The following is a 72,089-nucleotide window of genomic DNA, read 5'->3' as shown; positions in this document are numbered from 1 at the left end:
ATAGCGAGTCAGTCTTCCTGACTCCAGCTGTCCTGGAAACATATACTTTTCAGGGCCCTGACTATGTCCAGTAACTTGGAATCCTCCAAGTCCCAAGTAGCCGCAGGCACCACAATAGGTTGGTTCACATGAAAAACTGATACCACCTTAGGAAGGAATTGGGAACGAGTCCTCAATTTCGCATTTCCCATATAAAATACAGATAAGGGCTTTTGTCAATTCTGATACACGCCTGGCCGACGCCAAGGCCCACAGAATGACCACTTTCCACGTGAGGTATTATAGCTCCACGGATTTAAGTGGCTCAACCCAATGCGACTTCAGGAAATCCAACACCACGTTGAGATCCCACGGTGCCACTGGAGGCACAAACGGGGGCTAACTATGCAGCCCTCCCTTAACAAAAGTCTGAACTTCAGGCAGTGAAGCCAGTTCCATTTTGGAAGAAAATCGATAGAGCCGAAATCTGGACCTTAATGGAACCCAATTGTAGGCCCATAGTCACCTCTGACTGTAGGAAGTGCAGAAATCGACCTAGCTGAAATTTCTCCTTTGGGGCCTTCCTGGCCTCACAGTACGCAACATATTTCCGCCATATGCGGTGATAATGGTTAGCGTTCACTTCTTTCCTAGCTTTAAATAGCGTAGGGATAACTTCCTCCGGAATTCCCTTTTCCTTCAGGATCCGGCGTTCAACCGCCATGCCGTCCAACGCAGCCACGGTACGTCTTGGAACAGACAGGCCCCCTGCTGCAGCAGGTCCTGTCTGAGCGGCAGAGGCCATGGGTCCTCTGAGATCATTTCTTGGAGTTCTGGTTACCAAGCTCTTCTTGGCCCACCCGGAACAATGAGTATAGTTCTTACTCCTCTCCTTCTTATTATTCTCATTACCCTGGGTAAGAGAGGCAGAGAAGGGAACACATACACCGACTTTTACACCCACGGTGTTACCAGAGCGTCCACAGCTATCGTCTGAGGGTCCTTGACCTGGCGCAATATCTTTGTAACTTTTAGTTGAGGCGGGACGCCATCATGTCCACCTGTGGCCTTTCCCAACGGTGTACAATCATTCGGAAGACTTCTGAATGATGTCCCCACTCTCCCGGGAGGAGGTCGTGTCTTCTGAGAAAGTCTGCTTCTCAGTTGTCCACTCCGGGAATGAACACTGCTGACAGTGCTAACACATGATCTTCCGCCCATCGGAGAATCCTTGTGGCTTCTGCCATCGCCATCCTGCTTCTTGTGCCGCCCTGTCGTTTACATGAGCGACCGCCGTGATGTTGTCTGACTGGATCAGCACCGGCTGGTGTTGAAGCAGGGGTCTAGCCTGACTTAGGGCATTGTAAATGGCCCTTAGTTCCAGAATATTTATGTGTAGGGAAGTCTCCTGACTTTTCCATAGCCTTGGAAGTTTCTTCCCTGTGTGACTGCCCCCCAGCCTCGAAGGCTGGCATCCGTGGTCACCAGGACCCAGTCCTGTATGCCGACTCTGCGGCCCCCTAGAAGATGAGCACTCTGCAGCCACCACAACAGCGACACCCTGGCCCTTGGAGACAGGGTTATCCGCCGATGCATCTGAAGATGCGACCCGGACCACATGTCCAACAGATCCCACTGGAAAATCCTTGTATGGGACCTGGCGAATGGAATTTCTTCGTAAGAAGCTACCATCCTTCCCAGGGCTCGCGTGCATTGATGCACCGACACCTGTATACGTATTAGGAGGTCTCTGTCTAGAGACGACAACTCCTTGGACTTCTCCTCCGGGAGAAACCCTTTTTATCCTGTTCTGTGTCCAGAACCATACTCAGGAACAGTAGACGCGTCGTAGGAACCAGCTGCGACTTTGGATATTCAGAATCCAGCCGTGCTGTTGTAGCACTTCCCGAGATAGTGCTACTCCGCCGAACAACTGCTCCCTGGACCTCGCCTTTATAAGGAGATCGTCCAAGTACGGGATAATTATTTCGGCCATTACCTTGGTAAATACCTCGGTGCCGGGGACAGACCAACGGCAACGTCTGGAATTGGTAATGACAATCCTGTACCACAATTTTGAGGTACTCCTGGTGAAGAGGGTAAATAGGGACATGCAGGTAAGCATCCTTGATGTCCAGTAATACCATGAAATTCTCCAGGCTTGCAATAATCGCCCTGAGCGATTCCATTTCGAACTTGAACCTTCGTATATAAGTGTTCAAGGCTTTCAATTTTAGAATGGGTCTCACCGAACCGTCTGGTTTCGGTACCACAACATTTTGGAATAGTAACCCCGGCCTTGTTGAAGGAGGGGTACCTTGATTTCACCTGCTGGAGGTGCAGCTTGTGAATTGCCGCCAGTACTACCTTTCTCCGAGGGCAGCAGGCAAGGCTAAGGTGAGGGGGAGTCGCCTCGAACTCCAGCCTGTATCCCTGTGATACTATTTGCAGAACCTAGGGATCCACCTGTGGGCAAACCCACTGGTCCCTGAAGTTCCCGAGACGCGGCCCTACCACACCTGTCTCCACCTGTGGAGCCCCAACGTCAAGCGGTGGACTCAGAGGAAGCGGGGGAAGATTTTTGATCCTGGGAACTGGCTGCTGGTGCAGCTTTTTCCTTCTTCCCTTGTCTCTGTGCAGAAAGGAAGCGCCTTTGACCCGCTTGCTTTTCTGAAGCCGAAAGGACTGTACTTGAAAATACGGTGCTTTCTTAGGCTGTGAGGAAACCTGAGGTAAATTTTTTTTTCTTTCTCCCCAGCTGTTGCTGTGGATACGAGGTCCCAGAGACCATCCCCAAACAATTCCTCACCCTTATAAGGCAGAATCTCCATGTGCCTTTTATAGGCAGCATCACCTGTCCACTGCCGGGTTTCTAATACCCTCCTGGCAGAATGGAAATTGCATTTATTCTGGATGCCAGCCGGCAAATATACCTCTGTGCATCCTTTATATATAAGACGACGTCTTTAATATGCTCTATGTTAGCAAACTATTATCCCTGTCTTAGAGTATTAATATTATCTGACAGGGTATCAGACCACGCTGCAGCAGCACTATTTATGCTGAGGCAATTGCAGGTCTCAGTATATAACCTGAGTGTGTATATACAGACTTCAGGATAGCCTCCTGTTTTTTATCAGCAGGCTCCTTCAAGGTGGCCATATCCTAAGACGGCAGTGCCACCTTTTTTGACAAACGTGTGAGCGCGTTATCCACCCTAAGGGATATCTCCCAACGTGACCTATCCTCTGGCGGGAAAGGGTACTCCATCAGTAACTTTTTAGAAATTACCTGTTTCTTATTGGGGGAACCCACGCTACTTTACACACTTCATTCATTCATCTGATGGGGGAACAAAACACTGGCTGCTTTTTCTCCCCAAAAATAAAACCCCTTTTATGTGGTACTTGGGTTCATGTCAGAAATGCGTAACACATTTTTCATTGCCGAGATCATGTAACGGATGTTCCTAGTGGATTGTGTATATGTCTCAACCTCGTCGACACTGGAGTCAGACTCCGTGTCGACATCTGTCTGCCATCCGATGTAACGGGCGCTTTTTTGAGCCCCTGATGGCCTTTGAGACGCCTGGGTGTTAGGGTCTCCTGCCCTGTGCTGCCACGTCGTCATGGCAACCGGGAGACCAGTGCTAGCGGAGTAACCTGAGCGCAGCTGATACTCCGGTTCGGGTCTTTTGCTGTGCAGTGGTTATAGGCTCTGTGCACGGCAGGGGATCCGGTGCTGGTTTTTGTGCTCACAGTCTGTGAGGTCTGAGTGGGGCGTGGACAGCACCTGCTTTATAAGGCCTCTTCTCAGTTTAAGCAGATGCTGCTGAATCTTTGTTGGTTAGTCAGTTCCTGAAAGTTAGCCAGTACTGTGTAGCTTTGTATTTGTTTGTTGCTTACTGCAAATAGGCCTGGGGATTTGGTATTACACTCTGCCAATCCAGACCTAGCAGTAAGACTGGAGTCAGTCGTTTAGCTTGCTGGGGTTCTGTTACTACTCTGTGAACTTAGCAAGTTTGCGGCTGTATTCTAAGACTTGCCTGTCTAATCCTGTCTCACTGTGCTAGGTGTCAGGGGTCAGTTTAGTGGCAGTAAGCTGAACCTGTGCACTGCAAGTGAGAATTAGGATTGTGGAGACTCTCCTTGTGTCTATCATTCCATCTCTGACCAAGGAGTTTACTGCCACACCCGTTGGTAACCCTTTAGGGTTTTGCTGTTGCCCTTAGCAACAGCATTTCGGGTTCTCTACGTATTAAAACACAACATCTTGCTTTTCCCATCTGAGCATTTCTAATACAAGGGAGATACCCAGTTCCTTAGCCTCTGGGCTTCTCTGTTCACTTTGTGTGTATTTTGTTACCCTATCACCTTCTGTGTACGTTATGTCATATTCCCCAGTCTGTCTGTGAGTCCATTTGTTTTGCATACCTATCCGTTCAGACACCAGTACATTCCTGCAGGCACTGGTGTGCATAACACTGGGCAGGCGCGGGCTGAGAAGCCGGCTGTCCCACAGCTGTTTTACGTCATCCAGCCTTGTAAGGAGTTGACATTGTCGGTTAATACCTTCCACCTATCCATCCACTCTGGTGTCGGCCCCACAGGGGACGACATCCCATTTATCGGCCTCTGCTCCACCTCCACGTAACCTTCCTCATCCCACATGTCGACACAGCCGTACCGACACACAGCACACACACAGGGAATGCTCTGACTGAGAACAGGACCCCACAAAGTCCTTTGGGGAGACAGAGAGAGAGTATGCCAGCACACACCAGAGCGCTATATAATGCAGGGATTAACACTATAACTGAGTGATTTTTCCCCCAATAGCTGCTTGTATAAACAATATTGCGCCTAAATTTAGTGCCCCCCCTCTCTTTTTAACCCTTTGAGCCTGAAAACTACAGGGGAGAGCCTGGGGAGCTGTCTTCCAGCTGCACTGTGAAGAGAAAATGGCGCCAGTGTGCTGAGGGAGATAGCTCCGCCCCTTTTTCGCTGACTTTTCTCCCGCTTTTTTATGGATTCTGGCAGGGGTATTTATCACATATATAGCCTCTGGGGCTATATATTGTGATATATTTGCCAGCCAAGGTGTTTTTATTGCTTTTCAGGGCCCCCCCCTGCACCCTCAGTGACCGGAGTGTGAAGTGTGTATGAGGAGCAATGGCGCACAGCTGCAGTGCTGTGCGCTACCTTGGTGAAGACTGATGTCTTCTGCCGCCGATTTTCCGGATTCTTCTTGCTTCTGGCTCTGTAAGGGGGCCAGCGGCGCGGCTCTGGGACCGAACATCAATGGCCGGTTCCATGCGGTCGATCCCTCTGGAGCTAATGGTGTCCAGTAGCCTAAGAAGCCCAAGCTACCACCAGTTAGGTAGGTTCGCTTCTTCTCCCCTTAGTCCCTCGCTGCAGTGAGTCTGTTGCCAGCAGATCTCACTGTAAAATAAAAAACCTAAAATATACTTTCTCTCTAGGAGCTCAGGAGAGCCCCTAGTGTGCATCCAGCTCAGCCGGGCACAGGATTCTAACTGAGGTCTGGAGGAGGGTCATAGTGGGAGGAGCCAGTGCACACCAGGTAGTCCTAAATCTTTCTTAGCTGTGCCCAGTCTCCTGCGGAGCCGCTATTCCCCATGGTCCTTACGGAGTCCCCAGCATCCACTAGGACGTCAGAGAAATAGATTTACTGATGAGTAAAATCTTATTTTCTCTAACGTCCTAGTGGATGCTGGGGACTCCGTAAGGACCATGGGGATTATACCAAAGCCCCCAAACGGGCGGGAGAGTGCGGATGACTCTGCAGCACCGAATGGGCAAACACAAGGTCCTCCTCAGCCAGGGTATCAAACTTGTAGAACTTTGCAAAGGTGTTTGAACCCGACCAAGTAGCAGCTCGGCAAAGCTGTAATGCCGAGACCCCTCGGGCAGCCGCCCAAGAAGAGCCCACCTTCCTTGTGGAATGGGCTTTCACTGATTTTGGATGCGGCAATCCAGCCGCAGAATGAGCCTGCTGAATGGTGTTACAGATCCAGCGAGCAATAGTTTGCTTTGAAGCAGGAGCACCCAGCTTGTTGGATGCTTACAGGATAAACAGCGAGTCAGTCTTCCTGACTCCAGCCGTTCTGGTTACCTAAATCTTCAAAGCACGGACTACGTCAAACAGCTTGGAATCCTCCAAGTCACAAGTAGCCGCAGGCACCACAATAGGTTGGTTTAAATGAAAAGATGACACCACCTTTGACAGAAATTGCGGACGAGTCCGCAATTCTGTCCTGTCCATATGGAAAACCAGATAGGGGCTTTTACATGACAAAGCCGCCAATTCTGACACATGCCTAGCCGAAGCTAAGGCCAACAGCATGACCACTTTCAACGTGCGATACTTTAGCTCCACAGTCTTAAGTGGCTCAAACCAGTGGGATTTCAGGAAACCCAACACCACGTTAAGATCCCACGGTGCCACCGGTGGCACAAAAGGGGGCTGAATATGCAGCACTCCCTTAACAAACGTCTGAACCTCAGGCAGTGAAGCCAGTTCTTTTTGAAAGAAAAAGGATAGGGCCGAAATCTGGACCTTTATGGACCCTAATTTTAGGCCCATAGTCACTCCTGACTGTAGGTAGTGCAGGAATCGACCCAGCTGGAATTCCTCTGTAGGGGCCTTCCTGGCCTCACACCAAGCAACATATTTTCGCCATATACGGTGATAATGCTTTGCTGTCACGTCCTTCCTAGCCTTTATCAGCGTAGGAATAACTTCATCCGGAATGCCTTTTTCCGCTAGGATCCGGCGTTCAACCGCCATGCCGTCAAACGCAGCCGCGGTAAGCCTTGAAACAGACAGGGCCCTTGTTGCAACAGGTCCTGTCTGAGAGGCAGAGGCCATGGGTCCTCTGTAAGCATTTCTTGCAGTTCCGGGTACCAAGTCCTTCTTGGCCAATCCGGAACAATGAGTATTGTTCTCACTCCTCTTTTTCTTACAATTCTCAGCACCTTTGGTATGAGAGGAAGAGGAGGAAACACATAGACCGACTGGAACACCCACGGTGTTACTAGTGCGTCCACAGCTATCGCCTGAGGGTCCCTTGACGTGGCGCAATACCTTTTTAGCTTTTTGTTGAGGCGGGACGCCATCATGTCCACCTGTGGCAGTTCCCATCGATTTGCAATCTGCGTGAAGACTTCCTGATGAAGTCCCCACTCTCTCGGGTGGAGGTCGTGCCTGCTGAGGAAGTCTGCTTCCCAGTTGTCCACTCCCGGAATGAACACTGCTGACAGTGCGCTTACGTGATTCTCCGCCCAGCGAAGAATTCTGGTGGCTTCTACCATCACCACCCTGCTCCTTGTGCCGCCTTGGCGGTTTACATGAGCCACTGCGGTGGTCTTGTCTGACTGGATCAGAACCGGTTGGTCGCGAAGCAGGGTCTCCGCTTGACTTAGGGCGTTGTATATGGCCCTTAGTTCCAGGATATTGATGTGAAGGCAAGTCTCCTGCCTTGACCACAGCCCTTGGAAATTTCTTCCCTGTGTGACTGCCCCCCACCCTCGGAGGCTTGCATCCGTGGTCACCAGGACCCAGTCCTGAATGCCGAATCTGCGACCTTCGAGAAGGTGAGCACTCTGCAGTCACCACAGGAGAGACACCCTGGCTCTGGGGGATAGGGTGATTAACCGATGCATCCGAAGATGTGATCCGGACCACTTGTCCAGTAAGTCCCATTGGAAGGTTACTCCTATGGAACCTGCCGAAGGGAATGGCCTCGAATGATGCCACCCTCCTTTCCAGGACTCGAGTGCAGTGATGCACTGACACCTGTTTTGGTTTTAATAGATTCCTGACCAGTGTCACGAGCTCCTGAGCTCTCTCTATCGGGAGATAAACCCTTTTCTGGTCTGTGTCTAGGATCATGCCTAGGAGAGGCAGATGAGCTGTAAGAACCAACTGCGACTTTGGAATATATAGAATCCAGCCGTGTTGCCGTTTCACTTCCAGAGAAAGTGATACGCTGTTCAGCAACTGCTCTCTTGATCTCGCTTTTATGAGGAGATCGTCCAAGTACGTGATAATAGTGACACCTTGCTTCCGCAAGAGCACTATCATTTCCGCCATTACCTTGGTGAATATTCTCAAAGCCGTGGAGAGACCAAACGGCAACGTCTAAAATTGGTAATGACCATCCCGTACCGCAATTCTGAGGTACGCCTGATGAGGTGGATAAATGGGGACATGAAGGTATGCATCCTTTATGTCCCGAGTCACCATAAAATCTCCCCCTTTCAGGCTTGCAATCACCGCTCTTAGCGATTCCAACTTGAACTTGAACCCTTTCAGGTATATGTTCAGGGATTTTAAATTCAATATGGGTCCGACCGAACAGTCTGGTTTCGGGACTACAACATGGTCGAATAATAACCCCCTCCTTGTTGAAGGAGGGGAACCTTGACCACCACCTGTTGAAGATACAATTTATGAATTGCAGTTAACACTGTTTCCCTCTCGTGGGGGGAAGCCGGCAGGGCCGTCGGTGAGGGGGCATCTTCTCAAAGTCCAGCTTGTATCCCTGAGACACAATATCGATTGCCCAGGGATCTAACAGGGAGTGAACCCACTTGTGGCTGAACTGACGAAGGCGTGCCCCCACCGGGCCTAGCTCCGCCTTGCGGTGGATTTTTGTAGAGGCCGGAGAGGACTTCTGTTCCTGGGAACTAGCTGTGTTGTGCAGCTTCTTTCCTGTGCCCCAGCCTCTGGCAAGAAAGGACGCACCTCGGACTTTCTTGTTTCTTTATTCGAAAGGCTGCATTTGATAATGTCGTGCTTTCCTAGGCTGTGCAGGAATATAAGGCAAAATATCAGAATTACCAGCTATAGCTGTGTAGACCAGGTCCGAGAACCCTTCCTCAGCCTTCCACATGCCTCTTAAGTCGGCATCATCTGTCCATTGCATATTCTACAGGACACGTCAAGCAGAAAACGACATAGCTTTGACTCTAGGACCCAGTATACTCATGTCTCTTTGGGCATGTTTTATATATATATATCTATCTATCACTTAAGACAGCATCTTTAATATATATATATATCTCTATATATACATATATATATATCTATATGCATACTAGGGTCTCAATCTCTGCTGATAAGGTACCTTTCCACGCTGCCACAGCGCTATAAACCCATGCCGACACAATCGCCGGTCTGAGTAGTATACTAGAATGTGCACGCTATCTGCAGGATCCCTGAGAATAGCTAGTGCTACCTTCTGTGCAAACAGGACCCCCTAGGGGAAGATTCCCAACACATCCTGGCCCTAGTGGGGAAAGGATACTGCCTGAGAATTTTTTGTGGGAAGCTGCAGTCTCTTGTCTGGAGATTCCCGGTCTTTTTCCTCATGAGAGGAGGGAAATTTACCTCAGCTTTCTTCCCCTTAACATGTGTACCCTTGTGTCAGGGACAGATGAGTCATCAGTGATATGCAAATCATCTTTTATTACAATAATCATATATTGAATACCTTTAAGCCATCTTGGCTGTAACTTTGCATTATCGTAGTCGACACTGGAGTCAAACTCCGTGTCGATATCAGTGTTTATTATTTTGGATAGTGAGCATTGTGAGACTCTGAAGGTCTCTGTGACACAGGGACAGACATGGGTAGATTTCCTGTCTGTTCTCTAATCTTTTGTGCAATAAATTCACCTCAGCACTTACACATATCCAAACAGGTGTCGGCGTTGTCGACGGAGACACCCTCTCACACACATTTGCTCTATCTCCTCCTTAGGGGAGCCTTTTACCTCAGACATGTCGACACACACGTACCGACACACCACACACACAGGGGATGCTCTATTTGAAGACAGTTCCCCCACAAGGCCCTTTGGAGAGACAGAGAGAGAGTATGCCAGCACACACCCCAGCGCTATATGACCCAGGAAACACACAGTAACTTAGTGTTAACCCAGTAGCTGCTGTATATATTGTTTTTACGCCAAATTTATGTGCCCCCCCTCTCTTTTTCACCCTCTCTATCGTGCAGGGAAGAGCCTGGGGAGCTTCCTCTCAGCGGAGCTGTGGAGAGAAAATGGCGCTGGTGAGTGCTGAGGAAGAAGGCCCCGCCCCCTCAGCGGCGGGCTTCTCCCGCGATTTTGTGTAAAATTAATGGCGGGGGCTCATGCATATAACAGTGTCCAACTGTATATATGCTGCTTTTGCCAGGAGGCACTTAATTGCTGCCCAGGGAACCCCCCCCCTGCTCCCTACAGTGACCGGAGTGTGTGGGTTAGTGTGGGAGCAATGGCGCACAACTGCAGTGCTGTGCGCTACCTCATGTGAAGACAGGAGTCTTCTGCCGCCGATTTCGATGTCTTCTTGCTTCTGCCGGCTTCTGTCTTCTGGCTCTGCGAGGGGGACGGCGGCGCGGCTCCGGGAACGGACGACCAAGGTTAAGATCCTGTGTTCGAACCCTCTGGAGCTAATGGTGTCCAGTAGCCTAAGAAGCGCAACCTAGCCGCAGTTAGTAGGTTTGCTTCTCTCCCCTCAGTCCCTCGTAGCAGAGAGTCTGTTGCCAGCAGAAGCTCTCTGAAAATAAAAAATCTAACTAAAATACTTTCTTATTAGCAAGCTCAGGAGAGCCCACTAAAAGCACCCAGCTCTGGCCGGGCACAGATTCTAACTGAGGTCTGGAGGAGGGGCATAGAGGGAGGAGCCAGTGCACACCAGTAGTACTAAATCTTTCTTAGAGTGCCCAGTCTCCTGCGGAGCCCGTCTATTCCCCATGGTCCTTACGGAGTCCCCAGCATCCACTAGGACGTTAGAGAAAGTGACTTCAGGCTTTTTCCCTTTATACATGTGTACCCTCATGTCAGGGACAGGGGGTTCCTCAGTAATATGCAAAACCTCTTTAATGGCAATAATCATGTACCGTATACCCTTAGCCACCTTCGGCTGTAATTTTGCATCTTCATAGTCGACACTAGAGTCAGTATCTGTGTCATCGATCTGGGATATGGTGCGCTTCTGAGACCCCGAAGGACCTGGCGCCCCAGGGACAGGCATGGACTGGCTACCTGACTGATCCCTAGCTTCTGCCTTGTCTAATCTTTTATGCAATAGATTGACATTTGCATTCAAGACATTCAGCATATCCACCCATTCCGGTGTCGGCGTTGCCGACGGCGACCTGACATTCAAACACTCCCCCTCCACCGTAAGCGAGGCTTCCTCGTCAAACATGTCGACACACGCATACCGACACGCTTCACACACACAGGGAACCCCTTTTTTGAAGACAGTATCCCTGTCAAGGCCCTTTGGAGAGACAGAGAGAGAGTATGCCAGCACACACCCCAGCGCAATAACCCTGGAGACCAACACAAAATGTTTTTCCCCAGCAGCGCTGTATAATATGTAAACCGCCAATTATGTGCCCCCCCTCTCTTTTAAGCACCCTTTCACCGTGTGTAAGCAGGGGAGAGTCCGGGGAGCTTCCTCTCAGCAGTGCTGTGGAGAGAAAATGGCGCTGGTGAGTGCTGAGGGAGAAGCCCCGCCCCCTCGGAGGCGGGCTTCTGTCCCACTCAAACTTAGTAAAATATGGCGGGGGCTCTTTTATATACATGTACAGAGCCCACCTGTACATGTATAGAGTCTTTTTGCCATGCAGAGGTTTATATTGCTGCCCAGGGCGCCCCCCCCTGCGCCCTTACAGTGACCGGAGTATGTGAGGTGTATGGGAGCAATGACGCACAGCTGCAGTGCTGTGCGTTACCTCAGTGAAGCTGAAGGCTTCTGCCGCCTGACGACTTCTGTCTTCTGTACTTCTAGCTCTGTGAGAACGGCGGCGCGGCTCCGGGGGTGGACGCCCAGTAAGAACCTGCGTTCACCCCTTCTGGAGCTAATGGTGTCCAGTAGCCGAGGAAGCAGAGCCTATCTTTGACAAGAAGGTCTGCTCCTCTCTCCTCAGTCCATCGATGCAGGGAGCCTGTTGCCAGCAGTGCTCCCTGTGAAAAAGTAGTAAAAGGTAGAGAAAAAAATCCAAACAAAAATGCTTCTAGGCAGAGAACTCTGGAGAGCTCTCTGCAGTGCACCCATCTTGCTCTGGGCACAGTGTAAAACTGAGGTCTGGAGGAGGGGCATAGAGGGAGGAGCCAGTGCACACCCAGAGTCCAAAGCTTTCTTAAAGTGCCCTATCTCCTGCGGAGCCCGTCTATTCCCCATGGTCCTTACGGAGTCCCAGCATCCTCAAGGACGTTAGAGAAATAAACAATAATATTATTATAGTTACTTACGGCTCTAAGAAAGGGCAGAGGTGACCTAATTAGTGGCATAAACATAGGAATGGATTGAAAGCATCTCTTACAAAAAATAAAGAAAGGTACCTGTAATCAGTACAGAGGATTATAGTCAAGGAATTTATCTAATTGATTTTTTGGGGGTAGGAAGGAACAGTGGGTTCTGTTTTGCCTCTCTCTGGATTAACACCATTCAGAGATAGAAAAGGTTAAACTTGCAGCATCTTTAGGACTATGGGGGTCATTCCGAGTTGTTCGCTCGCTAGCTGTTTTTAGCAGCCGTGCAAACGCTATGCTGCCTCCCACTGGGAGTGTATTTTAGCTTAGCAGAAGTGCGTACGAAAGGATCGCAGAGCGGCTACAAAGTTTTTTTGTGCAGTTTGAGAGTAGCTCAATACCTACTCAGTGCTTGCGATCACTTCAGACTGTTCAGTTCCTGTTTTGATGTCACAAACACGCCCTGCGTTCGTCCAGCCACGCCTGCGTTTTTCCTGGCAGGCCTGCGTTTTTTCAAACACTCCCTGAAAACGGTCAGTTGACACCCAGAAACGCCCACTTCATGTCAATCATTCTGCGGCCAGCAGTGCGACTGAAAAGCTTCGCTAGACCCTGTGTGAAACTACATCGTTCGTTGTAATAGTACGTCGCGCGTGCGCATTGCGCCGCATACGCAGAAGTGTCATTTTTCGCCTCATCGCTGCGCAGCGAACGAATGCAGCTAACGATCAACTCGGAATGACCACCTATAAGCAGGACTGAACCATAACTGTGCCTTCTGCAAGTACTTTTAATGTTTCAAATTTTTGTTTCCTCTTCAACGTGTGCCAGATGAATACCCAAATATGGTACACAGAGCTACTGCACTAGTGCGTAATCAGCGGATTCCCACATCTAAGGGAATACTTGAACCAGTTACTAATTAGTGCAGCTGACCAACGTCCACTGGGGGCACTGTCCCCATGAAGTCTATGAATATTTTATCAATCAGAGATCCCACTCACTATATAACGCCTTACAGCACCAGCATGCAGGGAAATGGGGACACCTGACCCGTGAAGCCAGTGCCCTGCCCTTACTGAAAGTCTCCTTAGGTCAATTTGCATAATTATAGAATGGTTTGGTAACAAATAAAAGTGCACAATGGGAGGCAGGATGACTGTGTCCCGCTTTAACCTTTACACCGCGTTGCTCTTACTTTATAACCCGCATAAAAAACACTTTACAGAAATGTCACAACGCACTGGACACAATATTGTAAAAGTATATGCTGTAATGCTGGGAAAGGGGCCAATCGTCACACCTTCAGGACATAAAGGTAGAACACGCCGTGTCCTGCTGCTGTAGGAGACAGGTGCCTCTAATGCAGAAATAAGATACTTTGAATCGGTTGAAGTTTCCACTGAAAATACATTTGAAATCCAACCACAGGATACGAGGGGATTAAAAATTGCAAATGTCCTTGTGACGGAAGACAAAGCTCACATTACCCTCAAATTACTATTTAGATTCTATACTTAGCTATCCTTGGCCGGCTGCGAAACGCGTCTGCTTAGCAGTTGGGCTGTCTGGAGTGGTTCCGGTATGAATGGTCGACCATGTCATGGTCGACAGTCATTAGGTCGACCACTATTGGTCGACATTGATATGGTCGACATGGGCACATGGTCGACACATGAAAAGGTCGATATGAGTTTTTTAAACTTTTTTTGGTGTCGTTTTTTGCGTAAAGTGACTGGGAACCCCAATTAGTGCACCGCGTCCCCTCTCATGGCTCGCTTCGCTCGCCATGCTTCGGGCATGGTGCCTTCGCTCCGCTACCGCTTCGCTCGGCACAGATTACCGTTCCAATCGTAGTCCACGTGGATCGTAAAGTATGGAAAAGTTCCCCAAAAGAAAAAAAAGTTAAACTCATCATGTGTCCATGTCAATGTCGACCAATAGTGGTCGACCTAATGACTCGACCATAACATGGTCGACCATGTGAACGGATACCGTCTGGAGTTGGCCACACTCCTGCCATAAAATGCTGTTAGGAGCTGATATTTGGCGTCTTTGTCCATATACAGCGGTGGACAGGCCGGCTTGATCGGCCACATCTGTACAAAGTCATAAACTGCATTGGGAAACCTAAATCTTGCGGCCAGCCCACGACCACCTAAACCATGCAATCATGGGTCAACTATATTTACGGAGCCAGCTATGGGCAACGGGCTGCCTAACTGATCAAAGGAACGCCCTTATTTTGGTCCTCTTTCTTGTGATCTGGATATGGCCAATATATTGCTGCTGACGGAGAGGTCCATGCTCCAGGTTGTCGGGCATGTAGAAGTTGCGCTTTCAGAGATCTTTTTATCCCGTAGTAAAGGCGACATGCGATCAAGGCACTTACTGGTTTATTGTTAGAGATACACACATATACAGTTATAACACGTCCATATTAGCTGCTAGAAACTTTCATTTATAATGAAGATTATCAGGAGTGGGCAAGAGTGTGTCTGCGGTGGCCGGCTAAAGAGAACAGGGAATGACGTCTGCTTTCATTCTCGAGTGGCGACTATTGCCCATTACTGGTCTGTAAGACACAAAGCTGCTTCTTCGAGGATATAAACGTGTCCAGATAAAAATGCCACATGCAAAATGAAGGTGAAGGAAAGTCCAGAGTGAGGAGGTCAATGTCTACAAAGTGGTTCCCACCAGCCTTGCATTACAGAGCTGAGTACCGACTCATTCATGGTCGCTTATGTAATATTCTGTTCATGTCCATTTCCAACTTTATTGTAATATAAATACAGGCACAAGTAAGGTCAATGAAGTTCATTAGTACACAAAGCTAAGGTCCCAGAGCAGAGTCTCACGTCTGTTCCGCAAAGACCAAGAATCTGCTGAAACATTACTAAAGCGATTGTTAAATAATGCAAAATACATTTCAAGGAGAAGGACTGAGAAGACACCTAATCCTAGATAACCATACGCCATTACAGTGCATCCAGAAAGTATTCACAGCGCTTCACTTTTTCCACATTTTGTTATGTTACAGCCTTATTCCAAAATGGAATAAATTAATTTTTTCCCTCAAAATTCTACACACAATGGCCCTCATTCCGAGTTGTTCGCTCGCTAGCTGCTTTTAGCAGCAATGCAAACGCTAGGCCGCCGCCCTCTAGGAGTGTATCTTAGCAGAAGTGCGAACGAAAGATTAGCAGAACTGCACAGGAAAAATGTCATGCCGTTTCTGAGTAGCTCCAGACCTACTCCTATCTTGCGATGACTGCAGTCGGTTTAGTTCCTGGTTTGAAGTCACAAACACGCCCTGCGTTCGGCCAGCCACTGCCCCGTTTCTCCAGCCACTCCTGCGTTTTTGCCTGACACGCCTGCGTTTTTTAGCACACTCCCTGAAAATGCAGAGTTGACGCCCAGAAACACCCACTTCCTGTCAATCATACTACGAACACTCGAGCGACTGAAAAACGTTGCTCGAGCTTGGGTAAAACTGCAAAGTTTTGTGTGAAAGTACTTAGCGCATGCCCAGATTTGCCGCTTTTTCACTTGATCGCTGCGCTGCAAAAAACGGTAGCGAGCGATCAACTCGGAATGACCAACAATACCCCATAATGACAACGTGAAAGAAAGTTTTTTTTTTTTAGATTTTTGCAAAATTTATAAAAAAAATTAAAAAAACAAGAAATCGCATGTACATAAGTACAGCCTTTGCTCAATACTTTGTTGATGCACCTTTGGCAGCAATTACAGCCTCAAGTCTTTTTGAATATGATGCCACAAGCTTGGCACACCTATCTTTGGGCAGTTTCGCCCATTCCTCTTTGCAGCACCTCTCAAGCTCCATCAGGTTAGATGGGAAGCGTCGGTGCACAGTCATTTTCAGATCTCTCCAGAGACATTCGCAGGAGTTGTCCTGAAGCCACTCCTTTGATATCTTGGCTGTGTGCTTAGGGTCATTGTCCTGCTAAAAAATTAACCGTCGCCCCAGCGAGTGGGCAAGAGACTCTGGAGCAGGTTTTCATCAAGGATGTCTCTGTACATTGCTGCATTCATCTTTCCCTCTATCCTGACTAGTCTCCCAGTTCCTGCCGCTGAAAAACATCCCCACAGCATGAAGCTGCCACCACCATGATTCACTGTAGGAATGGTATTGGCCTGGTGATGAGAGATGCCTGGTTTCCTCCAAACATGACACCAGGCATTCACGCCAAAGAGTTCAATCTTTGTCTCATCAGACCAGAGAATTTTGTTTCTCACGATCTGAGAGTCCTTTAGGTGCATTCTGGCAAACTCCAGGAGGGCTGTCATGTTCTTTATTACTAAGCAGTGGCTTCAGTCTGGCCACTCTACCATACAGGCCTGATTGGTGGATTGCTGCAGAGATGGTTGTCTTTCTGGAATGTTCTCCATAAAGGAATGCTGTAGCTCTGACAGAGTGACCATCTAGTTCTTGGTCATCTCCCTGACTAAGGCCCTTCCCCCCGTTTGCTCAGTTTAGATGGCTGGCCAGCTCTAGGAAGAGTCCTGGTAGTTCCGAACTTCTTCCATTTACGGATGATGGAGGCCACTGTGCTAATTGGGACCTTCAAAGAAGCAGATATTTTTCTGTACCCTTCCCCAGATTTGTGCCTCGAGACAATCCTGTTTTGGAGGTCTACAGACAATTCCTTTGACTTCATGCTTGGTTTGTGCTCAGACATGCACTGTCAACTGTGGGACCTTATACAGACTAGTGATGAGCGGATTCGGTTTTACTCTGTTCTCAAAACCGAATCTTATTGGCTATCCAAAACACGTGACATCAGTGAGCCAATAAGATTCGGTTTTGAGAACCGAGTAAAACCGAATCCGCTCAGACAGGTGTGTGCCTTTCCAAATCATGTCCAATCAACTGAATTTACCACAGGTGGACTCCAATTAAGCTGTAGGAACATCTCAAGGAAGATCAGTGGAAACAGGATGCACCTGAGCTTAATTTTGATCTTCATGGCAAAGGCAGTGAATACTTATGTACGTGTGATTTCTTCATTTATTTTATTTTCAATAGATTTGCAAAAATCTCAAAAAACAAACTTTTGTCACGTTGTCATTATGGGGTATTGTGTGTAGAATTTGGTGGGAAAAAAAATTATTTATTCCATTTTGGAAAAAGGCTGTAACATCACAAAATGTGGAAAAAGTGAAGCGCTGTGAATACTTTACGGATACACTGTGTGTCAGAGAAAGACGTAAATGGGCTTCAGGAAGCTATTCAGAGACGAACGCAGATCGCAGCATATGTAGCGGGGGGGCCACCCTGCATGAGTGAGACCCCCCCACACGATGCGTCAGCAGTTAGATTGCGCAGGTATCGGAACTAAGGTTGGCCCCTGGCAGCGCAGCATGGCTGAGCTGTCAGTGGCCATTTTTCCCCCCTGGAGCGGCTCCGTGTGACGTCACTGCGCGGCTGCGTCCAGGTCTGAATCGGGCCCTATGTCTTAAACGTATTTTCGATCTGGGAGAAACAGCGCTAAGAGTCTTCAACCAATGCGTTCTGATTTATAAAACATCATAATATCCATTTTCCAGGAACACTGACAGCACAATCCAAGAATGGCGAGAATACAATGTCATCCAGGAATGCTGGAAATATAACATGATCCAGGAATGCTAGGAATACAATATTCAGGAATGTTGGGAATACATTATCCTCCAGGAATGCTGGGAATACATGATCCAGGAATGTAAGGAATACACGGTCCTCCAGGAATGCTGGGAGTACAGTATTACTCGGGAATGCTGTGGATACCTTATCTGGCATGAATGTTCGGAACACAATAGTATCCAGGAATCCGGAACCTTCTGGAAATGTACGACCATCATATTTTCATAAGAAATACAATATCATTCTTAAATATCTTATATAAAAAAGTAGTGTGCAGAAAGGCTTAATAAAAATATTCATACACTGCAAAATATATTACATCTACAGTAACATGTCCAGTACGTCATACGCTAAACACCAGGTAGATTTTACCTTTGGTCCAGTATATTATAAATACTAAGTCAAAAACACAAAGATTATTTGGGTTACTATTAGGCTTTAACATAACCACGAGCTTTTATTATTGTATGTATAAGGGTTTAAAGGAGTGTAGAACCTAAGCTAGACAACCAGGAAACCTCAAGGGCCCCAAAAGGACCACATCCTTGGTGGAAAATCTCCCTGCTCCCTGTGATACCTGGGGGTAAATCAATGACCCTCATTCCGAGTTGTTCGCTCGCTAGCTGCTTTTAGCAGCCGTGCAAACGCTATGCCGCCGCCCTCTGGGAGTGTATCTTAGCTTAGCAGAAGTGCGAACGAAAGGATCGCAGCGCTGCTACAAAAAAATAAAAATTGTGCAGTTTCAGAGTAGCTCGAGACTTACCAACGGCAGCGATTCTATCCATGGAGAACGCAGCCCATCCATCCACCAGGGACGGGTAACATTGGCCGGCTCCTGTTGCTTCCAGTGACCCCAGGGGCTGAAGATGATGACTGCCTCACTGTGCAGGCGGCGGGTACATATTTCCCTTTATATAACGGTTTCTGTCCTAATCTACAGGAAGACTGCATACACAAACCTTGCACCTTATAGGGCAGTATATCGGCTAAAATAAATATACCGGTCAGGTCACATGACCTTCGGGTGTAACTGTAAGAACTAGTTATCTCTCAGCAGATTATTATTACTACATAAAACATATGTATTACAGTTAAATACGAGATTAATACTATATAATTATTATATGCAAGTGATCTCCCTAGACGGTTAGGCCTAGGGACTGATAGGTTACAAGCCACAGCCCGCCAATTCGTACATCATTATACGAACACCCCTGACGCTTGCAGGGCGTCTCTCTTGTGATTTGCTCTGCGAGAGTACCACAGCAGATGCAAAAGGAACCTGTGCCAGTGGCTGCATATGCCACGTCTGTGGTATGCGCCATGTACCGTCAACACTATCAGAACAAGTAACTTTCTCCAATCATGCTGGACAGGGCAATAACCGAGACAGCATATTATAATGTAATACTAAATGCTGTTCAGCGAATCCCATTGGAAGTTGGGTTTTATATTGTGACTAAGACTTTCTTCATACTTTGAGACATTGGTCGAGACTAGGTTGTCTCAGTCGCCTGATCAAGCCTTCTCCTGGCTTTGGTCTCCTCCCGCGGTCCTAGATCTACACTCGTGGCTTGTGGTTTGGGAGTGGACGTGAAACAGGGTTTCTCCTCCTTAATGAGCCTTCCCGTCACAGATGGAGGGAGAGACCCGGCAGTCAGTAAGTGGTAACGGCTTTTCCCTGAAGGTTCTCCAGCCTCCAATATTCCAGTCTCATCAGTGGACATATCCGATTCCTCACACAGGCTGATCACATCCTCTGCAATGCTCCTCTGGAAGTTGCTGTTGGCCGCCAAGCTTAGAATAGGACTGACACACATGACTGGTAGCTCCTTGGCCTCAACAGCCTTGTTCTCAGGTGTTTCCTTTAAGGAACTGTCCACTGAGGCTTTTAATCCAGTCTCTGGGGCTGCCACTAAGCAGTCTGCGTCCTTCTCCGAGAGGACCATGCCATCAGTGTGCGCGCTGAAGTACAATGTGGCACTGCCAAGCATCCCATTGCTTGGGGAACCAGCTGTAGCCACCCCAGATACTTTGGCAGAGGAACAAGTCCGGCCATCAGCAGCCAATTTATCACCCTTCTCGGATGCACCTTCCCCAGATGTAGAGTTTCCAAGAGTCACATATGTAGAGGATTCCTGTGGCCCACACTTGTGACCTGGGTCAGTATCTCCTTGCATTTGACCCAAAAACCACGGCTCCGACTTTAAATAGATACCATTAGGGGGCACAGATTTGTTTTGGACTGATACAACATTGGTCTTCATCAGAGGCTGCTGAGCATTTGGAGTGCCCCCAAGGTAAAAGAGGTCTCTGGGGCCACCGTCGCCGAATGCAGCATTTATTTTTGACCGGTTTCCGGTTTTCATGGCTAGCTTCAAAAGCAGCAAGTGATGGTGATTTGTAGCCACCTTCATCCAGGCGAGGTCTTCGTTTTCGGGCAAGGTTTCCTGCTCCCTACTCTTTGGGTTGAGGTCTTGTCTTCTAAACAAGTCATCCACCTCTTTGTTGGACATTCGATGCCACCACCTGGAGGAGATGGAAGACTCATTTCCCTTGCCACGGGCCGCTCCACCTGTCTTAAAGCTTTGAGTGATTTCTGTCGATTTGGGGTGCAGGAGAGTGTAGTAAATAATTAAAGCGGCACAGCCTGCAGATCATTGAGAAAAACACAAAACATGTTACTTGGATGGATGCATGCAACAGAGCGAGAGAATAGATACAGGATGAGGGTTAGAGTCCCACAGACTATGCGTGAGAATAGCGTCGGTTCTACCTGCTCATCCTCCGACCAACTGGGACATTCTGGGCACTCATTATATAATAGATATAGGTGGAAACAAACATCTTCTGTGGCACACATTGCGGCAACAGGGTGGACTCATTCAAGTGTGTCACCGGGCACGTGTAAGAGACTAAATATGACAGCATGCACTGAGCAACTTCAATGTAATGTGGAATCTATGGACATTTGGGGATTAGGAAAAAATAATCATTTCCCCTGGTGGGAGTAATCTACTGAGTGAGGGAGCTACTGGAGAAAGGGTGCGTGCGCTTATTCTTCAATGGAGATCTATGGATAGGGGTGTGTAGTATAATGACTCAGTAGCCACGGGGGCGGGGGGTGGTAATAGTACAATAGAGATCTATAGACACTAGGCTGGGGGCCTTTATAGACACCCATAGGGGTGTTTATTTCACTAAAATATCTAAATATGATTTTGACAAAATTAAAAAGTAATTGAGGTAACTTACAATAAGAAATATCCAGCGAGGTGGGTAAGGGTTTATTAGAATACAGTTCACTGTACATATTTTTGTGTTTTGCGTCACTTATGTATTCATGGGATAAACAACAAATACAGGACCTTATTCAGTAAGGATTGTAGTTTCTGCTACACTTCTGCAATCAAATAGTTGCCGCCCAGAAATTGAGAAAACGCCAATTGCAGAAATTGCAAACACATCGCAATATGCCGGCTGATCGCACAACCATAAGCAATTACCGGAACATGGAAGATTTTTCCTATCTGCGCCAGGCAAGGTTATCCACAATTCCTGCGACACAAGAGGCTGGAAGTGGTCATCGTTGACATCAGAGGCCCTCCTTGAAAACGCCTGGACACGCCTGCGTTTTTTCAGACACACCCAGAAAACAGCAGGTTTCCGCCCAGAAACGCCAGCTTCCTGTCAGTCAAACAGCGGCTGCATTGCGATCACGATGTGTACGCATTTTCTGTCACTATCAATCGCGCGCGCGTAATGCGAACTCTGCGCATGCACAGTAGTTCGATAATCGGCAAGATTGCGATTAGCAAATTTTACAATCCTTACTGAATAAGGTCCATCTAACAACTGCTTATTCCCAGCCATAGGGCCACATTTAGATGTGCACCACCCTCCCACGCAACAGAGTAAAGAGCAGAGTACACCTGCCTGCGCTCTGAAACAGAAGCAATAGCATCCCATAATAACGCCACTTATTTAGATGTACTTTGCTGTTATGTGTGTACTATTTACACTGGAAAATATTCATCCACGATGTCAGACCTGCTGTAAATCTAACACGCGTGTTTTTATTGTTGTAGAAACCAATTTAAAAAGATACAACATGGAAAATGACCAGTAATATTAAATAAAGCCTGCGGTTCTGTTTCACAATGAGTTTCATTGAAACGAGGCTTCAAACTCAGTTACGCTTTTAACAAGGCAGAAAAAAATGTTAAGTGATCTTTATTAGGCATGACTAATCGCTCACCAATAAGAAATCCTGACATGACAGCCACAGACAGCCTGACGTTGCTCCACACTGCCTCCTGCAGGAAGTCTGTAGCCAGCAGCAACAGAATGCAGTTTTCCAGCAACATGATCTAGAGGAGGCACGGAGGAAAGGACACGGTATTCAATACAATTTACACAGCTTTCTGTCACACATCATCTCACTGGTAATAGTTTTCTCTTTCACACAGAGCCGAATGCCCCATGGGGGCCCTCCGCAAGATACTATTCTGGGCCCCTTAATCTCCTGCACTTAAAAAAATAAAGACAATCTATAAAAATAAAGACAACATCAGGTTCTACAAATACAGACTATGGGGTATATTCAATAAGAGTCGGATCCATTCCGACATGCAGTTGTCGGAATGGATCCGACAACCCCTATTCAATGGACGGCCAAATCCGACTGTCGGATTTGCCCGTACACAGGGACCCGTCCTGCCACTGCTGTCAGCGGCCAGGTGCGCAGATGGTGGCGGGCGAGAGCGGGATGGCGGTGGTGGTAAGCTGGGCAGCGGGGGGGGAGCAGAGATCGGCAGCGGCAGGAGGAGCTGGCTGCAGGGAGAGATGTGCCTGCAGGCGGCGGGAAGAGCTGGCTATGGGGGAACATGTCTGCGGCGGCGGGGGGAGGCGCTGCAGTCTCTCCCTGCAGCGCCTCCCCCCGCCGCCGCAGACATGTCCCCTCGCAGCCAGCTCCCCCCGCCGGCCGCCGATCTCTGCTCCCCCCGCGGCCCGCAGCACCTCTCTCCATCTCCTCACCTCAGTCTCACTTGTTTTCAAGTCGGATTGAGTTTGTCGGAAAGGGGTCCAAAACCTGTCGGATTTGGCCCAATTTCCGACAGAATAGCCACCGATCCACGTGTTTTCCAAAAAGTCGGGAATTCAGCCCCTATTGAATAGGTCGGAAACCCCTTCCGACCTATTTCTGCCGGAAGATGCCGTCTTTCCGACAAGACGGCAGCTTCCGACAGTTATTGAATACAGCCCTAAGCATGTATTCATGCAAATCCTACCCCATCAGCTCATCCCTAATGGATCATCTGGCTTATGGACATTTTTTTGTGGGCGGCGGTCCAGACAACGCAGACGTGCCTGGATCGTTTTCATGGCGGCTGCGTGACGTCAGCCGTTCCAAGGAAATAAACGCCGCCGGGCCGCCTGCTAGCACAGCCAGGAGTCAACCTTAAATCGATGCGCCCGCAATTAAATTGCAACCGCATCGCCACACACGCATACTGGGCGGCCCCTAGCATGGAAGTAGATGGACGCAGGTCTCGCTACGGATGGAACGATCTGCGTCCATCTCTGAATGGGGCCCAAAGTCAGTTGTGTGGACGGATCTTGCCCGTTATCGTGCTGCACATGCTCTGGAGCCAGGCGTTGCACCTCCACTTGCGACGGAATTGCAGTTCAGTTTGTACAACGGTGTTCTCAGGGTCAGGCACAATTAATTACACAAGTACACAAACTGGATACATTTTAAAAGACATTTAGTGGGGTCAGCTCATTGTAACGGTGAATGTAATTATGCTGTAAATAAGAATTTACTTACCGATAATTCTATTTCTCGGAGTCCGTAGTGGATGCTGGGGTTCCTGAAAGGACCATGGGGGGATAGCGGCTCCGCAGGAGACAGGGCACAAAAAAGTAAAGCTTTTACCAGATCAGGTGGTGTGCACTGGCTCCTCCCCCTATGACCCTCCTCCAGACTCCAGTTAGGTACTGTGCCCGGACGAGCGTACACAATAAGGGAGGCAATTTGAATCCCGGGTAAGACTCATACCAGCCACACCAATCACACCGTACAACTTGTGATCTAAACCCAGGTAACAGTATGATAACAGAAAGAGCCTCTTAAAGATGGCTCCTTAACAATATAACCCGAATTTGTTAACAATAACTATGTACAGTATTGCAGATAATCCGCACTTGGGATGGGCGCCCAGCATCCACTACGGACTCCGAGAAATAGAATTATCGGTAAGTAAATTCTTATTTTCTCTATCGTCCTAAGTGGATGCTGGGGTTCCTGAAAGGACCATGGGGATTATACCAAAGCTCCCAAACGGGCGGGAGAGTGCGGATGACTCTGCAGCACCGAATGAGAGAATTCCAAGTCCTCTTTTGCCAGGGTATCAAATTTGTAGAATTTTACAAACGTGTTTTCCCCCGACCACGTAGCTGCTCGACAGAATTGTAATGCCGAGACCCCTCGGGCAGCCGCCCAAGATGAGCCCACCTTCCTTGTGGAATGGGCCTTAACAGATTTAGGCTGTGGCAGGCCTGCCACAGAATGAGCAAGTTGAATTGTGTTACAAATCCAACGAGCAATCGTCTGCTTAGAAGCAGGGGCACCCAACTTGTTGGGTGCATATAGTATCAACAGCGAGTCAGATTTTCTGACTTCAGCCGTCCTTGAAATGTATATTTTTAAGGCTCTGACAACGTCCAACAACTTGGAGTCCTCCAAGTCGCCAGTGGCCGCAGGCACCACAATAGGTTGGTTCAGGTGAAACGCTGATACCACCTTAGGGAGAAAATGCGGACGAGTCCTCAGTTCTGCCCTATCCGAATGGAAGATTAGATAAGGGCTTTTATAAGATAAAGCCGCCAATTTAGATACTCTCCTGGCGGAAGCCAGGGCCAGTAACATAGTCACTTTCCATGTGAGATATTTAAAATCCACCTTTTTCAATGGTTCAAACCAATGGGATTTGAGGAAATCTAAAACTACATTTAGATCCCACGGTGCCACCGGAGGCACCACAGGAGGCTGTATATGCAGTACTCCTTTAACAAAAGTCTGTACCTCAGGAACTGAGGCCAATTCTTTTTGGAAGAATATTGACAGGGCCGAAATTTGAACCTTAATAGATCTCAATTTGAGACCCATAGACAATCCTGATTGTAGGAAATGTAGGAAACGACCCAGTTGAAATTCCTCCGTCGGAACACTCCGATCCTCGCACCACGCGACATATTTTCGCCAAATGCGGTGATAATGTTTCGCGGTGACTTCCTTCCTTGCCTTAATCAAGGTAGGAATGACTTCTTCTGGAATGCCTTTCCCTTTTAGGATCTGGCGTTCAACCGCCATGCCGTCAAACGCAGCCGCGGTAAGTCTTGAAAGAGACAGGGACCCTGTTGTAGCAGGTCCCTTCTCAGAAGTAGAGGGCACGGGTCGTCCGTGACCAACTCTTGAAGTTCCGGGTACCAAGTCCTTCTTGGCCAATCCGGAGCCACTAGTATTGTTCTTACTCCTCCTCACCGTATAATCTTCAATACCTTTGGTATGAGAGGCAGAGGAGGAAACACATATACTGATTTGTACACCCAAGGTGTTACCAGTGCGTCCACAGCTATTGCCTGTGGATCTCTTGACCTGGCGCAATACTTGTCCAGTTTCTTGTTGAGGCGAGACGCCATCATGTCTACCATTGGTCTTTCCCAACAGTTTATTAGCATGTGGAAGACTTCTGGATGAAGACCCCCCTCTCCCGGGTGAATATCGTGTCTGCTGAGGAAGTCTGCTTCCCAGTTGTCCACGCCCGGGAAGAACACTGCTGACAGTGCTATTACGTGATTCTCCGCCCAGCGAAGAATCTTGGCAGCTTCTGCCATTGCACTCCTGCTTCTTGTGCCGCCCTGTCTGTTTACATGGGCGACCGCCGTGATGTTGTCCGACTGAATCAACACCGGTTTTCCTTGCAGGAGTGGTTCCGCCTGGCTTAGAGCATTTTAGATTGCTCTTAGTACCAGAATGTTTATGTGAAGAGACTTTTCCAGGTTCGTCCATACCCCCTGGAAGTTTCTTCCTTGTGTGACTGCTCCCCAACCTCTCAGGCTGGCGTCCGTGGTCACCAGGATCAAATCCTGTATGCCGAATCTGCGGCCCTCCAATAGATGAGCCTTTTGCAACCACCACAGAAGATATACCCTTGTCCTTGGCGACAGGGTTATTCGCAGGTGCATCTGAGGATGCGACCCTGACCATTTGTCCAACAGATCCCTTTGGAAAATTCTTGCATGGAATCTGCCGAATGGAATTGCTTCGTAAAAAGCCACCATTTTTCCCAGGACTCTTGTGCATTGATGTACAGACACCTTTCCTGGTTTTAGGAGGTTCCTGACAGGTCGGATAACTCCTTGGCTTTTTCCTCGGGAAGAAAAACCTTTTTCTGAACCGTGTCCAGAATCATCCCTAGGAACAGCAGACGTATCGTCGGAAAACAGCTGCGATTCTTGGAATATTTAGAATCCAGTCGTGCCGTCGAAGAACTACTTTAGATAGTGCTCTTCCGACCTCCAACTGTTCTCTGGAACTTGCCCTTTTTAGGTCGTGCAAGTAAGGGATAATTTAGATGCCTTTTTTCTTTGAAGAAACATCTTTTCGGCCATTACCTTGGTAAAAAGGCCCGGGGTGCCGTGGATAATTCAAACGGCATCGTCTGAAACTGATATTGACAGTTCTGTACCACGAACCAGAGGTACCCTTGATGAGAAGGACAAAATTTGGACATGGAGGTAATCCTTGATGTCCAGGGACACCATATAGTCCCCTTTTTTCCGGTTCGCTATCACTGCTCTGAGTGACTTTATCTCGATTTGAACCTTTTATGTAAGTGTTCAAAACATTTTAGATTTAGACTATGTGTCACCAAGCCGTCTGGCTTCAGTACCACAATATAGTGTGGAAAAATAATACCCTTTTCCTTGTCGTAGGAGGGGTACTTTGATTATCACCTGCTGGATATACCGCTTGTGAATTGTTTCCAATGCTGCCTCCCTGTCGGAGGGAGCCGTTGGTAAAGCAGACTTCAGGAACCTGCGAGGAGAAGATGTCTCGACTCTCCAATCTTTACCCCTGGGATAATACTCGTACGATCTAGGGGTCAACTTGCGAGTGATCCCACTGCGCCCTGAGACTCTTGAGACTACCCCCCCACCTTGAGTCCGCTTGCACGGCCCCAGCGTCATGCTGAGGACTTGGCAGACGCGGTGGAGGGCTTCTTTTCCTGGGAAAGGGCTGCCTGCTGCAGTCTACTTCCCTTACCTCTATGTCTGGGCAGATATGACTGGCCTTTTGCCTGCATGCCCTCATGGGAAAGGAAAGATTGAGGCTGAAAAGACGGTGTCTTTTTTAGCTGAGATGTAACTTGGGGTAAAAAAGGTTGGATTTCCCAGCTGTTGCTGTGGTCCCCAGGTCCGATGGACCGACCCCCAAATAACTCCTTCCCTTTATACAGCAATACTTCCATCTGCCGTATGGGATCTGTATCACCTGACCACTGTCGTGTCCCTGACATCTTCTGGGAGATATGGACAACGCACTTATCTTGATGCCAGAGAGCAAATATCCCTCTGTGCATCTCACATACATATATATAGAATGCATCCTATTAAATGCTCTACATGAATAAAATATTTTCAGTCAGGGAATCCGACCAAGCCAACCCAGCACTGCATCTCCAGGCTGATGGCGATCGCTGGTCGCAGTATAACCACCGTATGTGTGTATATACTTTTTAGGATATTTTTCCAGCTTCCTATCAGCTGGCTCCTTGAGGGCGGCCGTATCTGGAGACGGTAACGCCACTTGATAAGCGTGTGAGCGCCTTATCACCCTAAGGGGTGTTTCCCAACGTACCCTAATTTCTGGCGGGAAAGGGTATAACGCCAATATTTGCTATCGGGGTAACCCTACGCATCATCACACACTTCATTTTATTTTATCTGATTCAGGAAAAACTACAGGTAGTTTTTTCCACTCCCACATAATACCCTTTCTTGTGGTACTTGTAGTATCAGAAACACGTAACACCTCCTTCATTGCCCTTAACGTGTGGCCCTAATGAGAAATACGTTTGTTTATTCACCGTCGACACTGTATTCAGTGTCCGTGTCTGTGTCTGTGTCGACCGACTGAGGTAAATGGGCGTTTTTAAAACCCCTGACGGTGTTTCTGAGCCGCCTGGACCGGTCCTAATAGATTGTCGGCCGTCTCATTTCGTCAACCGACCTTGCAGCGTGTTGACATTCTCACGTAATTCTCTAAATAAGCCATCCATTCCGGTGTCGACTCCCTAGAGAGTGACATCACCATTACAGGCAATTTCTCCGCCTCCTCACCAACATCGTCCTCATACATGTCGACACACACGTGCCGACACACAGCACACACACCGGGAATGCTCTGACAGAGGACAGGACCCACTAGCCCTTTGGGGAGACAGAGGGAGAGTCTGCCAGCACACACCAAAAACGCTATAATTATATAGGGACAACCTTATATAAGTGTTTCTCCCTTATAGCATCTTTTATATATATACAATATCGCCAAAATCAGTGCCCCCCCTCTCTGTTTTAACCCTGTTTCTGTAGTGCAGTGCAGGGGAGAGCCTGGGAGCCTTCTCTCCAGCTTTTCTGTGAGAGAAAATGGCGCTGTGTGCTGAGGAGATAGGCCCCGCCCCTTTTACGGCGGGCTCGTCTCCCGCTATTTTTGAAGTTAGGCAGGGGTTAAATATCTCCATATAGCCTCTGTGGGCTATATGTGAGGTATTTTTTGCCTCTAATAAGGTTTTTATTTGCCTCTCAGAGCGCCCCCCCCAGCGCTCTGCACCCTCAGTGACTGTTGTGTGAAGTGTGCTGAGAGGAAAATGGCGCACAGCTGCAGTGCTGTGCGCTACCTTTATGAAGACTCAGGAGTCTTCAGCCGCCGATTTTGGACCTCTTCTCTCTTCAGCGTCTGCAAGGGGGCCGGCGGCGCGGCTCCGGTGACCATCCAGGCTGTACCTGTGATCGTCCCTCTGGAGCTAGTGTCCAGTAGCCAAGCAGCAAATCCACTCTGCACGCAGGTGAGTTCACTACTTCTCCCCTAAGTCCCTCGTTGCAGTGATCCTGTTGCCAGCAGGACTCACTGTAAAGTAAAAAACCTAAGCTAAACTTTCTCTAAGCAGCTCTTTAGGAGAGCCACCTAGATTGCACCCTTCTCGTTCGGGCACAAAATCTAACTGGAGTCTGGAGGAGGGTCATAGGGGGAGGAGCCAGTGCACACCACCTGATCTGGTAAAAGCTTTACTTTTTTGTGCCCTGTCTCCTGCGGAGCCGCTATCCCCCCATGGTCCTTTCAGGAACCCCAGCATCCACTTAGGACGATAGAGAAATCGGTTTATGCGTAAGTCACACAAACAAAACAATACAGCAAATCATGAACAGCAATAGGGTCTGCTCCCAATTACCAGCTGGCAACGCACAGCAGTAATTATATAACAAGACGCAGACGGCCGGACTGTAAATGCCATCTCACCCTCATCGCCGGCCATACGAGAGCTGCCACAATGACAGACCAGCGTGTGATCAGGAATACAATACTTACTTCACTGATGGGAAAAACACACAAAACAATTGTGGGCGGGCGGTATATAGGACGGGACAATATGCATCTTATTATAAACCGCAGCCATGCATTCCCTGGAAGTAATCTGTAACAGGCCTTAATGGGTCACTGTATTTGGTCTGTTATAAATCTCTGATTTATTCTATTTTGTGTTATGCATGTACGTTCTCTGTTGTTACAATGGACCGTCACAGCGGATCCCAGCTCGCCAACATATATTACATGCTGTAGATTTAGGTTATAAAATGGTTTGTGAACCAATAATGCAATCTGGTGATCTGTAATTCAGTGTCATCGAGTCTGTGAGTAGAACGTTTAGGGTATAATTGGTTTGTGCAGATTTAGTTTGTTTTGTGGTTTGTTTTTTTTTTTTGGTAAGTTTAGTTTATTTTAATTTCTGGCACCACCAAGTTTGGGGGCTCATTAACACTTATAGCTATAATTCAAAACATTTTCCGTAACATGTAACATTGGTCATGGGAGATCTCTCAATTTATTAAGCAGATTATTCATGAAAGTAACTTGGCGAATATGTAATGTTTCAGCGTCGTGTCCAAATACTTTATACAAGTAACTTGATGGTTCTGTTACAGTATTGTATCTTCTGGTTGCTTCTATGGCTAGATCAGATCAGGGATTATTTAAAATGCCTCCGTGCCCCTGGGAACGGGCAAGTGGCCTGAGGCATCGAGGCACCGCACTGCAACATTGCTGGTCCCAATGAGAGAAAAAGGTATAGAACAGCGCACAGCGGGCACTGCTTGAAAACTGCACTCCTAGGTAGGTTTAAAACTCACGTCGACCTTGAGTTTCAACCTATTTCAGGTCTCGACCTTGTCACTGTCGACTGCTATTGGTCGACCTAATGGCTATCAACCTAGTTACTGTCGACCCAATGATCCACACCCATGAATTACACAGGTTCTCTGGCTGGATGACTTCAAGCCTACATTCCACCTGGTCTTAATCAGCCGCAGAACCCGTGTAATCCATGAGGATCTCGGTTTAAAGGAATAGTACAAGTAAGCCTATTTTAAAGAAAACGTTAAAGTACCCAAGTTCCTGTCTGGTACTTCTATGCATCATAGACCTTTATCGTCCCCTAGTGGATGGATGGGGAAATGTTAGTAGACGATGGTAATAGCCACAGGGGTTGTCATGCTAAAAACATGATAAGAATAAAGTTGACTTTTGCACGGTACAAATTGCAGCACAGGCTTGTTCCTTATCTTTGCAAGATTATCCACTGTACTATTTTATGATTGGCTGGCTCAGCTGAATTGACCAGAAGCAGCCAATCATCATATAGTAGGAAGGGGGAGGTGCTGACAACTGCACATGGAGACAGTTGTCTGGGATTGCCTGGAAAGCAGAATTCTGCAGCTGATAGAGAATCCACTATAACCAGTAGGTCATTACTGAGAAGACCACAATCTGAGTGGTGCAATAAGCCACACTGAGTATAAAGAGGCTTTTTGTGGGTTAAAAAATCCAAGTGCAAGAACATCAAAAGGGTCTTCCAAAGATTGAGCCCTTACCACATAAAAGATGGCGATGCGATACCGTGAAGGCCCATCCCTGACATTAATGAAGCAGAAGACGTAGACAGCTCCGAGGAGGATATTAAACAGTCTCCAATAGCAAGGTCTGGCGATAACATCAGTCTGCTGAGCCACCAGCCAGAAGGACATGACCAGCCAGTGTGCACCTGCGGAGAGATGAGGACTGTTAGGGTCCAAATGAGGACAGCACTTACTTCTACAGACAATGCACGATTTAATATGATCTCTGCATTTCAGCAGCAGCTATAATACCCCAATACCTATTATATTTATTTATATACCTGTTTTCACAGCATCACAGAGTGTTTCATGAAGAGTGTGGGTGCCATAAATAAATGCCACTCTCATTCTTACTTTTTTTTAACGAACAGTAAGAACCCTGGAACTCACATAGGGGTATATTCAATTAAGGTCGGATCCATTCCGATATGCATTTGTCGGAATGGATCCGACAACCCCTATTCAATCTCATCTCAATTCGACTTTAAAAAAGTCGAATTGAGATGAGGGACCGGAGAGGTAGGTGACCAGCGGGGAGACGGGACAGACGGAGCAGAGCAGCGCTACAGCAGCGCTGCAGGAGGTTGTCTCACGGCCGCCAGACCTCACGGCAGTGTCCACCCGGCTCCAGCAAACGTGACCTCACTTGCTGGAGCCGGGTAGACGCTGCCGTGAGCAGCGCGGCTGTGAGACATCCTGCTGCAGCGCTGCTCTTCCCTGTATGCCCGCGGCTGTCCCCCTCCTCCTCCTCCTCTGGGTCCCACATCTCAGTCCGACATTTTTTTATGTCGGACTGAGATGGTCGGAAACGGGGCCAAATCCTGTCGAATTTGGCCCCGTTTCACTCAAAAGTACATGAATCGGCAGCTATACCGCCGATTCACGTACTATTCGACAAGTCGAATTCCACGACTTGTCGAATAAAAACTGCTGGGACTGAAGAGGTCGAATCATGATTCGACCTTAAAAATTCGAAAACTGCCGTCTTTTCGACAGACGGCAGTTTTCAACCCTAATTGAATATAGTATCTGAAACAGAGACCCCCAACATTGCACTGCTGCTCACATAAAGGAAGGACTAGCTCAGTCCCAGAGAGATTCCATCAAGGCTGGTAGGACTATCCCAGAATCTCAACTCATACCAGTCTTCCAACCACTGGTGCCTCTTTGCCACCGTCAGCTCCCTCCTCTGCCCACCCCCACCTCCTCTCCCCTCCTCAGTGTCTGCACTTGACTTTGCCACTTATTTCACATCCAAGATTGACGCCATACGTCAGAACATTACATCTCACCAGACCATCAGCACCCAGCCACCTCCCATCCCTTGCCATTCCATCTCTTTCACCAACTCTGACATCTTTCTCCCATGTATCTGGTGAGGAAGTCATGGTCCTCATCCCCCCACCCGTCCCCTCCCGCCTCCTCCGCTACCTCTCTTCTGCCTGTTCCCATCTTGTTCACGTTCTCAATCTCTCCCTCTCATCAGGCACTGTCCCCTCTGCCTTCAACCATGCACTCATCTCCCCTATTCTTAAAAAACCTACCCTTGATCCAAACACCCTCTCCAACTACCGACCCAACTCTCTCCTCCCTTTTGCCTCCAAACTCCTTGAGCATATTGTCTACAACCACCTTACTGCCTTTCTTTCCTCCCACCCACTGCTTGACCCATTCCAGTCTGGCTTCCATCCTTTCCACTCCACTGAAACTGCCCTCACAAAAGTCTGCAATGACCTCAATGCAGCCAAATCTAAGAGCCACTACTCTCTGCTTATTCTTCTTGACCTCTCTGCTGCTTTTGACACTGTGGACCACCCTCTCCTACTGCAAATCCTTCATTCTTGGTCTGTGTGATAGTGCCCTCTCCTGGCTGTCCTACCTCTCTGACCTTTCCTTCTGTCTCCTCTCATGGCTCCACCTCCCCCCCACTTCCACTAACTGTAGGTGTCCACCAAGGTTCTGTTCTTAGTCCTCTCCTTTTTTTCCCTCTATACGTCCTCTTTAGGTGATCTCATTAGCTCTTTTAACTTCCAATATCATTTCTATGCCGATGACACTCAAATCTACCTTTCCTCCCCTGATCTCTCCCCGGCTCTCCTCACTCGTATCTCCAACTGTCTCTCTGCTATCTCTTCTTGGATGTCCCAGCGCTTTCTTATACTTATCATGTCTAAGACTGAGCTGATCATCTTCCCACACAACCTCACCTTCCACAATTTCTCACCCAGGATGCCACTAAGACCATTATCCACTCACTGGTCATCTCTAGACTGGGCTACTGTAATCTTCTCCTAACTGGCATCTCTGACAATTACCTCTCTCCACTCCAATATATCCTCAATGCTGCTGCCCGGCTCATCTTCCTCACCAAATGCACTATATCCACCTCCCCTCTCCTACTAGCCCTTCACTGGCTCCCCTTCCCTTTCAGAATCCAATACAAACTTCTCACCCTAATTACAAAGCACTCACCCACTCCTCTCCCATTTACATTTCTGACCTTATCTTCCCTTACACTCCCACCCGTCCTCTTTGCTCTGCTAATGCACGCCGACTCTCCTGCCTTCTGATTACCTCCTCCCACTCCCACCTGCAAGATTTCTCACGTGCTGCTTCCCTTTCTCAGGATTTTCTACCTCTCATAAAATTTCAAATGGGCTCTGAAGACCCACTTTTTCACCAAACCCAGCATAACCTCATCCCAACCCTTAGTTCCTCGCTCACTATCTACCCCATCTGTGTCACCCCTGTCTGTCCGCTCCTCCCCTTTAGAATGTAAGCTCTCATGAGCAGGGCCCTCTATCCTCATGTGCTTATCCTTCTCTTACTTAAATCATCTTTGCCGGCACCAAATTCCACCGTTTTATGCCACCCTGATACTTATGTCAGTGTCCCCTGCTGCTGTAGCTATGGTTATTTGCCCTGCACTGTCCTATATTGTCTTCAATTGTAAGTCATTATTTTACTGATTTGATAATTTTGTTTATGTACTCTGCAATTGGGCGCTGCGGATCCCTTGTGGCGACATATAAATAAAGGATAATAATAATAATAATAATAAAAGCAGCAGGGGACTCTCATATAAAAACATTAACTGCAATTATATAATGACCTCACTAGAACAAAACATAGCTGCTTTTTTTAAGTAGTGTTCACTCTAGGCTGTTTTAGCAGGGCGCCGCACCCTGCCCGTTTTTTAGCAGGCAAAACCCGCCCTGCCCCTTTTGCGGCGCCCCGCTAGAACAGCCGCCCGCTTCCAACCCTCCCGGCGTGTATAGATGCCGTGCGCATGCGCGCGGCATCCATTTACGCATTGGGAGAGGGCTGGGGGAATCCCAGCACCGACGGAGGTGCTGGGCACGCCCCCAACAGTGACGTCGCCGGCCACAGACGCTCTCTTTAGTAGCGTCTGTGGGCCGCACCGCCCCCTAAAATGACGTAGGCGTGGCCGCGCCCCCATTTCGGGCGCGCGCGCGGCGCACATGTTCCCCCAGAGTCCGGAGCCCTGCTCCTTTTCACTCCTAGAGTGAACACTATTTAAGCATTTAGGGGGTCTATTTACTAAGCCTTGGATGGAGATAAAGTCGCTGGAGATAAAGTACCAGCCAATCGGCTTCTGTCATTTTTCAAACACTGCCTGTAATATGGCAGCTAGGAGCCGATTGGCTGGTACTTTATCTCCATGCAAGGCTTAGCAAATGGACCTCTACCTTTTGCCCGGGAGAGTAATGCATCAGCTGTTTATCACCGGAATGCCCAGAAAAGGACCAGATCACATACAGGCTTCATACATAACGGGGAAAGTCCTTATAATAATCTCAATAAAGGGTTCATGTCCGTCCTCACCTCCGACAGCAAATACCCAGACGTGATAGACTCTGGTAAACACCACCAAGGCCATCACCCGCGTCCCGATCATCCCCATCCTCCACAGGAGCTGGCAGAGTACTGACGCCCATGGTAAGCACAGGTGCCCGGGTCGGAGGAGACACAGGAAGTGACTGAAGGAGACCAGCGCCCAGGACACGGACAGCAGACACAGCAAGGCACTGCAGGCTGGAAGGAGACCACAGTGGAAGTTATTAGAGTGCAGGGACAGCAAGGGGCAGGACAAGTACATTCTGTTTCCCCGTGCAGGAGAATATTTGAGACCATTTAAACACGAGAGTTCAGCTGACGTAGGTGGCGGTTTTACAGACCAAGAGAAACTTCACTGGGAAATGCAGAAAATTCACTAAAACAGGATGCTGAAGTTCTAGAACCTTGTAAAAGCAGAAAGCTACTCCTACAACAGGGAGTAACTGTGTAGCAAAGCAACCGCCAATGGAGTACAATGGTTATACTCAACATTTACAATAAAACAATGACACCACAAAGACGACACAGCTAACAGACAAGATCACTTTACTTATTATTAGGTCTGATTTATTCCTGTCTGTCTGCTACACTATTCAGACTCCCAGCTATGGTTCAACTGATGTGCTTTGTACGAATGCTATATTCCTTGTCTAGACACAGCGGAGACATACATTTTTTGTGGGCTGAGGAATATTCAGATTATCAAGTCACTAAAAACTAGTGACGTCAGTGCCTCGTGCCTCATACCTCAGGGATGACAAACTTACCTAGTGAATTGATGGATGTGTTCCCATAAACATAGATGCTTCCCATAAAATTACTGCATCCACTGCATTACAATCTACTTACCGGAGGACCAATCGCAAGCCACAATCAATAGGGATTGCTCCTCCCACTCACCCCTTCACCTGCTGTTATTTAAAATTGGTGAACAATACTGACTTGCCTATACTGTATTACAGAACTGGCAGGGCCATGGTAAAAACAGTTGCATTGGCTCCTGGGCTACTGATAGGAGCCCAATAGTAAATTCTTTAAGTTGGTGACAGTTGGAGCTAGGAGGCAGTGTGGTCTGTATGCAAAACAAATAATTGCCAGAGATTTTAATGCATCAGTCTATTTTACAGATGAACCCATAAAGGAAAGCATAAGCCAGTAAAAAAAGTTTTAAAATGGCGTGTCCTGGCGGGCAATCATTGCCTGGAACACATGTATCTAAGATCAGCTGCATCAGAGAGACCAGGAGAGGGTTTTATTTTGGGTTTTGGGTTTGGCCTAGTACGTTAAGCTATAATATACGGATTTTACTTTCTCTAGATGGGTGCGGTGTTCTGACGCTTCTCCGGATTCCCCAAAATGGCCAAGTGCCGCTGTCCTCTCTGCTGTTGGTTATACCAGATAGGCAGTGATGTTGTCAAAGCCCCTCCCCTGTGAGCTTCCCATTTGCAGGAAGAATAAGTAGACAGGGTGGAGCGCCGACAACACATAGGTCTGCCTGAAATAGGCCAGGACGTGGTAGCATAGAGGAGGGTAGTGCCGTATTGGTGGGGGCTGAACAATCAACAGGTAGCGCTCTAGTTTAGCTGAACGTGTGGTCTGCGCAGCACTGTAACTTTCAGGTGGAGTTCTGCTGTTCAGGTTCTGGGATCAGATAGCAACGGATGTACCCGCAGCTTCCAGTGGCCTAACCTGCATAGATGTCAGCATGGTCCGCAGTCAGGTAAATGTACGTCTGTAGTAGTAGGTGAGGGAGGGCCTGTAGAAGTGTCTCCATAAGCCTGAGAAGTAAGAGATCCCCCTGCTTCATCACCAGCTGCTGAGCCTCGCATTCTCCATGGTCTCTTCTCCGCACAGGGGACCAGAGACAGTCCACGTGCCTGTCAGGGAAACCAAGCCATGGGCATTAGTGCATTTCTTCCGTACAATGCTGCAAAATAACAGAGAATAGGAAACCGGAGAATTTCCACCCAATATAAATGCCGTTCCGTCCCTGATGTCCCATTCCTGACCGTTTTATCATCATCATTCTAAATCTACTTTCTAGACAACTTACCAGCTCCTCATGGGTGGATGAGACATTTTATACACTGACCAATGCAACTATCAGTCTACCGGAATTCCAGAGGACACGAATCGGCAGTGACCAGCACATAGCATACAGCAGTACCAGACCCGTATCGTCAGTGTCCAGCGCATAATATACAGCAGTACCAGACACGTATCGCCAGAGCCCAGCGCACAATATACAGCAGTACCAGACACGTATCAGCAGTGCCCAGTGCATAATATACAGCAGTATCAGACACGTATCGTCAGTGTCCAGCGCATAATATACAGCAGTACCAGACACGTATCGCCAGAGCCCAGCGCATAATATACAGCAGTATCAGACACGTATCAGCAGTGCCCAGTGCATAATATACAGCAGTATCAGACACGTATCGTCAGTGTCCAGCGCATAATATACAGCAGTACCAGACACGTATCGCCAGAGCCCAGCGCATAATATACAGCAGTACCAGACACGTATCGCCAGAGCCCAGCGCATAAAATACAGCAGTACCAGACACGTATCGCCAGAGCCCAGCGCATAATATACAGCAGTACCAGACACGTATCGGCAGTGCCCAGCACATAATATACAGCAGTACCAGACACGTATCGGCAGTGACCAGCATATTGCATACAGCAGTACCAGACTCGTATCGGCAGTGACCAGCGCATAATATACAGCAGTACCAGACACGTATCGGCAGTGCCCAGCACATAATATACAGCAGTACCAGACACGTATCGGCAGTGACCAGCACATAGCATACAGCAGTACCAGACTTGTATCGGCAGTGCTCAGCACATAGCATACAGCAGTACCAGATTCGTATCGGCAGTGCCCAGCACATAATATACAGCAGTACCAGACACGTATCGGCAGTGACCAGCACATAATATACAGCAGTACCAGACACGTATCGACAGTGACCAGCACATAGCATACAGCAGTACCAGACTCGTATTGGCAGTGACCAGCACATAGCATACAGCAGTACCAGGCACACATCGGCAGTGACCAGCACATAATATACAGCAGTACCAGGCACGTATCGGCAGTGACCAGTAGATAGCATACAGCAGTACCAGACACGTACCGGCAGTGACCAGCACATAATATACAGCAGTACCAGACACGAATCGCCAGAGCCCAGCGCACAATATACAGCAGTACCAGACACGTATCAGCAGTGCCCAGTGCATAATATATAGCAGTACCAGACACGTATCGTCAGTGTCCAGCGCATAATATACAGCAGTACCAGACACGTATCGGCAGTGACCAGCACATAGCATACAGCAGTACCAGACACGTATCGGCAGTGACCAGCACATAGCATACAGCAGTACCAGACACGTATCGGCAGTGACCAGCACATAATATACAGCAGTACCAGGCACGTATCGGCAGTGACCAGCACATAATATACAGCAGTACCAGGCACGTATCGGCAGTGACCAGCACATAATATACAGCAGTACCAGGCACGTATCGGCAGTGACCAGCACATAATATACAGCAGTACCAGACACGTATCGGCAGTGACCAGCACATAATATACAGCAGTACCAGGCACGTATCGGCAGTGACCAGCACATAATATACAGCAGTACCAGGCACGTATCGGCAGTGACCAGCACATAATATACAGCAGTACCAGACACGTATCGGCAGTGACCAGCACATAATATACAGCAGTACCAGACATGTATCGGCAGTGACCAGCACATAGCATACAGCAGTACCAGACACGTATCGGCAGTGACCAGCACATAATATACAGCAGTACCAGGCACGTATCGGCAGTGACCAGCACATAATATACAGCAGTACCAGACACGTACCGGCAGTGCCCAGCGCATAATATACAGCAGTACCAGACACAAATCGCCAGAGCCCAGCGCATAATATACAGCAGTACCAGACACGTATCGGCAGTGACCAGCACATAATATACAGCAGTACCAGGCACGTATCGGCAGTGACCAGCACATAATATACAGCAGTACCAGACACGTACCGGCAGTGCCCAGCGCATAATATACAGCAGTACCAGACACAAATCGCCAGAGCCCAGTGCATAATATACAGCAGTACCAGACACGTATCGGCAGTGACCAGCACATAATATACAGCAGTACCAGACACGTATCAGCAGTGCCCAGTGCATAATATACAGCAGTACCAGACACGTATCGTCAGTGTCCAGCGCATAATATACAGCAGTACCAGACACGTATCGGCAGTGACCAGCACATAGCATACAGCAGTACCAGACTCGTATCGGCAGTGCCCAGCACATAGCATACAGCAGTACCAGACACGTATCAGCAGTGCCCAGCACATAGCATACAGCAGTACCAGACACGTATCGGCAGTGCCCAGCGCATAATATACAGCAGTACCAGACACGTATCGGCAGTGCCCAGCACATAATATACAGCAGTACTAGACACATATCGGCAGTGACCAGCACATAATATACAGCAGTAGCAGACACGTATCGGCAGTGCCCAGCACATAATATACAGCAGTAGCAGACACGTATCGGCAGTGACCAGCACATAATATACAGCAGTACCAGACACGTATCGGCAGTGACCAGCACATAGCATACAGCAGTACCAGACACGTATCGGCAGTGCCCAGCACATAATATACAGCAGTACTAGACACGTATCGGCAGTGACCAGCACATAATATACAGCAGTACCAGACACGTATAGGCAGTGCCCAGCACATAATATACAGCAGTACCAGACACGTATCGGCAGTGACCAGCACATAGCATACAGCAGTACCAGACACGTATCGGCAGTGCCCAGCACATAATATACAGCAGTACTAGACACGTATCGGCAGTGCCCAGCTCATAATATACAGCAGTACTAGACACATATCGGCAGTGACCAGCACATAATATACAGCAGTAGCAGACACGTATCGGCAGTGACCAGCACATAATATACAGCAGTAGCAGACACGTATCGGCAGTGCCCAGCACATAATATACAGCAGTAGCAGACACGTATCGGCAGTGACCAGCACATAATATACAGCAGTACCAGACACGTATCGGCAGTGACCAGCACATAGCATACAGCAGTACCAGACACGTATCGGCAGTGCCCAGCACATAATATACAGCAGTACTAGACACGTATCGGCAGTGACCAGCACATAATATACAGCAGTACCAGACACGTATAGGCAGTGCCCAGCACATAATATACAGCAGTACCAGACACGTATCGGCAGTGACCAGCACATAGCATACAGCAGTACCAGACACGTATCGGCAGTGCCCAGCACATAATATACAGCAGTACTAGACACGTATCGGCAGTGCCCAGCTCATAATATACAGCACTACTAGACACATATCGGCAGTGACCAGCACATAATATACAGCAGTAGCAGACACGTATCGGCAGTGCCCAGCACATAATATACAGCAGTAGCAGACACGTATCGGCAGTGACCAGCACATAATATACAGCAGTACCAGACACGTATCGGCAGTGACCAGCACATAGCATACAGCAGTACCAGACACGTATCGGCAGTGCCCAGCACATAATATACAGCAGTACTAGACACATATCGGCAGTGACCAGCACATAATATACAGCAGTACCAGACACGTATAGGCAGTGCCCAGCACATAATATACAGCAGTACCAGACACGTATCGGCAGTGACCAGCACATAGCATACAGCAGTACCAGACACGTATCGGCAGTGCCCAGCACATAATATACAGCAGTACTAGACACGTATCGGCAGTGCCCAGCTCATAATATACAGCAGTACCAGACACGTATCGGCAGTGACCAGCACATAATATACAGCAGTACCAGACACGTATCGGCAGTGCCCAGCGCACAATATACAGCAGTACCAGACACGTATCAGCAGTGCCCAGCACATAATATACAGCAGTACCAGACACGTATCGGCAGTGCCCAGCACATAATATACAGCAGTACCAGGCACATATCGGCAGTGCCCAGCGCACAATATACAGCAGTACCAGGCACGTATCGGCAGTGCCCAGCGCACAATATACAGCAGTACCAGGCACGTATCGGCAGTGACCAGCACATAAAGTACAGAAGTACCAGACACGTATCGGCAGTGACCAGCACATAAAGTACAGAAGTACCAGGCACGTATCGGCAGTGGACAGCACATAATATACAGCAGTACCAGACACGTATCGGCAGTGCCCAGCGCATAATATACAGCAGTACCTAACACGTATTGGCAGTGGAACACACAATGTACAGATATCAGTAGTGACCAGTGTATGTTATATCAGTAAGCGGGCAGCACATAACGTACAGTAGTACCAGACATGTACCAGCAGTGAAGAGCGCATAATATACAGCAATTATCAGCAGTGGCCAGCGCACAGTACACATCAGTACCAGACGACTATCAGCAGTGGTCAGTCCCAGATGTTTCCAACAAAGCACAATATTACCCAGCATGCACCAGCTGGCCAACAGTGGAAGACATATTGCACCATTGCCAGGTGGCATAAAATGGGACGCTGGGAATTATTGGATGCCATGCTGCTTACTATGGGGTAAGTTGCAGTAGATGTGCTAACACCTGCAGGCCGGATACACTCTCTTCTCCAGTCATGATGCGAATGGCCATGTAAGAAACTGACATTATTGTAACGCTGGCTCCAAGTCTACAGACTGACCCTGGACATATTCCCTCCAAGGCTGGGGGAAGGTGTATTTTATTACATATCACTCTATTCGTAGAGGCTGATGAATAACACTCGTCCGAGGGTCTCATGTGTTCACACTTCTGTGGCCTAGAAGACAGAGAGCTCATTCTGAAAGAGCAGCTGGAAACATCATTAGACTATTGGGCAATGATCTTGCAGAAGAAATGATGCCCTTCAGTCCATTCCCATTTCCTGCAAAGGCTGATTCACCCTCCCTAATAACTAGGGACTTCCAGTTAACCTCTTGTATACCAGACCTGCAGGTCAAACATAAAACAACCGAATGTCTGTGCGGCCGAAGCGCTAACTGCATAAACCCCCCTGATCTGGAGGATCTGATGGGAGAGCCGGGGTTCTCCACCCTCTCCGGTATGCGGAACAGATGCCCTTTCCAGATGTGCCCCAGCATAAGGACTGGATGAGTTAGGAGGTCAGATCCCCTCTGCACAGAGTACATTCCATTCACAGAAAGGGGCTTCTCACAGCTGTTACTGGGGATTGTGAAAGGTTTATCTGGAAGCTGTGTGGCCACTTAGGGGGCTGCTTTCAGCTTCCCATACATACCGTAGCTAAACATTCATTATATGTTATTCACTGTGTGTGTTCTAAATGCACGTTATTGCATTATGCACTTATAATAAGCATGCACACAAACATAATGCAATAGAGGAAACTGATAAATGAGTAAGTGTACTGACATGTAGAAGTACTTACAGTAACAGAAAACCGGGTGTAGTATGGTATGCCGGCGACCAGCAAACCGGCGCCGGGAGCCCGACCGCCGGCATACCGACACCGTGGCGAGCGCAAAGGAACCCATTGCGGACTCGCTGCGCTCGCCACGCTACGGGCACAGTTTTATTTTATTCTCCCTCCAGGGGAGTCGTGGACCCCCACGAGGGAGACTATATGTCGGTATGCCGGGTGTCGGGATTCCAGCGCCGGGATCCCGACATTCGGCAAACTGAAGACCACCCCAGAAAACCTACAGTAGTCTGTGTCAGTCATCACTGTCTCTCTGATTGGTCGTCTAGCTCTCTATAATGGGCAACAGGAGAATCAGGACATTTCACAGCTTACAGCAAAGAACGGTCTCTCCTGTTAAATCTTTACATATTACTAGTATGGCTGTTTTGACCCATCATTTGCCGGATTAGCCTTCTAGTGTGGTCACCATACAGCCTCATCCTTTGGGGCTCTCCTCACCCCCCGCTTCTGCTCTACCTCAGTGTCGCTCCAGTCTCATGCCCCTGCCGTCTCTCTCTAGCCTCCCCCCATCCCCATGTCTTCCCAGCCTCATGCACACTTCCCCCCTTGTCTAAGCCTACTACCACCTCCTCCAGCGTCTCATGTCCTCTATGGGGTATATTCAATTGAAGTCGAAAACTGCAGTCTGTCGAAAAGACAGCAGTTTTCGACTTTTTAAGGTTGAATCCTGATTCGACCTATTCAATATTTAGCAAAATTTTTCGACACGATCCACGTGCTTGTGTCGAAAACGGGGCCAAATCCGACAGGTTTTGGCCCCCTTTTCGACCATCTCAATCCGACATCAAAATGATGTCGGACTGAGATGCGGACCCGGAGGAGGCGAGGGGGGGGAGCCGCAGGGAGACGAGGGGACAGCCGGCGGGCATACAGGGTGACCAGCGCTACGCCTGCTTCCACCTGGCTCCAACATGCTGCTGGAGCCGGGTGGAAGATGCCGTGAGGTCGGGCGGCCGAGTGACATCCTGCTGCAGCGCTACTCCGTAGCGCTGGTCTCCCTGTATGCCCGCCGGCTCCCCCCCCCTCGCCTTCTCTGCATCCCATCTTAATTCGACTTTAATTGAATATACCATATGTCTCTCCAGACTCATGTCCCCCAATTTGTGTCTCTAGCCTCATGCCATCCTTGCTTGTGTCTTTCCAGCCTCATGTCCCCCCCGTCCCAGTGTCTATTCAGACTCATACCTCCCCCATGTCTCTCCAGACTTATGCCCTCCTCCCCAGTGCTTCTCTAGCCTCATGGCCATCATCGTGGCTCTCCAGCCTCATGTCCCATCCACTCTTTGGCTCTCCAGCCTCACCCCCCCCCCTCCTCCTCCAATATCTTTCCCGCATCATACCTCCCTCATCCGTGGCTCTCCACCCTCATGCGTCATCCCCTTTATCTCAAGTCTTATGCCCCCCCGTGTCTTTCCAGCCTCATATTACCACCTCGTGTCTCTCCAGCCTTGTGCCCCCAACATGCATCTCCCAACTTTCAGTTCCACTGTGTGCACAACCCGGCTAAGTCGTGAGCATATCGGCTGAGACTGGCCCTGAGCATACTGCTCAGAGCGACTATCACCAAGGTAAATCAGACTGAAGAAGGGCTCGTCAGCCTGGAAGAGGCCACTCATAGCGCCACTCCAGAGGGGCCAGCCGCGGTGCTTGCAGGCAAAGGAGGTTAGAGCTGGATACACCCTAAATTATATACTGCCCGATCTTGCAATCCACCATCACTGTCTGGTCGCACGTTCCCACCCGATGTGCTGCACGTACCATGCATTAACACTGCCCCTGTAATGATATATTGTGTCATCATACATCGGATCATGGAGCATGTTACATCGTATCGGACCATCTTTCAGGTGTGAACCCGGCTTCAGTCTACCAGCGTGGTGAGCAGCCATATTGCACAGGACATATGGCTCACTGAATCAGTGGTGGAGATGGATGGTCACTAAACCTAGAAGTGGCTTTATATTGGAGACACTTTGAGGAACAAACAAGAAAGCTTGGAGTTGTGGTTGAGGTACTGAACCTTGGAATATGGTGGGAGAGGCTCAGCGATATATAGGGCAATCTTGTACGTAATCAGGTGAAGAATTAGCAGTAGACCAGGGCCTGTGTCATTCTCTCTTTGTAATAACAAGTGACTCCTTCAAAAATGAATTGATAAAAATCAAAAGCACAGGGACTGACGTTTGGCCAAAGAAACTATTTTGTCCAGCGAGCACCATTCTCTCTCTTGCAGCTATGGAGAAAGGGGGTCTCCGTGCACAGTAGCACCGACGGCCTGGCCAGCCTCCACTATACCCTGGTGCTGTGCGGACTGGATTCTTATAAAGTCTTACACCGCTTTGCTGTATATGGGAGAGGGTTTGCGTTTGTTTGTACCCTCTGGTATATGCCAGTGGGTGTTCACTTATTTTCTTTAATTTCACCTCCAATCAGGGTAATATAGACATAGGGGTGTATTCAATTAGGGTCGAAAACTGCCGTCTGTTGAAAAGACGGCAGTTTTTGACTTTTTAAGGTCGAATAGTGATTCGACCTATTCAGTCCCAGCAGTTTTGATTCGACAAGTCGTGGAATTCGACTTGTCGAACAGTACGTGAATCAGCGGTATAGCTGCCGATTCACGTACTGTTGAGTGAAACGGGGCCAAATTCGACAGGATTTGGCGCCGTTTCAGTGCGACATAAAAAAATGTCGGACTGAGATGTGGGACCCAGAGGAGGAGAGGAGGGGGGGGACGGGGGGGGGGGGGGGGGGGGGGACGGGGGGACAGGGGTCAGCCGCGGGCATACAGGGAAGATCAGCACTACAGCACAGCGCTGCAGCAGGATGTCTCACAGCCGCGCCGCTCACGACAGCGTCCACCCGGCTCCAGCAAGTGAGGTCACGCTTGCTGGAGCCGGGAGGACACTGCCGTGAGGTCTGGCGGCTGTGAGACAACCTCCTGCAGCGCTGTGTTAGAGCTGATCTCCTCCATCTACCGGCGGCTGTCCCCGCTGGTCTCCCTGCGGCTCCACCCTCACATCCTCTGGGTCCCTCATCTCAATTCGACTTTTTAAAAGTCGAATTGAGATGAGATTGAATAGGGGTTGTCGGATCCATTACAACAAATGCATGTCGGAATGGATCCGACCCTAATTGAATATACCCCATAATGAGCATACAGTAATAAGATTTGCCCTTGTATTTCAGAATTGTTCTTACCGCTTCAGTATCCCGAGCTGCAGGAAGTGCGCCAGGGTTAGAGTGAAGCATTGTGGGTGCCCATCCGTCCGGTACCAGACAAAACTGAGGGCTTGGATCAGGCAACCAGGGAGGAGAAGTCCGAGCGTCCATCCGGCCCACAGAAACTGCGCAGACAGGAAGTAGTGTGTAATCACAGCGCACTCTGCCAACAAAACACAACACAGCGTCTTACAAGCTGCTCACACAGACAGAATTGTGCAAAAAATGACATATACACACATTACACGTGCAATAAGTTTCTGGATGTGGCTAAAGTTATACATGTATTGTGTGAACGTAGAGACGATGGGCTGGGATGTAACAGCGCCCAAGCTGCGCAGCCGTGCGGGATGCCAGCTGAACTATTACTTTTTTTTTTTAAAGGGGCAATCATGTAGAAGGGTAAACCATACCTTGTACATGATTGCACCTTTAAAAAAAATTTTTTTTAAAGTTTGCCGGCATCCCGTTTGGCGGCTGAAATTGGGCACAATTGCATCCAGACCGATATGTCTTATATATTTTTTTTAAATGCATACAAATAAAGATTTCATTTTTTCAATAAAATAACTATTACATAAAGAGTGACCCAGCACACGGAGTCTTCTTTGCTGCTCGGGTATACTCCAAGAGTAGTCTGCGACAGGAGGAGCCTTTTGACCAACTGCGAGCTGCTTTAGGGGAGGAAGCACCGTCCCAAACCACTGTGCTTGAGTGTCTTGCAGAATTTCGGCACAGGAAATGGTCCCTGGGAGACCAGGAACGATGCGGCCGACCTTGTGTCTGCTATCACAGAGGACAACGTTGCTGCCGTGCGGGCCATAGTTGAGTTGGACACCAGCCACAGTAACTGTGGCCCAGTTAGAGAAGGAGATAGGCATCGGGATCCATCCGCTTGATACTCCATGAAAAGCTTGGCCTGAGCAGGGTTTCTGCTTGCTGGGTGCCCAATCAGCTGACTCGAGAGCAGAAGCAGGCTCGGGTGACTTGGTGCCACAACTTGCTGGTCAGGTTTGATGGCGGTCGATCAAACGCTGTCTGGGAGATCATCAGTGGTGATGAATCCTGAATCTCAGTTTTGACCCAGATACCAAACAACAGTTGGCCCAGTGGACCCCAGTTGGAGGTGCGCCACCACGGAAGTTCCGATGTGAGTGCTGTGTGGTAAAGCAGATGGAGGCTGTTTTTGTGGGCAAGAGTGGTCATGCAGTCACCGTACCATTCATGCAGCAATGCACCGTAACTGGAGACTGGTACGTCAACCAATGCCTGCCTCGAGTGCTGGAGGTCATTTTCAAGCACTGTCCAAGATCTCATGCTTGTGGTGCCCTTCTCCGTCACCTGCCCACAAGACCAGGAAAGTGGTGGCTTTTCTGGACCATGAATGCATCCGGGAGCTTGGTCATCCACCGTACACTCCAGACCTGGCTTCCTGCGACTTCTTCGAATTCCCACAAATATAGCTCAAGATGCGTGGGATTTGTGTTGAGTCACCGGAAGCTGCAGTGGAGACCTACATCCAGCATGTAGAAGACATACCTTCTTCAGACTGGTCCAGCTGCTTCACCAAGTGGTTTGAGCGAATGCAAATTTGCACAGACTCCTCTGGCAACGTGATTTAAAAGATCTGTTAACGCTACAATTCCGCACTTAACATAAAGCCAGGATCAGATGGCTGGTTGTGTCGGCCATCTATGGAAAGGATGGTTGGTATATGAACGTCATTAAGGCTTCATTGCTAATGAGTTCCAGAGACACATCTTGAAAGACAGTATTCTTAAGGAGGGAGGGGTAGAGTGTCAGCTCTGCACTGCTTTCGCCAATATACAGTATATAAAGGTCTGAGACTGATATTTGCCATGCCTAGACTCTTGTCCCGCAGTGTCATTCATGTCAGGCCACGAGACGGCTCGACCGCAGGGCTAGCAGACGTTTCAGGTTCTTTAGGGTTCTCTGAAAGGGACAGTGGAAGCACTGGACATCAAAGAGTAAGAACTTATATCACGACGACGTCCAAACACAGAGGGACCCTTCCAATTCTAACCAAATGCTGGAAGTATCTGTTTTACCGATATATGCAGATAGGTAAAGACAACACACTACGAACGACTGCAGTTTATATACAGTATACTAGCCTAATCAGGGACTTCAGATGTGGGGTGACCTCTCAACAAAATATGGCAGTGAGAATTATCTGAAGAGCTTATTCCTGCCTGCACTGCAACATAGGGACACCGGCTGGAATTTTATTCAACAATAAATCAGATTCATATAGAGGCCATTGTGCAGGCTTTATATCTCCTGCATGGACCCTGTTACTGCAGTGACAGAGAGGACGGATTTCATGCTGATTACATGCAACAGAACAGTATCATCCTGCAGCTACTCAGACCATCCCACAACGTGCACCCCCTCACACACAGGTCCCCACACAACACCCCTCACACACGGAGGTCCCCACCTTTTACCCCATCACACATGCAGCAGTCCCCACACAGCACTAATCACACACGGGTGCCCAAACAGCACCCATCACATACACAGGGGTCCCCACTTGCACCTCATCACACACACACACACACACACACACACACACACACACACACACACACACAGAGACCCTACCTCCCCTGGTATCCCATCACACCCACACAGAGGCCCGCACACAGCACCCATCACATACACAGAGACCCGCACCTGGTATCACATCACACACACAGTGGGGTCACCACCCTGCACCCTACCAGACATGAGTCTTCACACAGCATCCATCACACACACTGGTCCCCACACCAACCCATCATACACACAGATCCCGACAGCACCCACCTCACACACACAGGGGTCCCCAACTGCACTCCCATCATACACACACACACAGGGGCCCCCACTTGCACCCCATTATACATACACAGGGGTCCCCACACAGCACCCATCACACACACACACAGCACCCATCTCTCTCTCACACACACAGCACCCCATCACACACACACAGCACCCATCACCGAGCATTTACACAGCACATCTCACACACACAGCACCCCATCACACACACAGCACCCATCTCTCACACACACACAGCACCCATCACCGAGCATCCACACAGCACACCTCACACACACAGCATCCATCACATCACACACACAGCACCCATCACCGAGCATCCACACAGCACACCTCACACACACAGCACCCATCACCGAGCATCCACACAGCACCCCATCACACACACACACACAGCACCCATCACCGAGCATTTACACAGCACACCTCACACACAGCACCCATCTGTCACACACACACACACACACAGCACCCATCACCGAGCATCCACACAGCACACCTCACACACACAGCATCCATCACATCACACACACAGCACCCCATCACACACACACACAGCACCCATCACCGAGCATCCACACAGCACACCTCACACACACAGCACCCATTACATCACACACACACACACACACAGCACCCATCACCGAGCATCCACACAGCACACCTCACACACACAGCACCCATCACACACACACAGCACCCATCTCTCTCTCACACACACAGCACCCATCACCGAGCATTCACACAGCACATCTCACACACACAGCACCCATCACATCACACACAGCACCCATCTCTCACACACACAGCACCCATCACCGAGCATCCACACAGCACACCTCACACACACAGCATCCATCACATCACACACACACACAGCACCCATCACCGAGCATCCACACAGCACACCTCACACACACAGCATTCATCACATCACACACACACAGCACCCATCACCGAGCATCCACACAGCACACCTCACACACACAGCATCCATCACATCACACACAGCACCCCATCACACACAGCACCCATCTCTCTCACACACACACACACACACACACACACACACACACACACACACACACACACACAGAGCACCCATCACACACACACACCACCCATCTCTCACACACACAGCACCCCATCACACACACACAGCACCCATCACACACACACAGAGCACCCATCACACACACAGAGCACCCATCACAGTCACACACACACACACACACAGAGCACCCATCACACACACACACACACACACACAGAGCACCCATCACACACACACACACAGAGCACCCATCACACACACACACAGAGCACCCATCACACACACAGAGCACCCATCACACTCACACACAGAGCACCCATCACACACACAGAGCACCCATCACACACACACAGAGCACCCATCACACACAGCACCCATCACACACACACAGAGCACCCATCACACACACACACACACACACACACACACACACACACACACACAGAGCACCCATCACACACAGAGCTCCCATCACACACAGAGCACCCATCACACACACACTCACACACAGAGCACCCATCACACACACACACACACACACACACACACACACAGAGCACCCATCACACAGAGCACCCATCACACACACACACACACACACACACACACACACACACACACACACACACAGAGAGCACCCATCACACACAGCACCCATCACACACACACAGCACCCATCACACTCACACACAGAGCACCCATCTCACACACAGAGCACCCATCACACACACACACACACACACACACACACACACACACACACACAGAGCACCCATCTCACACACAGAGCACCCATCACACACACACACACACACAGAGCACCCATCACACACACACACACACACACACAGCACCCATCTCACACACACAGAGCACCCATCACACACACACAGAGCACCCATCACACACAGAGCACCCATCTCACACACACACACACACACACACACACAGCACCCATCACACACACACACACACACACACACACACACACACACACACACACACAGAGCACCCATCACACACAGAGCACCCATCACACACACACACACACACACACACACACAGCACCCATCACACACACACACACACACACACACAGCACCCATCTCTCACTCACACACACACACACACACACAGAGCACCCAACACACACACAGCACCCATCACACACAGAGCACCCATCACACACACACACACACACACACACACACACACAGCACCCATCACACACACACACAGCACCCATCACACACACACACACACACACACACACACACACACAGAGCACCCATCACACACAGCACCCATCACACACACACAGAGCACCCATCACACACAGCACCCATCACACACACACAGAGCACCCATCACACACACACACAGCACCCATCTCACACACACACACAGAGCACCCATCACACACACACACACACACACACACAGAGCACCCATCACACACACACACAGAGCACCCATCACACACACACACAGAGCACCCATCACACACACACAGAGCACCCATCACACACACACACACACACACACACACACACACACACACACAGAGCACCCATCACACACACACACAGAGCACCCATCACACACACACAGAGCACCCATCACACACACAGAGCACCCATCACACACACAGAGCACCCATCACACAAGACAGCACCCATCACACACAGAGCACCCATCACACACACACACAGCACCCATCACACACACAGCACCCATCACAGTCACACAGAGCACCCATCACACTCACACAGAGCACCCATCACACACACACACATTGCTGTAGGAGAGAGCACACAGCGCGGGTCACTGTACAGTCACAGCGGGTGAGGAGGGAGCTGTCTATAGAGGCCGGACTCACCCGCAGCCCGCTCCGCCAGGTACAGCAGGAGAGACCCGGCCGCCACAGCCCTCATCCCGCCGCCACCCGGCTCTCCGGTCCGGATCCGTATTTACCGCCTTCCCGCCTAGAGCGCCGGTTACTGGCCAGACACGCCCCTAACCCCACCTACCCCGCCCACATGCCGGCCACGCCCACTGGTGACTCTGCCCTGTGCTCCGATTCCCGGTAGCAGGCCGGCCGGTGCCCGGTGTGTGCGCTGCAGGATGTGCCCAGATCCCGCCCTCACGTCACTGAGTGGGGATGCCCGGCCTGGAGTCAGCTCCTGTGGGTAACTACATGCCGGGACAGAGCCGCTCTGCAGATGCCACACGTTTACCAAACCGGTCACAGTTATCAAACTACAGGGGAGATGTACTGAGCAGTGAGGGAGAGGAGAAGTTGCCCATGGCAACCAATCAGCATTGAAGTAACATTTGCATTCTTTAAAATTATACAGAGCAGCTTATTGGTTGCCATGGGCAACTTCACTCTTATCACAGCTTAGTACATTCCTCATACAGTATATCTGCGGCTATTTCCCGCCAGCAACCGCTTCCGCAGCATAGCCGCAACTATTACCGGCTCTTCATAACAGTTATCAAACGTACTCGCATATCAGCTGATTGGTTACCATGGGCAACTTCACCGCTTTCGCTGCTTCGTGGATAGACCTGTATTTATCCCCTGAATGTATGACAGGGGCCGCAGCAGATATCTATGATACCAGCTGCGACCTCTCCATTCCCGCCAGCAGCCACCGCCCCTTGCTACAGGTTGCGGCTGTAGTTCTGCAGGGATCCCCCAGAAGCGGCCCCTGTGCGTGTGCTTTCAGCAGGGATATTGCATGTGCCGCACCTCCCGGCACCACACATCGCAGGGACCCTGTCCCTACCTGCGCCGGGTGATACAGTCACCCAATGTGACGCATTCTGCAGTGCGATCCTGGGCCCTAATATCGCGGCCAGACCACATTGCAAATGCAATCAATGGTAAATGAGACTCTAGGGCCCATTTATTACATTCAATGCGATCTGGATGCAATATAGTATAGGTTTTATTTGCTGGCTGTCGGAATCCCGGTGATCGGGATACCGACGCTGGAATGCCGACAGCTGGCAATGCCGGCAGACAGAATACCGGCACAACAGGACTATTCCCACTTGTGGGTGTCCATAGAACCTGCGGCGAGCCACCGAGCCCACAGCGTGGGAGCGCAGCAAGCAAGTAAAGGGACTCTTTGCGCTCGCCCCACTGCCGGCATACTGGCGGCCAGGATGACGCTATCGGTATACGGACGGACGGCATCCCGGCTGCTGGTAAATCGTGCTGAACCCCTGCGGGATATATCATCCAGGACATTTTGGAACCCGTCCTTGCGATGTGCATGGTTCGGGTGGCGGCGGGGGAGATGCACGTGTGCGATCCCTGCTGACTGCCCCTGTACAACAGCCAGTTCTGGGGGAACCTCTGCCGGCTACACGTGCGATGAGTAGCCCATAGGCTACAATGGTGTACCGCCATTTTCATATAGCTGCGGGGAAGGGGGGGGGGGGTGCAAGCTCGGGAATGCTTCACATTCTGGATATTGGTATAACTGACTGCATCGCATGCTCCATAGAAACCTATGCGGGATGCGGCTGCCGGTGGGGATGGAGGGGCAGCAGCTGGTATCAGAGCCTCATAACAGCAGCCTCATCCCCCATAGGGTTTGATGCAATGCTGTGCCGTCAGATTTACCAAACTCCTGAATGCAAAACCTTCCTGAGCTGGGCCCCCAAATATGGCGTTAGCCTGTTGTATCCTATAGGCTACAAACTTCAAACATAGGGGTCTATGGGCCTAATTCAGACCTGATCGCAGCAGCAAAATTGTTCTCTAATGGACAAAACCATGTGCACTGCAGGTGGGGCAGATGTAACATGTGCAGAGAGAGTTAGATTTGGGTGAGTTATATTGTTTCTGTGCAGGGTAAATACTGGCTGCTTTATTTTTACACTGCACTTTAGATTTCAGTTTGAACACACCCAACCCAAATCTAACTCTCTCTGCACATGTTACATCTACCCCCCCCCCCCCCCCCCTTCCTGAGCTGGGCCCCCAAATATGGCGTTAGCCTGTTGTATCCTATAGGCTACAAACTTCAAACATAGGGGTCTATGGGCCTAATTCAGACCTGATCGCAGCAGCAAAATTGTTCTCTAATGGCCAAAACCATGTGCACTGCAGGTGGGGCAGATGTAACATGTGCAGAGAGAGTTAGATTTGGGTGAGTTATATTGTTTCTGTGCAGGGTAAATACTGGCTGCTTTATTTTTACACTGCACTTTAGATTTCAGTTTGAACACACCCAACCCAAATCTAACTCTCTCTGCACATGTTACATCTGCCCCCCCCCCCCCTGCAGTGCACATGGTTTTGCCCACTGGAGACATTTTGCTGCTGCAATCAGGTCTGAATTAGGCCCAATATACTACACCTTGGAGAGAGTTAAAGTGGACGAAGATAAAGTACGAGCCAATCAGCTCCTAACTGCCATGTTCCAGGCTGTTTTTGAAAAATGACAAGAACTGACCGGTTGGCAGTTTATCTCTCTCCACTTTATCTCTCTCCAAGGCTTAGTACATCTGGACTACAGTGTGATGATTCCATGAGAGAGATGACAGTGCTGAGTGCTGTTTCCGGCGAGTGACGTAGCAGGAGGGATGGAGGCTGTAAGATATGGATTACAGAGGAGTATTTATGGGTAAGCTGCAGAAGATGAGGCTAGATGAGCAGAAGTGGAGGGGCAGGAGGCCCAGCATGTTATTCTTATCTCTTCCTAATGTAACTTCCTTTGTGTTGTCTTTGTGGTTTGTGAACTTCCCTTTAATTTTGTGCATTGCCTTGGGCGACGTTACTACTCCCAATCGTAGTCCACGTGGATAGTAAATCAAGCAAGCGTTGGAAAACCCCAAAAAGTGTGTCGACCATTGTCATGTTGTCCTTTGGACCTTAAGCACTGTTTACCTTTTACCTGTCGACCTTTTGACCATGTCTACAAACTACATGTTGACCGTATGGAGTCGACTTACTGACTGATGACCTAGACATTGGAACCCTTCCAATTGTACCAGGCTGCTAGGATACCGGTCTTGACATCTAGAACGTTGTGCGTCTAACTTGCCGGAGAAATCTGCCTGGGATGTAAGCCATGGATTCACTTATTGGCAGGACAGTTGGCTACGAGGGTTGGGTATGAAATCCCAATGGTGAGGATGGGGGCCGTAGCATCCCATTGGACAGGATTCTGGTAAGTATTTTAACCCTAATCATCCCCTCCTGCAGCCTAACGCTTACTGCCAACTAGCCTAACTCTAAGCTCCTCCCTCCGCAGCCTAATTCTCCCCCTAGTGCCTAACCCCAATCACAGTACTTACCTTCGGCATCCGTCGGGGTTCCACTGTCGGTATTCTGAATCCCGACTGCCGAGATCCTGACCGCGTTCCGGCTACAGATCAGCTAGTAACCTATGAGATAAGCACATCCTGGCCCAGCAAAATTGGAGAGTGTGGACCACGAGATAAGCACATCCTGGCCCAGCAAAATTGGAGAGTCTGGACCACGAGATAAGCGCATCCTGGCCCAGCAAAATTGGAGAGTCTGGACCACGAGATAAGCACATCCTGGCCCAACAAAATTGGAGAGTCTGGACCACTACACAGCACAAGGGGACGCTCCAATATTCCGCTCGGTCACCGAACTGAGATATTTCCCCTTTAAAAATGTTCATAGAAATTGTAAGCTGTTTACTTTTGCGAATGGACTAGATGCGCACATTGACGTTTTCATTACGCTAAAGAATATTTAATAATAATATATAATTTATCTGCCTGCCTTCACTTCATAAAAAGTACACGGAGACTGCGAGCAATAAAACCAGTGATGGAAAATAAGATAGAGCATTTAATTCAGCTTTAAGAAAACAATACTGAGAGTACATAGCACGTAATAAACCCGCTGTGTAAATATTAGCATAACAAGGGCTGCTGCCGGAGACGTTACCTCATCATCATTTCAGTCAAGTACACAAAAAGTCTATTGTTAATATATATCTGAGGCCTAGGATGATTCGGAAGCATAGGCCCAGCACCAAACACCGCGGCTTTGCACAGGTGCATCTGGGTGGTGCGACGGCCTACAGGAAGGTCCTCACGTACGTCTGAGGAGAGCTGAAAAATCGCTAGGAGGCGCGTTGTGCAAAGGTGTAAACGCCACTCTGAAGTCCTGCGCTTGTGCGTTTCCACCCCAGTATAGACACCCCTGCCCAATATGCCTAAAGGAAAAAATAAACACAATTTTCAAATAAACTTTAAACAATCTAAAATGGTAGATTCTTTTTTTTCCCCTCCACTTTAAATAATTTTTCTTTTAAACTGTTTTGGGGTTTTTTATGTCGTTTTGCAAAATGTAAACAGGAAGTGATGCAGAGTCTTTGCCATCACCTGCGCGTGGGCCATATTTCAGATTAGGGGGGGCCATTTATTATAGATTGCGATCTGGGTGGAATCTTACTGCTCAGGATCGCATTGCAATATGCCATCCTATCTGCTGGAAATATTATCCAGCACCTATAGGGGCAAGGGCACCGAAAGAAGCCTGTCTCTGCGATGTGCTGTGGCCATCGGGGTGAAAGCGGCTGTTCTATGGGATACAGCCGCAAATATACAATGATAAATAGGCTCTTAATGCACCAAAAAGTTGGCACCACTGCCAACAGGGCAGTGAGGACCTCTGCACACTGCCCCCCCCCCCCCCCCCCCCCATCTCTTAAAATGCCCCTGCAATACAGAATGGGTGAAGTGAGTTGGGTAGTGACTAGTTCGGAGTCAACCATCTGAGTTTAGTGAGTGTGCTCAATATCTGACCCTGATGAAGTCCTAACAGCAGCAAGACGAAACGCGGTGGGGCTTATCACAGTTCTAGAATTTCAGCCTCTATGTACCCCCTTAGTATTTATTATGTGGTGTTCAGTGTCATCACCAGACAACCACCCAGACTACATAAGGAATAAAGGGACAAGAGTCCCCTCTTTCACATGACGTAGCCCTCAATAGCTGTTGTAAACAATACACAACACCAGCGTTTTCCCAACTCCGCAATTTCACTCCAGATTTTAAGGATATCCGTGCTTGAATCCAGATGGTTAAATCAATTTGACTGGAGAACTGATTAAGGGGGTAATTCAGACCTGATCGCTGGACAGTGATTTTTGCACTGCTGCGATCAGATAGTCGCTGCCTACAGGGGGAGTGTATTTTAACTGTGCGAACGCATGTGTAGCAGAGCTGTACAAACTGATTTTGTGCAGTCTCTGCGCAGCCCAGGACTTACTCAGCCGATGCGATCATCTCAGCCTATCCGGGACCGGAATTGACGTCAGATACCCGCCCTGCAAACGCTTGGACACGCCTGCGTTTTTTCCAGACACTCCCTGAAAACAGTCAGTTGACACCCACAAATGCCCTCTTCCTGTCAGTCATCTTGCGTTCGCCAGTGCGATCACTTTTTTCGCACCATCTCGTCGCTATGCATCGATCCTCGTTGCTGCGGTCTGTCACGCCTGCGCATTGCGGTGCATACGCATGCGCAGTTCAGACCTGATTGCCCGCTGTACGAAAACGCAGCCTAGCGACCAAGTCTGAATTACCCCCTAAGTCACCTGTACTCCATCATGGATATCCTTAAAACCTGGACTGTAATGGCGGAGTTGGAGGGTGTGGTATGTTAGATAGACTAGAATAAGGTCGATGGTGTCTAGGTTCACCACTATTGGTCGACAGTAAGTAGGTCGACAGGAACTCTAGGTCGACATGAAAAAAGGTCGATACAAGTTTTTTTTTAAAAAAATTGGTGTTGTTCTCTTTGTATAGTGACGGAGAACCCCAATTAGTGCACCGTGTCCCCTCGCTTCAGGCAAGGTGCCTCGCTCCACTAACGCTGCGCTTGGCACAGATTACCGTTACCAATTGTAGTTTACGTGGATCGTAAAGTATGAAAAAGTTGAAAAAATGGGGGGGGGGGGAGTTAAAAACTCATGTCGACCTTTTGTCATGTCGACCTAGAAACCATGTTGATCAATAGTGGTCGACCTAGACATTGTCGACCTAAGGGGTACATTTACTATGCAGTGATAAGAGTGGAGGAGTGTGCCAGTGGAGAAATTTCCCCATCAACCAATCAGCAGCTCTGTACCATTTCATAGTATGCAAATTATAGATGTTTTCTCTATCGTCCTAGTGGATGCTGGGGTTCCTGAAAGGACCATGGGGAATAGCGGCTCCGCAGGAGACAGGGCACAAAAGTAAAGCTTTCCGATCAGGTGGTGTGCACTGGCTCCTCCCCCTATGACCCTCCTCCAAGCCAGTTAGATTTTTGTGCCCGGCCGAGAAGGGTGCAATCTAGGTGGCTCTCCTAAAGAGCTGCTTAGAGAAAGTTTAGCTTAGGTTTTTTATTTTACAGTGAGTCCTGCTGGCAACAGGATCACTGCAACGAGGGACTTAGGGGAGAAGAAGTGAACTCACCTGCGTGCAGGATGGATTGGCTTCTTGGCTACTGGACATCAGCTCCAGAGGGACGATCACAGGTACAGCCTGGATGGTCACCGGAGCCTCGCCGCCGGCCCCCTTGCAGATGCTGAAACATGAAGAGGTCCAGAATCGGCGGCAGAAGACTCCTCAGTCTTCTAAAGCGCCATTTTCCTCTCAGCACACTTCACACGGCAGTCACTGAGGGTGCAGGGCGCTGGGAGGGGAGCGCCCTGGGAGGCAAATGAAAACCTATTTGGCTAAAAAATACCTCACATATAGCCTCCGGGGCTATATGGAGATATTTAACCCCTGCCAGAATACACTAAAGAGCGGGAGACGAGCCCGCCGGAAAAGGGGCGGGGCCTATCTCCTCAGCACACAGCGCCATTTTCCTTACACAGCTCCGCTGGTCAGGACGGCTCCCAGGTCTCTCCCCTGCACTGCACTACAGAAACAGGGTAAAACAAGAGAGGGGGGGGCAAAATAGTGGCAAAAATTATATTATAAAAGCAGCTATACAGGGAGCACTTATTATAAGGCTATCCCTGTCATATATAGCGCTTTTGGTGTGTGCTGGCAAACTCTCCCTCTGTCTCCCCAAAGGGCTAGTGGGGTCCTGTCTTCGTTAAGAGCATTCCCTGTGTGTCTGCTGTGTGTCGGTACGTGTGTGTCGACATGTATGAGGACGATATTGGTGTGGAGGCGGAGCAATTGCCAAATATGGGGATGTCACCTCCTAGGGGGTCGACACCAGAATGGATGCCTTTATTTATGGAATTACGGGATAGTGTCAACACGCTAAAGCAGTCGTTTGTCGACATGAGACGGCCGGACAATCAGTTAGTGCCTGTCCAGGCGCCTCAAACACCGTCAGGGGCTGTAAAACGCCCTTTGCCTCAGTCGGTCGACACAGACCCAGACACAGGCACTGATTCCAGTGGCGACGGTGACGAATCAACCGTATTTTCCAGTAGGGCCACACGTTATATGATTTTGGCAATGAAGGAGGCGTTACATTTAGCTGATACTACTGGTACCACTAAACAGGGTATTATGTGGGGTGTGAAAAAACTACCTATAGTTTTTCCTGAATCAGAAGAACTAAATGATGTATGTGATGAAGCGTGGGTTGCCCCCGATAAAAAGATGCTAATTTCAAAGAAGTTATTAGCTTTATACCCTTTCCCGTCAGAGGTTAGGGCGCGCTGGGAAACACCTCCTAGGGTGGATAAGGCGCTCACACGCTTATCTAAACAAGTGGCGTTACCCTCTCCTGAGACGGCCGCACTTAAAGATCCAACAGATAGGAGGATGGAAAATATCCAAAAAAGTATATACACACATACAGGTGTTATACTACGACCAGCTATAGCGTCAGCCTGGATGTGCAGTGCTGGAGTAGTTTGGTCAGAGTCCCTGATTGAAAATATTGATACCCTGGATAGGGACAATGTTTTACTGTCTTTAGAGCAAATAAAGGATGCATTTCTTTATATGCGTGATGCACAGAGGGATATCTGCACACTGGCATCACGGGTAAGTGCTATGTCCATTTCGGCCAGAAGAAGTTTATGGACGCGACAGTGGTCAGGCGATGCGGACTCAAAACGGCATATGGAAGTTTTGCCGTATAAAGGGGAGGAGTTATTTGGAGTCGGTCTATCAGATTTGGTGGCCACGGCTACAGCCGGGAAATCCACCTTTTTACCTCAAGCTACTCCCCAACAGAAAAAGACACCGACTTTTCAACCGCAGTCCTTTCGTTCCTTTAAAAACAAGAGAGCAAAGGGATATTCATATCTGCCACGAGGCAGAGGAAGGGGGAAGAGACACCAACAGGCAGCTCCTTCCCAGGAACAGAAGCCCTCCCCCGCTTCTACAAAAGCCTCAGCATGACGCTGGGGCTTCTCAAGCAGACTCGGGGGCGGTGGGCGGTCGTCTCAAGCATTTCAGCGCGCAGTGGGCTCACTCGCAGGTAGATCCCTGGATCCTGCAGATAATATCTCAGGGGTACAGGTTGGAACTAGAGACAGATCCGCCTCGCCGTTTCCGGAAGTCTGCTTTACCAACGTCCCCCTCCGAAAGGGAGACGGTTTTGGAAGCCATTCACAAGCTGTACTCTCAGCAGGTGATAGTCAAGGTACCTCTTCTACAACAGGGAAAGGGGTATTATTCCACTCTATTTGTGGTACCGAAGCCGGACGGCTCGGTAAGACCTATTCTAAATCTGAAGTCCTTGAACCTGTACATAAAGAAGTTCAAGTTCAAAATGGAGTCACTCAGAGCAGTGATAGCGAACCTGGAAGAAGGGGACTTTATGGTGTCCTTGGACATCAAGGATGCGTACCTCCACGTTCCAATTTACCCCTCACACCAGGGGTACCTCAGGTTCGTTGTACAAAACTGTCACTATCAGTTTCAGACGCTGCCGTTCGGATTGTCCACGGCACCTCGGGTCTTTACAAAGGTAATGGCCGAGATGATGATTCTTCTTCGAAGAAAAGGCGTATTAATTATCCCATACTTGGACGATCTCCTAATAAGGGCAAGGTCCAGAGAACAGCTAGAGAGGGGATTAGCACTGTCTCAAGAAGTGCTAAAACAGCACGGCTGGATTCTGAATATTCCAAAATCCCAGTTAATGCCGACAACTCGTCTGCTGTTCCTAGGGATGATTCTGGACACGGTTCAGAAAAAGGTTTTTCTCCCGGAGGAAAAAGCCAAGGAGTTGTCCGAGCTTGTCAGGAACCTCCTAAAACCAGGAAAGGTGTCTGTACATCAATGCACAAGAGTCCTGGGAAAAATGGTGGCTTCTTACGAAGCAATTCCATTCGGCAGATTCCATGCACGAATTTTCCAGAGGGATCTGTTAGACAAATGGTCAGGGTCGCATCTTCAGATGCACCAGCGGATAACCCTGTCTCCAAGGACAAGGGTATCTCTTCTGTGGTGGTTGCAGAGTGCTCATCTATTGGAGGGCCGCAGATTCGGCATACAGGATTGGATCCTGGTGACCACGGACGCCAGCCTGAGAGGCTGGGGAGCAGTCACACAAGGAAGAAACTTCCAGGGAGTGTGGACGAGCCTGGAAACGTCTCTTCACATAAACATTCTGGAACTAAGAGCAATCTACAATGCTCTAAGCCAGGCAGAACCTCTGCTTCAAGGAAAACCGGTGTTGATCCAGTCGGACAACATCACGGCAGTCGCCCATGTGAACAGACAGGGCGGCACAAGAAGCAGGAGTGCAATGGCAGAAGCTGCAAGGATTCTTCGCTGGGCAGAGAATCATGTGATAGCACTGTCAGCAGTGTTCATCCCGGGAGTGGACAACTGGGAAGCAGACTTCCTCAGCAGACACGACCTTCACCCGGGAGAGTGGGGACTTCATCCGGAAGTCTTCCACATGCTGGTAACCCGTTGGGAAAGACCAATGGTGGACATGATGGCGTCTCGCCTCAACAAAAAACTGGACAGGTATTGCGCCAGGTCAAGAGATCCGCAGGCAATAGCTGTGGACGCGCTGGTAACGCCTTGGGTGTACCAGTCGGTGTATGTGTTTCCTCCTCTGCCTCTCATACCAAAAGTATTGAGAATTATACGGCAAAGAGGCGTAAGAACGATACTAGTGGTTCTGGATTGGCCAAGAAGGACTTGGTACCCGGAACTTCAAGAGATGATCACGGAAGATCCGTGGCCTCTACCTCTAAGGAGGGACTTGCTTCAGCAGGGTCCCTGTCTGTTTCAAGACTTACCGCGGCTGCGTTTGACGGCATGGCGGTTGAACGCCGGATCCTAAAGGAAAAAGGCATGCCGGAAGAAGTCATTCCTACTTTGATTAAAGCAAGGAAGGAAGTAACCGTGCAACACTATCACCGCATTTGGCGAAGATATGTTGCGTGGTGCGAGGATCGGAGTGCTCCGACGGAGGAATTTCAACTGGGTCGATTCCTACATTTCCTGCAATCAGGATTGTCTATGGGTCTCAAATTGGGATCTATTAAGGTTCAAATTTCGGCCCTGTCGATTTTCTTTCAAAAAGAATTGGCTTCAGTTCCTGAAGTCCAGACTTTTGTTAAGGGAGTGCTGCATATACAGCCTCCTGTGGTGCCTCCAGTGGCACCGTGGGATCTCAATGTGGTTTTGGAATTTCTAAAATCTCATTGGTTTGAACCACTAAAAAAGGTGGATTTAAAATATCTCACATGGAAAGTGACCATGTTACTAGCCCTGGCTTCGGCCAGGAGAGTGTCAGAACTGGCAGCTTTATCTTACAAAAGCCCATATCTGATTTTCCATTCGGACAGGGCAGAACTGCGGACTCGTCCGCATTTTCTCCCTAAGGTGGTGTCAGCATTTCATCTGAACCAGCCTATTGTAGTGCCTGCGGCTACAAGTGACTTGGAGGACTCCAAGTTACTGGACGTTGTCAGAGCATTAAAAATATATATTGCAAGGACAGCTGGAGTCAGAAAATCTGACTCGTTGTTTATATTGTATGCACCCAACAAGATGGGTGCTCCTGCGTCTAAGCAGACGATTGCTCGTTGGATCTGTAGCACAATCCAACTTGCACATTCTGTGGCAGGCCTGCCACAGCCTAAATCTGTAAAGGCCCACTCCACAAGGAAGGTGGGCTCATCTTGGGCGGCTGCCCGAGGGGTCTCGGCATTACAACTTTGCCGAGCAGCTACGTGGTCAGGGGAGAACACGTTTGTAAAATTTTACAAATTTGATACTCTGGCTAAGGAGGACCTGGAGTTCTCTCATTCGGTGCTGCAGAGTCATCCGCACTCTCCCGCCCGTTTGGGAGCTTTGGTATAATCCCCATGGTCCTTTCAGGAACCCCAGCATCCACTAGGACGATAGAGAAAATAAGAATTTACTTACCGATAATTCTATTTCTCGGAGTCCGTAGTGGATGCTGGGCGCCCATCCCAAGTGCGGATTATCTGCAATAATTGTACATAGTTATTGTTAACTAATTCGGGTTATTGTTAGGAAGCCATCTTTCAGAGGCTCCTCTGTTATCATACTGTTAACTGGTTTTGATCACAAGTTGTACGGTGTGATTGGTGTGGCTGGTATGAGTCTTACCCGGGATTCAAAATTCCTCCCTTATTGTGTACGCTCGTCCGGGCACAGTACCTAACTGGCTTGGAGGAGGGTCATAGGGGGAGGAGCCAGTGCACACCACCTGATCGGAAAGCTTTACTTTTGTGCCCTGTCTCCTGCGGAGCCGCTATTCCCCATGGTCCTTTCAGGAACCCCAGCATCCACTACGGACTCCGAGAAATAGAATTATCGGTAAGTAAATTCTTATTATTTCAGTGCTGATTAGTTGCCATGGGCAACTTCTCCACTGGCTCACTTCTCCGCTCTTATCACTGCTTAGTAAATGTCCCCCTAAGTCTTGTCGACCTACAGACCGGATCCTGATGTTGGAGAACATCTGCCAGACACTATAAAAAATCTTACTCTTCCTGGGGATAAGTTTTGTGCACTGACTGCCCTATATTCCCTACACTGGCGCTCACACTCTTATGCTGGGTACGCATTATGCCACGGGCAGTATTAAAAAAAAAAGAGAGAAACCCACTTGCAGCATCTTGAGACGGCGCATTTTGGTCTGTGTTGCAGGTGCAGAGTGGTCTCCTGTGTGAGCGGTTCGGCATCTTTGGACGCAGTCGCTTTCAGCAACACACCCGGCGCGGCTTTGCCCCCCCAAGGAAGCAGCAGTGATAGCTAATCCAACGGCACCTGAATGTGTGTAGTGTAACCAGGTCTGCCTTCTACTCAACAGAGCAACCGCGTGTCACTCGTCGTCACTAACTGTGTCTGCCGTGTCACTGATCCCATAATCAACGCACATGCTAATGTATTTCCCCGTGTGCCGTATACATCTAAGATGATGGATACAGTGGGGAGACGCAGATTGAATTGCATGGAGATCCATTTTGATGGGGTGTTTCTGGGCTATGACTGGGGGGGGGGAGGTTTCATGTCAACGACTGCGTCTTAAAAAGCGGTTCTACTGACTTTGGTGGTTATGGCCACTCGGACATTCTGCGCCTGCCATAGATGGGTGTAAGTTGCCGATGGTGCGCCGATAGTGCGTCTTTGGCAGATTCGCGCTGCAGCTGGTGGGCGTCTCAGTAGGATGCCCATCAGTCGCGGCATTAGCATAAAGACGCAGTAATGGCTGCCACAAAAGTCTCCGCTGCCACTGCCATGTGCCAACCTCTGAATCACCCCCTTAGTGTGCAGACCTGTATCATCTGTCATTGCTTGATTAAATTCATGAGTGGATGAATCACAGTTATATTGTTTAATGTTCATAACCGTGTGTCCGTTTCTTAAATATCACAGTAAAGAATAATAACAGTAACTGATTGGATGTGACAGAGAACCGGCTGGGAAATCAGTATGCCTGGGAAAAGTGCAAAAGTGAAACGCGTGTCGGCATCGGCTGTGCTATATCCTCCGGATTCATCACCTTCTGTCCTCTCTCTATTGAATTTAACATTATCATATTAACAGGTTATGGGATCCTCACAGTCAGGATGGCAACAGTCAAAATACCAACAGCGGCATCCCGACTGTCATAATGCCGACACATATAGGAAGTACTGTAACCCTTATACGCACCCTCAGCCCTACCCTCCCCTCCAGCAGCCTAACATTATCCGTCCCCTCCCGCAGTCTAACCATAACCTCCCTCTACCACAGCCTAATCCTAACCTCCCTCTTCCACAGCCTAACCCTCCCCTCCCACAGCCTAACCCTCCCTTCCCACAGCCTAATCCTCCCGTCCTGCAGCCTAACCCTCCCCTCCCGCAGCCTAACCCTCCCCTCCCACAGCCTAACCCTAACCCTCCACTCCCACAGCCTAACACTCCCCTCCCACAGCCTAATCCTCCCACAGCCCTCCCCTCCCACAGCCTAACCCTAACCCTCCACTCCCACAGCCTAACCCTACCTCCCACAGCCTAACCCTCCCACAGCCTAACCCTCCCCTCCCACAGCCTAACCCTCCCCTCCCACAGCCTAACCCTACCTCCCACAGCCTAACCCTCCCACAGCCTAACCCTCCCCTCCCACAGCCTAACCCTCCCCTCCCACAGCCTAACCCTCCCCTCCTGCAGCCTAACCCTCCCCTCCCGCAGCCTAATCCTCCCACAGCCTAACCCTCCCCTCCCACAGCCTAACCCTCCCCTCCCACAGCCTGACCCTCCCCTCCCACAGCCCAACCCTCCCCTCCCCTCCCACAGCCTAACCCGTCCCCGCCCCTCCCACAGCCTAACCCTCCCCTCCCGCTGCCTAACTCTAACCTCACCCTCCCGCAGCCTAACCCTAACTCTCCTGCAGCCTAAGGGTAGGGCCACACATAGCGGCCAGTAGTTTTTTTTTGGGGGTGAACACGGATCCTGTTCTGCGGAATGCCGCAGAACAGGATCCAGTCACTGCTACACGGGATTTCAATAGAACACAGTGCGGCACAGGGATTAAATTGAATTGAAATTCCACCGTCCTGTCATCTGGCCCATCCGCAGCATGCTGCATTTGGATCCGGCGGTGACGCGACTGCTGCATATATGTGGGCACCTGCATAGGCGCCCATGTGCAGTCTCCTTCCGGCCAAGGGGGTCCCGCTGAAGAGAACCCGCTTGGCCGCTATGTGTGGCCCTAGCCTACCACTAACCTCACCCTCCTACAGCCTAACCCTCCCTACAGCTTAACCCTAACATCCCGCCCCCCCCGCAGCCTAACACTGGGGGGGAGATTCAGACCTGATCGCTCCTCTGCAAATTTGCAGTGGTTTGCGATCACATAGCCACCGCCCAGACAGTGAAAACCAGTCTGTGCGCAGCCCAGGCCTTACTCCTGCAGTGCGATACAAACAGGCCGGAGCTGACGTCACACACCCTCCCTGAAAACGCTTGGCCACGCCTGCGCTTTTCCTGACACTCCCAGAAAACGGCCAGTTACCACCCACAAACGTCCTCTTCATGTCAATCAACTTGTGTAATCAAAAAAGTTGCTGGATTTTTTTCTCTGTTCGGCCTCATGCATGTGTACTACGATCAGTGCGCATGTGCAGTTGATCGATGATCGTCTGGCTTGCAAATTCACACAACAGTGATCAGGTCTGAATAATCCCCTGGGTAATTTTGTTTCTGTGCAGGGTAAATACTGGCTGCTTTATTTTTACACTGCAATTGAGATTTCAGTTTGAACACACCCCACCCAAATCTACCTCTCTCTGCACATGTCATTGGCGGATTTAGCGGGGGGCGATTAGGGCGAACGCCCCCCCCCCCCCTACACATACCGGCACCGGGATGGAGGCCGGGTCCCGCCGCGGTGTTGGGAACGGGGTGGAGAGCGGTGCAGCGCGGCGGGGGAAGGGGAGAGAGAGAGCGTCCTGACGCGCATACAGCGGCCTCTGTTCTGACCACGCCCCCTCCTCCCTGTACGCGCGTCAGGACGCTCCCTCTCTCTCCCCTTCCCCCGCCGCGCTGCACCGCTCTCCACCCCGTTCCCAACACCACGGCGGGACCCGGCCTCCATCCCGACTCCTCATGCTGCTGCGGACAAAATATGAGTAGGTGTCAGTGTATGCCATGTCTCCTCCCCTCCAAGCTAAAGTGTGTGTGTGTGTGTGTGTGCCATATCTTCCACCCCCCCTTCTCCTAGCTAAAGTGTGTGTATGCCATGTCTCCCCTCCTAGCTAAAGCGTCTGTGTTCCATGTCTCCCCCCTCCGCTCCTAGCTAAAGTGCCTGTGTGCCATTTCTCCCCCCTCTTCTCCTAACTAAAGTGTATATGTCCCCCCTCCTAGCTAAAGTGTGTGTGTGCCACGTCCCCGTCCCCCCCCCTCCTCCTAGCTAAAGTGTGTGTGTGCCATGTCTCTCCCCGTCCCCTCCTAGCTAAAGTGTCGGTGTGCCATGTCTCTCCAAGACAGGGACAGCTCGATGGCCATTTGAGTGGAGTGGCGGGACACATGACTGATCTGGCAGAGGACCTCCAGTCCAGAAGCGGACCTCGGACAGTGAGACATGGGACAAAGATCCGCAGGCCTGCAGCTTGGGGTGAGATACTGTTTAAGCCCTTACGCTGCAATACTCGGAGTAAAGAAGGGGGCAGGGTCCCCTGTGTTTTTTTCCCTCGCTGCCCCAGTGTAAGTTAATTAGGGGGTAGGATTCCTCTTGCCCCCACTGCCTGCATTATTTTGGCTCATTCAGTTTACTGTAATGTGAATTTCGGCTCATACAGTGTGTTATAATGTGAATTTCGGCTCATTCAGTGTGCTGTAATCTGAATTTCAGCTCATTCTGCGTGCTATGATGTGAATTTCGGCTCATTCAGTGTGCTATGATGTGAATTTCGGCTCATTCTGCGTGCTATAATGTGAATTTCGGCTCATTCAGTGTGCTATAATGTGAATTTTAGCTCATTCTGCGTGCTATAATGTGAATTTCAGCTCATTCAGTGTGCTATACTGTGAATTTCGGCTCATTCAGTGTGCTATAATGTGAATTTCAGCTCATACAGGGGTATATTTACTAAAATTCGTATTTTTCCGAATGAGGATAAAGTTCAAACACGAATGACATCGAAAGTGTAAAATTGCAACTTTTTGAATTTATTACGACTAATTTACTAAGCTGTCGTATTCTGCATTTTCGTATTTGCAGATGTCGATGTCATTCGTATTTTTTGGCAGTGTTTTACGGGAGTGAATTGTAAAACACTGCCGACATTAACACAATGAATCTCGGCCGGATCTGTGAGATCCGTGCTGGGCTTCATTGTGCACCTTTCGTTAAAAAAAAAAACATTGTTAAAAATCCCCAAAAAAAATGCGTGGGGTCCCCCCTCCTAAACAAAACCAGCCTCGGGCTCTTTGAGCCGGTCCTGGTTGAAAAAATATGGGGGGAAAAATGACAGGGGTTCCCCCATATTTAATCAACCAGCACCGGGCTCTGCGCCTGGTCCTGGTTCCAAAAATACGGGGGACAAAAAGCGTAGGGGTCCCCCGTATTTTTGAAACCAGCACCGGGCTCCACTAGCCAGGTACATAATGCCACAGCCGGGGGACACTTTTATATTGGTCCCTGCGGCCCTGGCATTACACACCCAACTAGTCACCCCTGGCCGGTGTACCCTGGAGGAGTGGGAACCCCTTAAATCAAGGGGTCCCCCACCCTCCAGCCACCCAAGGGCCAGGGGTGAAGCCCGAGGCTGTCCCCCCCCCATCCAAGGGCGGCGGATGGGGGGCTGATAGCCTTTTTGTAAAAATGTGAATATTGTTTTTAGTAGCAGTACTACAAGTCCCAGCAAGCCTCCCCCGCAAGCTGGTACTTGGAGAACCACAAGTACCAGCATGCGGTGGAAATCCGGGCCCGCTGGTACCTGTTGTACTACTACTGAAAAAATACCCCAATAAAAACAGGAGACACACACCTTGAAAGTATAAGTTTATTACATACATGCATACCTCCAAACATACATACTTACCTATGTTCACACGAGGGTCGGTCCTCTTCTCCATGTAGAATCCATGGGGTACCTGTGGGAAAAATTATACTCACATAATCCAGTGTAGCTTCTGTTCTTTGTATAATCCACGTACTTTGCAAAATAAAAAAACGGACACCCGACCACGCACTGAAAGGGGCCCCATGTTTTCACATGGGACCCCTTTCTCCGACTGCCAGAAACCCCCCCCCCCCCTGACTTCTGTCTAAGAGGGTTCCTTCAGCCAATCAGGGAGCGCCACGTCGTGGCACCCTCTTGATTGGCTGTGTGCTCCTGTAGTGTCTGTCAGGCAGCACACGGCAGTGATACAATGTAGCGCCTATGCGCTCCATTGTAACCAATGGTGGGAACTTTGCGGACAGCGGTTGACCGAAAGTAACCTCACCGCTGTCCGCAAAGTTCCCACCATTGGTTACAATGGAGCGCATAGGCGCTACATTGTATCACTGCCGTGTGCTGCCTGACAGACACTACAGGAGCACACAGCCAATCAGGAGGGTGCCACGACGTGGCGCTCCCTGATTGGCTGAAGGAACCCTCTTAGACAGAAGTCAGGGGGGGTCCTGGCAGTCGGGCAAAGGGGTCCCATGTGAAAACATGGGGCCCCTTTCAGTGCGTGGTCGGGTGTCCGTTTTTTTATTTTGCAAAGTACGTGGATTATACAAAGAACAGAAGAGGACCGATCTACACTGGATTATGTGAGTAAAATTTTTCCCACAGGTACCCCATGGATTCTACATGGAGAAGAGGACCGACCCTCGTGTGAACATAGGTAAGTATGTATGTTTGGAGGTGTGGATGTATGTAATAAACTTTTACTTTCAAGGTGTGTGTCTCCTGTTTTTATTGGGGTATTTTTTTAGTAGTAGTGCAACAGGTACCAGCGGGCCCGGATTTCCACCGCATGCTGGTACTTGTGGTTCTCCAAGTACCAGCTTGCGGGGGAGGCTTGCTGGGACTTGTAGTACTGCTACTAAAAACAATATTCACATTTTTACAAAAAGGCTATCAGCCCCCCATCCGTAGCCCCCCGCAAGTGCGCACATGCGCAGAAGTGCAGAAATTGAAGAACAGCGATTTCCACACTTCTGCTACCATGCTGAATTAGGCCCTATATATGCAAGTGAGCGGATCTTCTAGAGCAGCGGTTCCCAACCTTTTTTCTCTCCCGTACCCCTTGATTAGGCTTTTAATTTTTGAGTACCCCCTCGTCTCATAAATCCCCCCCTACCCATCCGTCCTCGCCAGAAAAGTTTTATTCATGACCGGAGCACTATTATTGCCAAAGCTCCTATAACATTTACGGTCTAATTCAGAGTTGATTGCAGCAGTAAATTTGTTAGCAGTTGGGCAAAACCATGGGGGTCATTCCGAGTTGATCGTAGCTGTGATAAATTTAGCACAGCTACGATCATCATACCTGACATGTGGTGGGACGCCCAGCACAGGGCTAGTCCGCCCCGCATGTCAGTGCTGCCCCCCTCACCCCCCCGCACAAATACAAAAGCATTGCACAGCGGCGATGCCTTTGTATTTGAGGAGTAACACCCGGCCAGCGCAGCTCCTACGGCTGGCCGGGAGTTAATTGTCGCTGCCGCTGGCCGCAGCGGTTGGGTGAGACGTCACGCAGCTGCCACGGCCCGCCCCCCCCCCAACGGTCCGGCCATGCCTGCGTTGGCCGGACCACTCCCCCTAAATGGCGGCTTAACACCGCCGTTCAGCCCCCTCCCGCCCAGCAACCGCCTCTGTCTCAGAGGCGATCGCTAGGCAATGAAAGCTGCCATGCGCCGGCGCACTGTGGCGCCGGCGCATGCGCAGTTCCGACCCGATCGCTGGGCTGCGACAAACTGCAGCGAGCGATCGGGTCGGAATGACCCCCCATGTGCAGTGCACCCAAATCTAACTCTCTCTGCACTTGTTACATCTGCCCCACCTGCAGTGCACATGGTTTTGCCCAATTGCTAACTAAATTCCTGCTGCAATCAAGTCTGAATTACCCCCACAGTGACCAATAGCTGTTACTAATAGCGTTCTCCTTACACCATGTATCCCACACTTGTACCCAGAAACTGGTACCTCATGTAGGTGCACAGTTATTATACACAGTATCTGCATTTATAAGGGACAAAAGCCTGAGAGTGGGTACAGCTAATGTAAGCTGGGACTGTAATGGGCACATAGGGGGTCATTCTGAGTTCATCGCTAGCTGCATTCGTTCGCAGCACATCGATCAGGCTAAAAAATGGCAGTTCTGCGCATGCGGCGCAATGCGCACGCGCATTGTACGGGCACAACGAACAATGTAGTTTTGCACAGGGTCTAGCGAAGCATTTCAGTCGCACTGTTGGCCGCATTGTGATTGACATGAAGAGGGCGTTTCTGGGAGTCAACTGACCGTTTTCAGGGAGTGTTCGGAAAAACGTAGGCGTGCCAGGAAAAACGCAGGCGTGGCTGGGCGAACGCTGGGCGGGTTTGTGACGTCAAAACAAGAACTGAACAGTCTGAAGTGATCGCAAGCGCTGAGTAGGTTTTGAGCTGCTCAGAAACTGCACAAAAAACTTGCCGCCGCTCTGCGATCCTTCCGTTCGCACTTCTGCTAAACTAAAATACACTCCCAGTGGGCGGCGGCATAGCGTTTGCACGGCTGCTAAAAACAGCTAGCGAGCGATCAACTCGGAATGACCCCTATAGACACATAAAGGAAGGAAGCAGGGCTGGGGGAGACTAGGTAGGGAGGAATGGGCAATGAGATATGAGAGAGATGAATCTGTGGCGTCCGGCGGCGTCCTACATGCGCCGGGTCAAACGCAGCTGCCACGGCCCGCACCACAAACGGTCCGGAAACGGCTGTGTTGTCCGGACCGCACTCCTAAATCGGAGCATCGACACCCACAAAACGCAACATCGACGCTCCGATCCCGCCCCCTCCAGGTCTTAAACTGCGTTCTGAAGAGAACGCAGTTTAGTACCTTGCACATGTGCGTACCGACATACATGCATGCGCAGATGTGCAGAAATTGCACATCAGCGTCAGGGTCTGAATTGACCACTAAATTAGGTGATGCAGCATGCATATACTGTGCTGATTTGAACATGGGGTTCCTTTATTACCATTTCAAGGTATACAGTAGTTACCTAGGGGGGTAATTCAGACCTGTTCGATCGCTGGTGTTTTTTGCAGCGCTGCGATCAGGTCAGAACTGCGTATGCACCGCAATGCGCAGGCGCTTTGCACGGGTAGAAAGCAGATCATTGCTGTGCGATGGGTTTTACGAAGAATCCATTTGCACAGCCGTTCGCAAGGAGATTGATAGGAAGAAGGCGTTTGTGGGTGTCAACTGACCGTTTTCAGGGAGTGGTTGGAAAACGCAGGTGTGTCCAAGCGTTTGCA

At 49.4% G+C, this 72,089-nt stretch overlaps 1 protein-coding gene and 1 long non-coding RNA gene across 2 annotated transcripts; one reads left to right on the top strand and one right to left on the bottom strand.

Annotated features, from left to right (window-relative positions):
* Positions 1 to 17,791: 17,791 nt before the first annotated feature.
* On the bottom strand, positions 17,792 to 51,694 carry XKR5 (XK related 5). The gene is made up of 7 exons (XM_063915109.1): positions 51,572 to 51,694; positions 45,771 to 45,954; positions 36,697 to 36,884; positions 34,996 to 35,205; positions 31,126 to 31,295; positions 22,172 to 22,283; positions 17,792 to 20,563 (listed from the first exon to the last, which is right to left on the bottom strand). Exons 1-7 carry the CDS (start codon positions 51,624 to 51,626, stop codon positions 19,410 to 19,412), a joined length of 2,073 nt encoding a protein of 690 aa, XP_063771179.1. The 5' UTR covers positions 51,627 to 51,694; the 3' UTR covers positions 17,792 to 19,409.
* Positions 51,695 to 51,765: 71 nt separating this feature from the next.
* On the top strand, positions 51,766 to 64,103 carry LOC134911100 (uncharacterized). Its single transcript, XR_010176320.1, has 3 exons — positions 51,766 to 51,881; positions 54,206 to 54,335; positions 63,799 to 64,103. It is a non-coding gene; the product is annotated as an uncharacterized LOC134911100 (long non-coding RNA).
* Positions 64,104 to 72,089: the final 7,986 nt, after the last annotated feature.

This window comes from Pseudophryne corroboree, chromosome 4, assembly GCF_028390025.1.
Source record: "Pseudophryne corroboree isolate aPseCor3 chromosome 4, aPseCor3.hap2, whole genome shotgun sequence".
NCBI classification, from domain to species: Eukaryota; Metazoa; Chordata; class Amphibia; order Anura; family Myobatrachidae; genus Pseudophryne; species Pseudophryne corroboree.
The sequence above is the reverse complement of the archived record's forward strand: the minus strand, read 5'-3'. Positions and strand labels throughout refer to the sequence as shown.

Coding starts and splice junctions, on each gene's coding strand:
- XKR5 (XM_063915109.1), bottom strand. CDS start 51,626: ATGAGGGCTGTGGCGGCCGGGTCTCTCCTGCTGTACCTGGCGGAGCGG. Junction 36,885..45,770: donor CAGCTCGGGATACTGAAGCG/GTAAGAACAATT, acceptor TTTCCCTGACAG/GCACGTGGACTGTCTCTGGT. Junction 20,564..22,171: donor CATGTCAGGATTTCTTATTG/GTGAGCGATTAG, acceptor AATGATCTGCAG/GCTGTGCCGCTTTAATTATT.